This window comes from Corella eumyota, chromosome 4 (assembly GCF_963082875.1).
Source record: "Corella eumyota chromosome 4, kaCorEumy4.1, whole genome shotgun sequence".
In the NCBI taxonomy this organism is placed as follows: Eukaryota; Metazoa; Chordata; class Ascidiacea; order Phlebobranchia; family Corellidae; genus Corella; species Corella eumyota.
In genome coordinates, this window is record NC_137493.1 from 15,351,382 (window position 1) to 15,405,174 (window position 53,793).

Genomic DNA, 53,793 nt, shown 5'->3' on the forward strand with positions numbered 1-53,793 from the left:
CGGTATATTGTCGCGCTGAGTTGCTATAAAAGTTCGCGCCAAAACTGTAGACGACATTTTTTAATGGAAAACGAAAAAAAAATTACTATATGAATTACTTAAAATAGTTTTAGGTGATAAATACAGTGTTTTAAACAAAAATTAAATGACTTGAAACGATTTTACAATGAATATAAAAACGGGGAAATTAATTATCAGCTGTTGATTCGCATGATTGGCCACAATAGCGTTGGTATCTTGGTAACCTGACCTTCAACTATGTTGTTTTAAATCAAGACCTTTTGTTAGGGGTTTAATTGATTATCTTATGTTATGTTAACATGTTAGCATTTAAAAATATAAAGTAAGACAATCATGAAAACATGAATTAGGATTTTAAAGACCATAGACATTTACGACAGACTGTCAAAACTGTCAGACAGAATTGATCCTTTGCACATTTTACCGTCTGACCGTACGCGACTGTCCGACTGTTGACTTCGGTATTCAACTAGTTGCAAAATTTGGAATGGTTGACAGCGTGTTCTGCCCATTTTTATTTAAAACAAATTTTATTAAAGGGTAAGTTGGTAGGGTAAATTTTAAAATTAGTAACAAAAAATCAAAAAAAGAGTTTAAAATTGCTTAAAGTTATGCATTGAGACTTACTAGCAAGTATTATAATTAATAAGTGTTGCTAATATCTTATAAGTTAATATTATTAATTTAAATATTTAGTATCAGGGATTTTAAAACTAACTTTAATCCTAAATGTAGATGCACGTTTAATTAGTTAAATAATAATATTAAAATATATTTTATTTGTTTAGCAATTAAATGGAAACCAGAGAAAGTAATTTTCCATTATTTCAAACTGAAGGACCTAAACCTGATGGAGATGGAGCGCATAAAAAGTTAGTTTATATTGAATATATTTTCTACTAAATGTGATAAAAATTTAAATATCTTTAAGAGTATTTAATTGACGACTGTAAAGCAGGATTACTAACATAAAAAGTTTTTTTTTTGTATATACCTTTATTCTCAATGTGGGAAAGTCGAATGCGCAACCTTAACATAGAGTAACATCAGTTACTCCAACCCAGTCTCGAATTGCCTGTGGCAGTTTGGAATATTATAGAGACTATAAGTGCCCGGTATTTATGCTGCTGATTAAGTGCTGGCTCAGCAAAAGTTCACACCGTTTATAGCGCCTTACTTAAGGGCGCTACAGCATAATGCCAGTGGGATTTGAACCCACGATCTCATGTGTGGTGTAGCAAGTGTTCTTACCACTACACAACTCTGGCGGTTAAAGTTAATAAACAACTTTGTGTATTTTTTTTGTTCAATAATACTAATTTATTTATTATTTAGTAATTCTTTAAGTGATGAAGAAGTAACTAATGATAGTCAAAGTGGATTAGAAGCTGCAGCTTTAAATAGATCAAGAAGAAGATATAGAAGGAAACCGAAAATCTTTTTCTATGTTGGGGGAGGCAATGGAGTTCATTTGTAAGTAAAAATTCAAAAATTTATTTTTTAATACCAGGCTATAAACTAGGTATTGTTTATATTATTTAATAATTAGAAATACATAAATATATCGACCACTAAGCTTTACTAAGCTTTATACCGGCAGCATTGAGTAGTGGTAAGAACACTTGCTACACCACCTTGAGGTCCTGGGTACAATCCCCACTGCTCTCATGCTGTAGCACCCTTGCGAATGGGTCGGAGTAACTAAAAAAAAATTTGCGAATGGGTCGGAGTAACTAATGTTACTCTATGTTTAAGTCGCGCATTTCACCTTCCCACATCGAGGATAAAGATAAATAAAAAAAACCATGTTTATTAAAAAATTTTTATACATTTTTATTTAATTACTTTTGTAAAAAACAATAAAATGAATTCGTGTTTATTTCAAACACAGGGTTGAAGAGAATTTAACTGCACTTGGTTGGGAGAGAATTCATGATAAAACAAGAGAAGATTATAAACTGAAGTGGTGTGAAGTTAAATCTCATAACTACTACAACACATTCAGGGAAGGTATACAGTCTATTTATACTTTAATTTGTGCAAATATGTAAATTGTGATAATAAATTCAAATTTAGAATCTGTTTTAAAATTTAAGTATAATATATTTACCGACATGAGGGTGTAGTGGTAAGAAATTGCTACACTACACATGAGGTTGTGGGTTCAATTCCGACTGCTCTTTTGCTCTAGTGCCCTTGAGAAAGGCGCTATAAACGGTATGAAATGCTGTAGCGTTCTTGGGTAAGGCGCTATAAACAATACGAACTTCTGCTGAGCCAGCACTTTATCAGCAGCATAATTATCGGGCAATTATAATCTATAATATCCCAAACTGCCACAGGCAACTCGAGGCTGGGTCGGGGTAACAGTTGTTATTCTTTGTTCAAGTCGTGCATTCAACTTTCCCACATCGAGGATAAAGATTTATACAACAAAAAAGTGGAGACTAGTTTTTATATGTATATTGAGGGAATAAATTGAAGTTTATAATTTGTATTCTAATGTGGTTGTGTTATATTTAGGTGAACAGTTGGTATATCAAATCCCAAACAACAAACTACTAACAACTAAGATTGGGTTGCTGACTTCACTTCAGGAATATGACAGAGTTATGAACAAAGTTAAAAAAGGAAGACCAAGGTATCAACAATTTGTTAATAATCTAAAAATTATACAGAAAAAAAAATCAGTTAAAGTTAATTTAAATAAACATTAGTAATAGGTTCATAGGATAAACAGCTTAGTAAATAAATATTATTTCTTTAGAATGTTACATTTTTTAGATACAGAAAATGTGTTTGATATATTATATAAGGTTTATTGTTAAAGACGAGTTGTTATAGTTTTTGATTTCTTTATTTATTTGTTTGTAGACAACAGATTGTAGTCCAACCCATGTAAGTTAGATTACATTTAAGCTTTTATTAAAAAAAGTCAGGTTAAAAATAAAATAATATAATAACTATTTTTTATTTTTTTAGAAATAAATTCATATTTTTTTGCCAAATTTTTTGAAACTTTTTTTAATAAATTATAGTATTAATTTTAATATTTGTTATTAATAAACAAAACTGAAATATGATGTGATTTTAAAAAATATGGGACATTTTTTAATTACTGCACAATTTAACTTTTAATAGAATAATGAAGTATCAAGATTTTTTGCCAGAAACGTATAGAATAGATGTAAGAGATGATAGGGAATTGTTTTACGATACTTATATTGGTAAGTTTTGGCTGATAATTTAAATTTATACAAACTGTGCCGTATTTAATAAACACGAACTTTATTTATATAAAGTATTTCCAAATTGGACTTTACCTTTTTTACAAATTTTCTCAAGTTATATTTTATTATTAGATGGTGAATTATGGATATCTAAGCCAACTGGTATGAATCAGGGAAAGGGGATTTACCTAATACGAAACAGGGAGGATATACAAAAAATGCAGTAAGTATTAAAAGACCTTAAAAATCATGACATAGAAGTAGTGGGAATCAAACCTAGGACTTTTTGTTATAGTGCCAAGTACTTTTAATATCATGTTTGAGCACACTTGAGTAAGGCGCTCGCTATTAATGGTATAAACTCCTGCTGAGCCAACACTTAATCAGCATCTTAATTATCGGGCAATTATAATCTAAATTATCCCAAACTGCCAAAGGCAACTTAAGACTAGGTCGGAGTAACTGATGTTACTCTATGTTTAGGTCCTAAAGTCGACCTTCTGACATTAAGGATAAAGTTCTATAGGCTACATAAAAAATATTATAAATATATAGATTGTAATATTTATGTTTTTGATATCTGGTTTGTTTTTTTAGAGAGAGAATAGCAGAGAATGAAGATGACGTGCAATCAGCCCGCAAACTTCCATTCAAGATTCCAATGGCTAGAATTGTACAAAGGTAAATTCATTTGTTCTCAAAATTAAAGTTAGTTGGGGTAAAACTGATTTACTTTGTTGGATTTGTTACCTTTGATGTGAAAAAGGTGACTTAACGACCTAAATATAAAGTAATATGTATTGCTCCAACCCAGTTTTTTATCCCTATTATTAGCCCAATCTATTATCGGCTTTGGCTGTTTGGAACTTATTAATTTTTATTTTCAAAAACATAACCTGCAGAATTGTGTACTACTATTTTTTTTACTTAAAGAATCAAACCAAAGACTTAGGACTTTAAGTGACATATTGTTTAGTGCTCTAATCTGTACACTAATTGCTAAAACTAAAATGAAAAAAAATTGTGCAAACTATTTTTTACAGATATGTAACTAACCCACTGCTGTTAGACCAACGCAAATTTGATGTAAGGAATTATATGATTGTAGCCTGTACAAATCCTCTGGTTGTGTTTTATAGAGATGGTTACTGCCGACTTACATGCCTAGCTTACGATTCTGACAGTTTAGATCTTACTGGACATCTTACTAATCAAGTAATAATTGTGTTTATTTTAAAGCGTATAAACTTTAATGTTTTTTTGTCTTTATTTTTTCTTGATAGGACTATATTGCCTGAACGTGGAGTAACATCAGTTACTTTGACTCAGTCTTAGTTGACTTTGACAATTTTTTTTTTTTTTTTTGACTATGATTACCTGCTAATTAATCGCCAATTAGTTTTTGGTTTAGCAGAATTTAATTTCATTTTTAATACCTTACTTAAGGGTGCTATAGCATAGAAGCAGTTGGGATCAAACCCAAGACCACATGTAATGAAGCCAAGTATTTTAATCAGTACATCAGATTGCCAGCATAACTTTTACATTTAATAAGGCATTTGTTATATATATATATTAAAACAGTTTTGTTAATTTGTTTTACTATTTAGTTTATGCAAAAGAAGAACCCTTTATATAATGAGGTAAAGGAGGATACTGTTTGGTCTATGGACAGATTTAATGAATATGTCAATGATAACTTTAAAGACAAAAACAATTTGCCAGAAGATTGGGTGCATACAGTGTTAAGAGTAAGCCAGTGTATTTTTAATTTTTTTTTTTATATATATCTTTATTCTCGATGTGGGAAAGTCGAATGAGCTTAAACGACTCAGTCTCGAGTTGCCTGTGGCAGTTTGGGATATTATAGATTATAATTGCCTGATAATTATGCTGCTGATTAAGTGTTGGCTCAGCAGGAGTTTATATTGTTTATAGTGCCTTACTCAAGGGCGCCACAGCATGAGATTAGTGGGGATTGAACCCCTGACCTCATGTGTGGTGTAGCAAGTGTTCTTACCAATACACCACGCTTACGGTTTTAATTTATCATTGATAGGCGAAGGCCAACTTTACAGCCTAATTATAAACTTTTATAGTATTATACCTAGTATTAAGTTGACATTGCTAGATTTTGGATTGTATTGATATTGTATCTTTGTTTAAAACGTTTAAAGTAAATAGAATTGGCACTTTAGTTTAAGATACTGTAACATGGAAGCAGTGGGGATTAATCTCAGGACCTCACATGATAAAATTCAATGCCTTAACCACTAGCCAGACTGTTGTAAAATTTAAGATTTTAATTTTGTTATGGTTTAAAATTGTAATTTTTTTTTGTAGAAGCGATGCCAGCAAATTATGCTACATTGCTTTCAAGCTGTCAGACACAAACTTGAATGTAAACTTGGGTTCTTTGATTTGATTGGCTGTGATTTTTTAGTGGATGATCAATTTAAGGTATCTTAAAAAAAGTTTTTTTTTATGAAATTATTTATTCTTGATGTGGGAAGGTCAACTTCACAACCTAAACATAGAGTAACATCAGTTACTACGACCCAGTCTTGAGTTGCCGTTGGCATTTTGGGATTATATAAATTATATTTCCAAGATAATTTAACTGATAATTAAGTATTGGCTGGCAGAAGTTAATATCGTTTATTGTGCATTACTTAAGGGTGCTGCATGAGAGCAGTAGGGTTCGAACCCGGGACCTGTTGTAGTAAAGCCATGTGTCCTTACCACTACACTATGCTTTTGCTGCTGACCAAGCTTTTATTTATGTTTTTAGAAAGTGTTTATGTAAAAAAAAATGATTTGTTTTTAGATTTCTTTACTTGAAATGAATTGTAATCCTGCCCTTCATACCAATTGTGAAACTTTAAAAGAAATTATTCCTGATATTGTGACAGAAACATTAAGTAAAAATTTTTTAAAATAATTTTTTAATGTATCCATTTTAATACTGAGTTAATCTAAGGTGATTTCATATAATGGAAGCAGTTGGAATTGAACGAAGAATCTCTTGTGGTTACCCTAACACTGCATCAAACTAATATCCGGCTATTAAATAGGCTACGAAATTTATTTTATTTTAAAAATTAAAAAATTTTCGCAGAACTTGCCCTTGAGATATTCGACAAATCCAACAAAAGGGAACGAATCATCCCCCTAACCACCCCACATAATTGCGTACTACTCTATAATGGGGATGTTATTGAGGCTGCCGAGAGAAGGGAGAGACTACAATCGGCCGCTGAAGCGCGGCGAAGAGCCAGAAGTGCTCAGAGAAGAAAGAAATTTGTTCCAGGCCAATATATAGTAAGTTTATTATTAAATTATATTAAAGTTTGTCCTCAATATAAAAATATTTTATTATTTTGTATTTTTAGTATCGGAGAACAGCAGTTGTAACCACCGCAGAACCCTTGTCGCAACCCGTCCAAACAACAACCACCTCCCCTACTCTACTCATGACATCACAACCAACCACATTAATGACATCACAATCAACACCCAATACTGTCATGACAACGGTAGTTCAACAGTTCCGTGGCAACCTTCCTTCGTCACAAGTTGTTGCCTCGACAACGGCATCGAACCAGCGAGTCGTGCACTCAAAAAGTACGCCAAATGTTGCTTTAAAACCGTTTTATGCAGGAGGTTAGTATATGGGTGATTGGGTCATGAACTAGTGGTCTTGCTGTAGTGTGTTGGGTGTAGTTATGGAAAGAACGTTAGAGTGTCGTAGCGTTTAGTTTACTAATGGAATGTTTCTTTGTACTTTTTTTTGTTATTCTTGATGTAGGAAAGTCAAATGCGCGACTTAAACATAGAGTAACATCAGTTACTCAGACCCAGTCTCGAGTTGCCTGTAGCAGTTTGGGATATTATAGATCATAATTGCCCGATAATTATGCTGCTGATTAAGTGCTGGCTCAGCAGGAGTTTGTACCGTTTATAGCGCCTCACTCAAGGGCGCTACAGCATGAGATCAGTGGGGATTGAACCCACAACTTATTTATCTTTAATGTAAGAAGGTCAACTTCATAGCCCAAACATAGAGTAACATTAGTAACCCCGACCTAGTCCTGATTTGACTTTGCTAAATTAGGATATAAATGATTATAATTGCCTGATTTATGTTACAATTGTGTTTTGGTAAGGCAAAGGTTTATACCGTCTGTAGGACTTTATTTAAGAGTGCTTTAGAATGGAAGGGGTTGGGATTGAACCCTTTACCTCAGTAGTTGTAAAACTTAAGCATGTATTTTGTAAAAGTGTTATTATGTAACCTAAATTTGGTTCTGTAAGTGATTTAGTTCTTATTTTGTGCTGTTTAGTTTGTTGGTTTAATAGTTTAGGATCTTAGGTTTGAAACTAGGCAAGCTTTGTTTTTTTTTGTTATTAAATAAATTCAATGTAATATTTATTACTTCATGATTTGTGTTTTGTTTAGGTTTTGTCGCTTTTATTATCTTGCTTACTAATAATAATACTTACTAACATAGCAGTATTAAAATTTGAAAATATTTTTTTTATAATGTTATTCCTGTTGTAGGCACTGTAGCTAGTAGGCCTTACTCTGCACCGAAGTTCAACAAGAAATATGCTCAAATTGAATCTCGGATCTTCTCTCACAACAATGGATTACTTGACAGCCCTCGTAGAACTGAAATAAGTAACGCAGCTTTAAATGCAGCTTCTAACTCAAAAATCCTAAATTTTGTAAGTATTTAACAATCTTATTTTTATGTGGTGGTTAGAATACTTCGCTTTGTTACATGGAATCCTGGGTTTGATTCCCAGTGCTTCCATGCTGTATTCCCACTGCTTCTATGCTTGGCTTTGCTACATTGGATTCTGGGTTTGGTCCCCACTGCCTCCATGTTATAGCACATTCTATGTTAGGTGCTATAAACGGTATGAACTTCTGCTGAGCCAAAAACCAATCAGCAGCATAATTATCAGTCAACTATATTCAATAATATCCCAAACTGCCAAAGTTAACTCGATACTGGGTCGGAGTAACTGATGTTACTCTATGTTTAGGCTGTAAAGTCGAAAATAAATGAATGTAAATACTATTTTTAATTTAAACCTTTTTTGCAGACAAGAGATGTTGTTTTATCCCCAAATAGAAATGAGTTAAGTAACTTGAACGGAGAAATCAACAATGTTGAATTAGATGAAGAATTTATCGGGGAAATTAGAGATGAATTAGGTAAACAAATACATGATTTAAAACTTTTTATTTTTAGTAATTTTTACTTAAAAAAATTTATTAATTTTCAAAAAAAATTATTTTTTTTATTCTAGAAGCTTTGGAGCGGGAGAAAATCTTCGAGCAAGTCCTAGCTGAAGAAGAAGAAGGAGAAGAGGAAGTCGAGGAGAACTTCTGTGAGGAGGACCAGGAGGAGGAAGATGATTTTGTTGATTGTAACTCCCCGGAAGCGATCAGAAGACCTTCCGCTAAACTTCCATCAAGTTATCACAGGAGCAGCATTGATGGTGCTCTGTTGCTTGGCACAGGTGATTATGACGTCACTACATCAACAGAAACAGTAGAGTATACAGTAATTATGATGTCATTGTACTACGAAGGTTATAGTTATGACGTCACTTTGTACCGAAAAAATGGTATTTGTGACGTCACTGTGTAGAAAAACAGTCGGTTTTTGTGACGTCACTAAGTAGCGAAATAAGTTGTTTTCATGACGTCACTATGTAGCGAAATAAGCGGTATTTTTGACGTCACTATGTAGCGAAACAAGCGGTATTTGTGACGTTACTATGTAGCGAAATAATTGATATTTATGACGTCACTATGTCGCGAAATAAGCGGTATTTGTGACGTCACTATGTAGCGAAACAAGCAGTATTTGTGACGTCACTATGTAGCGAAATAAGCGATAATTATGACGTAATTTTGCCAGTAATACCATCGTAGGTAACTTCACAAAAACACATTAGTAACAACATTTCAACAACAAAAATAAGTTTTAATTTGTTTGTTTTTTTTATCACAGCTTCCACGTGGCCTCGACATTTTCAAGCCAAACAAACTTCTGTGAGAAAAAGGGTCAGCAGGATTGCTTCATTATCTGTTAAAGGAAATTTTGGTAAAAATTAATAAATAATTTGTTTTTTTTATTTTTTATTTATCCTCGATGTGGGAAAGTCGGATGCGCGACTTAAACATAAAGTAACATTAGTTACTCCGACCCGGTCTCGAGTTGCCTGTGACAGTTTGGGATATTATAGATTAGAATTGCTCGATAATTTTGCTGCTGATTAAGTGTTGGCTCAGCAGGGGTTCATGCCGTTTATAGCGCCTTACTCGAGGGCACTACAGCATGAGAGCAGTGCGGATTGAACCCACGACCTCATGTGTGGTGTAGCAAGTGTTCTTACCACTACACCACGCTGAAGGTTTTTTAATTACATTAGTGTATATAAAAGTTTGTAAAATTTAAATTTTTTTTAGATAATTAATTTTCTTAATTATTTGTATTTAATAATATTGATTGCCCTAAAATTGACTTCATTTTAATTAATCGAAATCTATTATTTAATTATTTATCGTTTCTTAAAATACAATCGTTTTTCGTGTAGATATGCCCATGCCATCTGTTGGGGTAAGGCAATCTGTAGACATAAGTCAAAAGGTAACTTAATTGATTATTTCGTAGTTTTATTTTGACTTGTGGTTTAGGTTTGGGACTTATTCAAGGCCCTGGGTTCGATTCCGACTGCTTTCTGGCACTGGCAGGTCAATGAATATTAAAACTGGCAAAGGCAACTTTTTTTCGTATATCTTTATCCTTTTTTTCGTATATCTTTATCCTTATAGCGCCTTACTTAAGAGCGCTACAGCATGAGATCAGTGGGGATTGAACCCACGACCTCATGTGTGGTGTAGCAAGTGTTCTTACCACTACACCACGCTGCCGGTAAATTAAAAAAAAAACAGACTATTGGCAACAAAATTTACTTCATTTTAAAGACTATTTGTTAATAAGGCCTTTCTACATCTAAAATAAATAAAATATTTTTTATATCACTGTAAGGTTGTTGATTTTTTAATTTTTATTGGAAAGGGTGTGCTGTTGTGACGTGTTTAAACTATTTGTAAACGCATAGCCCAAAAGCGAATAGTGTGGTATTGGTGCGGCTCGAACCCGAAACATTTTAGCCAGTAGTCCAATACCACATACCAAACTATCGTTCAAAAAATTACCTAAGCTTTTATATTTTTTGTAGCTACAATTTCGTGCGCCCACTACTGTACGTTTAAGACAGAGCTTACAGGCTACAACATGTACATTGGACATTGGCCCTAACTCAAGACGAGGTTTAATTGCTATCCCCAACGGCGGTAAATATACTTCATTTATTTTTCATGTAAACGTAGTAAATTTTAAATGTGTGTTTGTTAAGATTAGACGGCTGTTAAATATTTAATAACCAACGGTTAGAACTTAGCAGTTTTACTGTTATTTATTATACAGTCCTCTTTAATATTTATAGTGTAAATTTTTTGATTTACTGGTTTTGTAATAGATAGGCTTATAAATATATACAGTATATTTATGCCGGCAGCGTGGTATAGTGGTAAGAACACTTGCTACACCACACATTAGGTTATGGGTTCAGTCTCCACTGATCTCATGCTGTAGCACCCCTGAGTAAGGCGCTATAAACGGTATGAACTTACGCTGAGCCAGCACTTAACCAGAAGTAAAATTATCGGGCAATTATAATCTATATAATATCACAAACTGCCACAGGCAACTCGAGACTGGGTCGGAGTAACTGATGTTGCTCTATGTTTAAGTCGCGCATTTGACCTTCCCACATCGAGGATAAAGATATATATACAAAAAAAACATTTTTAATTAACAAAACTAAATTGGTATATGCTAGTTTCAATAGACCAAAAATGCTACGGTTCTAATTTTAGAATATCGATTTTGGATTCGTCTAAAAGACAAAAGATAGTTCATTAAAAATGCGATTAATACTCTCGGGGCATTTTGATTTTATTAGTGCGCCAGTTGGGATTCGAACGCCCAACGGTCTGATCTCCTTAAATCGATTAAATCGTGTTTTGGCTACGATATCTCTCCTGGCAATTCAGGGTCATCAAATTAAACTTTTGTTTAACCTTTAATTTTAAATCGAATTTTTAATGATTTTTTAGTGGGAAGTCGTAACTTACCGCATAAAGACTCGGGCCGTATTCAAACTAAGCTGAAACTGGTAAAATCCCCGCCACATGGTCTTTCTATGCCAGGTAAAAAAAAATTAACGTGTTTTAAATGGGGCCTTATTTAAAATTTTGGTGTGTTTTAAATGGGGCCTTATTTAAAATTTTGATGTGTTTTAAATGGGGCCTTATTTAAAATTTTGATGTGTTTTAAATGAGGTCCTTTTTATTTTTTTTGTTATTTCTTTAGAACTGGCAAACGATGACGCAGTCAATACTTCATCGCTTCATTACCTCGCCTCGGCCCACGTGACCCAAGGTCAGTCGAGCGGAGAGACCCACAATGCTTTGCGAAACTCTTTTCCTCCGGTAAGTAACCAGCAGTTTTTGTAAAAAAAAAATTTTTTTTTTTTTTATTTTGGTAATTTATCCTCAATGTGGAAAGGCTTACTTTACAGCCTAAACATAGAGTAACATTAGTAAATCGACTCAATTAAGGTGTTATGTAGTAATGTCAAATATTCTAACCCTTTGCCAGTTATAGTATTTACCCTAGAACAATATCAGTGGGTTTTTATTACTTCCAGTATGACAGCAATAAAGTAATATTTGTTACACGGACTAGTGCTTGCTCGACATAAGCAATATATAAAGGCGCTACAGCAGGAAAGCAGTGGGGATCGAACCTGAGCCGTTTGAAGTAATTTTAATTTCCAAAATTACCACGACGCCGGTAATAGTGTTAGCCTTAGTGTGATATTATAAGGCTTGTTGTACTCCTGCTTCTTTAAGCTTAATATTATAAAGGTTTCTTCCAACGGAACCAATCACAAATTCAATTCCGATTCGTCCACTCAAACCACTGCGCGGCGCTCGCGAGCTCACCTTAACGGTGAGGAGAAGGTCATTTGGAGGTTAAGGTCACGGACCAACGATTTTCCGGCCAGGGATGAGAGTCCTACGTCACCAAAAGGTCACCACAAGGTCGCGCTGTCGGTGCCCGTCGTCACCCAATCACCGGGTTTGGTTTTGCCGCGAAAATTGGTCGAAACCACTCGACCGAATCAACCGAACAATAACAAAGCACCGCTGTTGCCTAGCACCAACAACAAAACCCGGCGTGACGTAACAGTGGTGACGTCATCGCCACGTGACAGCGAGGACTCGATTCCGGACGATTCTGGGAAACAGAAACTCGCGAAAACTCTCAAAAGTCCTTTGTCTAAAGTCGTTGCCGTAGCAACAGCGGCGCCGACTCACTACCGTCCTCAAGTGACGAGTGATTTTAAGGAGAAGAATTCGAGTTCCGAATTTGAGGAACACAATATGGTCACGGCCGGCTGAGCTTGTTGGTCACGTGATGTTATTAGGAAATTTTTGTTGTGTTTTTTCGGATTACAGAAATCTTGAATCAAAAATTTTATTTCTTTAAAAAACAAAGAAAACGTTTCAAAAATTTATTTTTATAGTTAATCAGGGATTTTTTACGTATTAAAAGGTTTATAAAGTTTTAAATTTCGAATTTAAATTGTTAAAAAACGGTTTTTATAATTTTTTTAACCAATTTTTTGTCTTTAAAACACCTGCAAAAATTTAATTTTTTCTGTTTAAAAACTCTTAATTTTTGTCCTTTTCTAGCCATTTATAAATCAAACGCCGACTGCTTGTTGGGTTCCAGTAATTTTAAAGGAACTGTTACTGCTATAAGTTCGCGCACTTACCTATCTTTAAGTCACTGTGAATATTAAATTACCTTTCTGTTTGCTATCCTGTATTTACTGTATTAGGTCATGTAGTGTTAAAACGAATTAAAAATATATTTTTTTAGGTAACTTTTACAAGAATTTTTGATATATATGAGTTTATATTCATTTTTAGAACGAAAAAACTTGTTAAAATATTGAGTTATACTTAGGTTTGTTGTTAAAAAATCGAGTTATACTTAAGTTAGTTGTTAAAAAATAGAGTTATACTTAAGTTAGTTGTTAAAGAATCAAGTTATACTTAAGTTTGTTGTTAAAAATTCAAGTTATTCTTAGGTTTGTTGTTAAAAACTCGAGTTATACTTAAGTTAGTTGTTAAAAATCAAGTTATACTAAGATTTGTTGTTAAAAAATGAGTTATACTCAAGTTAGTTGTTAAAAATCAAGTTATACTCAGTTTTTTTGTTGAAAAATCGAGTTATCCTTTTTTTTGAAAGTGATTAAAAGATATAGAATCTGCCTATTTTTAAGGTTCCGCGTAATTTTGTGGCACATAAAAGGCAACAAATCTAGTTTTTACTGTATGTTGGGTTCAGTAATGCCACGTTAACCTCGGATTTTTCTTACAGAGTTAGGTCGATTGTTTTGAAGGGCCAAGATCGATTATTGATCTAATTAACTTCGACGCACGGTTGTGGCCCGTACCTCTATGACGTAATTATTATCGAAAAATTCTGTGCGGTAATAATCAGTTGATCGATCAAACAATAGACTTCAGTTGCAAATACATTAGCTAGAGGAAGTCTATTTTTGTTCGCGTTAGGCAAGGTAGGCTTGCGTATTAAACTACTTGTTTAGTTAACATAGCTTTGTCTAAATATTGTCAGTAAGGGCTTTATATAACAGCGTAAAAACAACCATCATTTTAGCTAGGCTTTTAATTGGACTAAGGGCTAATTTTTAGTTTTTAAATAAGAATGAAATGATAAAATAGAATATTTTGAAGTCTATTTTATTCTACTTTTTACCAACGCAGAGGCAGTTAAAATTATGCTTTTAACTAAATTGCAAAGAACAGTATATCAAAACCGCAATTTGAAATTGAGTAAATTCAAGTAGACCACAGCCTTTATTATATATTTTTTACTTTTATTTTGATCTATAAATAACCGAGAATGGCATGCCAATTAGACCATCATCTCCCAGCGGTTTTGCATAAATGGATTTATTTATGATAGGACCAATCAGTTTTATTTTGACATTATTTATTCATATCATCCTTTTAAAATGGTTTTATAGCGCCATTTTTTAAGCGCCTTGTTAACAAACTACAAAGCATTTTAAAGTAGTTAATTAAAGCGGATACTGGCAAAGTTAGGCATTTTTTTATGTAGCCTATAGGTAATTGGATTTGCAAATAAAGCAATCAGGCAGGGTACGGGTTAAATTATCGGTATATCGATCGCTGCGTTTTTTTTCTTTGGGAAAAAACACGGAATTTCTTAAAGTCAAATGTAGAAATATCGACCTCGCATTTCTAGTCGTTACCCTATTAGAAAGATTACACGTTCTTGCCGTTCAAAACCTACATTGTTTTTTATTTTAAAACGTAAACAGTTTCTGTTGCTTGCATATTTTTCATCTAACAGCCAAAGTCTAAATGGGATATTTATGTAGCGTAAAAAAACAGTCGTTAGTCTAATATTAATGACTGCTCGTCCGGTAGAAAAAGGCGGGAAGTAGCTGTTATAAGTGAAGGCTTAACATTTATCCGTTTTTTATAACAGATTAAAGATAGGACATAGGTTATATAATATTCTAATGATATAGTATTGAAGATTTCAACTTGATAAGGCTCGTACATTCATTGCCACGATGGGTAAAGGTGGTAGTAAACTTAGCGCAGAGGAAGTCCTGGATTTGCAAAAGCATACACATTGTAATTATTTATATTTTTATAGTTGCTTACTGGCTGCATTGCACATTTTTACTTGTTCTGTAATATTGATTTTTAAATTTTATAAACAAGAATTGAGAAAAATATCTCAATATTGATATAACTTTAAAGTTTTTGAATACTAATTGTGCAAGTTATTAATACTTTTATTAATAAATATGCTAGAATATATAAAAGTACGTTACTTTATATTAATATCAACTCTTACCTATTAAATAAAACTTCATTTTAAAACTATATGAGCAGGATAATACAAAATTTAAATGCCTTCAACTAGGGCAAATATAGTAGTATTAGTAATTAAGAATTTCTGACATAATCTTTTTATTTCCATATTATTTGTAAATTAAATTAAATCATTTTTGATTTTTTTCAGTTGACAAGAAGGAACTACAAAGATGGTACCGAGACTTCATGAAAGATTGCCCAAAAGGATATCTAAAAAAAGAAGTATTTATAAATAAACAAATATAGCTAACTAAACCACAGCTACCATAAGGCCTTTAATTAAAATTCTGCGAACCTAGTTCCTTTTTCATAATTGATATATGCGCTAGAAAATTGTCTGCTTTTCAATAATTGATTAAGGTTATCTATTTCATCTTAACGGGTCGATTTTTGCAGTCGTTTGCGTTTTATTTCACAAAATGACTTTTAAAAGGGTCTTTTATTTATTCTGCTTTAAAAATCTCACAATTCGATTAAAAGTTGAATTTTATTTAATATAATGATTAAAAAAAGAAAAAGTTTTTACTTTTTAATTAAGTTGTTACTTTTCTATTTTTTGCAGGAATTTCAAAATGTGTACAAGCAGTTTTTTCCAGACGGCGACCCGTCAAAATTTGCTAATTTTGTGTTCAACGTTTTCGACTCGGACAAAGTAAAAATAAATAAATATTAACCAATTTAAACTAAGTGTTCATAAACGCATAGGCCAGTTGCATGAAAATAGTCTAATTTTATCGAGTAATTTTGCCTATTTATACTAATTCATTCTAAAGTTAATTTTAGTGGTTAATTATATTATATTTTATTATAGGACGGGTTTATTACTTTTAAAGAATTTATATCAGCGTTATCTGTAACTTCTAGAGGAAACTTGGATGAGAAATTAGATTGTGAGTATTCACATTATTATATTGGATAGTATAATGGTTTTATATGCCAAGTTTGACATATATATTATTTATATTAAACAGGGGCGTTTAATCTTTACGATCTTGACCATGATGGTTATATTACCAGAGAAGAAATGTTAAATATAGTAGATGCTATTTACACCATGGTGGTAAGAATAATGTTTATATTTAAATACAGCTCCTATTTTTATATATTTATTCTCGATATGAAAGGTCGAATGCGCGACTTAAACATAGAGTAACATCAGTTATCCCAACCCAGTCTCGAGTTGCCTTTGGCAGTTGGGATATTATAAATTATAATTGCTCGATAGTTGAGGTGCTAATTATGATGGCTCATGAATTCATACCGTTTATAGCGCCTTATTCAAGGGCGCTACAGCATAAGAGCAGTGGGGTTCGAACCCAAAATCGCATGTAGTGAAGCCAAATGTTCTGAACACTACACCAAGTTGCTTTAACTTAACAGTATGGTCCCAAAGCCTTAAGCATAAACTGTTTTCTTGTTAGGGCAACGCTATGGACTTACCCGAGGACGAAAATACCCCTGAAAAAAGGGTGGACAAAATATTTACGCAAATGGATCAGGTTTGTAATTTTTTTTACATGTTGTTAAACTGACAGCTAGAAATTAAACTTTTGCGGTAATCGATATTGCTAATAAATCATTAAAGTCATCTGCGGTCGATAGTTTAATGTTGGTTCTTGTATAAAGTGACATCAAACCTTTGTGGATAGTTGTCAGTTTTAGTAATGAAAATTAATTGGACTGTCAAAAGTATTTGCTGTTAGTGAAAATGAATTTTATTATTACATTAAATGTGCTTTAATATTTGTTTTTGACTTGGTTTACGTTTAAATATTCTTAATGTAAGAAGGCTAATTTTATCGTCTAAACGCAGAGTTACTTTTGTTAACCAGACCTAGTCTTTGGCAGCTCAGAATATTTATTTTGTATATCTTTATCCTCGATGTGGGAAGGTCGAATGCACGACCTAAACAAAGAGTAACATCAGTTACTCCGACCCAGTCTCGAGTTGCCTGTGGCAGTTTTGGATATTATAGATTATAATTGCCCGATATTTATGCTGCTGATTAAGTGCTGGCTCAATAGAAGTTTATACCGTTTATATAGCCTTACTCGAGGGCGCTACAGCATGGGAGTAGTGGGGATTGAACCCACGACTTCATGTTCAATGACCTTGTAGTATTGCCTTAACCTACCAATTGGTTTTGTTTTGTGCTTTGGCGTAAATGTGTACTGTTTAAGACTTAGAGTCAGTGGGAATCAAACCTTGGGCAATTTCTAACAAAATTTAAAAAAATTAAAAAAAAAAATTTTTAAATTTCCTTTTAGAACAGCGATGGTAAACTGACGAAAGACGAGTTTCGTGAAGGTTCAAAATGCGACCCCTACATCGTTAAAGCTTTATCTGCTGGTTTGGGCGGAGCAGGCGTGGATGAAACCACACCACCTAGCTGAAAAAATTATTTTGACAAGACTTAGAAAAAACTGCATGGGTTACAGTACCTAAAATCCAGCAAATCAAAATGTAATTTAAATATTTTCACTTTTTCACTGCCAGAACATAAATAAATATTTATATAAAGTTATAGTTAAAATGGCTTTAAATACAGTTATCTTTTTTACAATGTTAGTATAGAAATTTACTATTTTACATTTTAAATTGTAAAGTATTTTAAGTATAGATTTTATAATTTGTTTTATTATATTGCTTGTTGATTTTTCTTTTTATTTTTTTTAATTTAAATTGATTGAAATGTACTGGTAAAGACAGTGTTATCTTTCTATTTATTTTCCTTATTGCATGATGTTGATTTCAACAACTAAATAGCGAAAATACTTTAACTTACAAATGTGTTTAAATCAAATAAATAAAATCATTCTACAGAACTAATGTTAAATATAACTAATTTTTTTTTAAATTACAAGTGTTTAAATAAAATATAATAGTAACCACACGGGTCTATATAATGCCGTGTGGCGGCGAGAGAGGTTTTATTATTACTATAGCGCGGCGTCTACCACATCGAGTCAGAACTTTTATTCGAAAAGCATTTTTATTTTCGTAGTGCATTTTGCATGTGGTTTTTGCTAGTTTTTCAATATTAAACAAACAGAGTTAAATACGAGCATTTTTTTGTAAGAACGTTTTAAAAACTGCCAAGTATTGAAATTGGTATAATTTTAAAAAGAAAGATTCAGACAAAAGTTAAAAAGTTGAAAAATTCATTCCTTAAATTGCGATTTTTCGGTTAGCAAATTACAAATTATTTTATTTTTTATAGAAACTAAAATTTTCTTATTTTAAATTACAAGAGGTATCTGATATTTCATATTTAAAACAAGATGCTATAATATTACTTGTCCAAATTAAGAATATATTTACTTGGAATATCAGAAATTGACAAAAACAATAAAATGGCTAAACAAATAACTGCTGAAGCTCTGCAGAAGAAGTTTAAAACTGTATCAAACACACAAGACAGTATTCCCATGTTGTCGCTGTGGATAATCCATCACAAACAACATCATAAATTAATTGCAGACCAATGGCTTGAAGTCTTAAAAAAGGGTAAGTGCTAACTGACCAGTCTGGCACGAGATTTTTTTCATTAAAAAAATGCACGCCTGGAAATTAGCATTTTGCATGCCTGGTTTCTTAAAAAAATGTGCACGCGCAGTACTGACGCCTAAAACACGCTAACATAAATCACGCGTGCACGCCTAGATCGGAAATTTTGGTACGCGTGCACGCGCGGTCACGCATTTTTTTACGCTTGCACGCACGAGATCTCGTCGAAAACTGTCCTACTTTCCAGACTGGCTAACTGTTGGTAACATAACTGTAGAAATAAGATATTGTTTATTTAAAGCTCAATTATTTATGTTTTGTATGAGTTATATAGATACTATTTGTATATATCTTTATCCTCGATGTGGGAAGGTCGAATGCATGACCTAAACATAGAGTAACATCAGTTTCTCCGACCAAGTCCCGACTTGCCTTTTAGGAGGTTGGGATATTATATAGACTATAATTGCCCGATAATTATGCTGCTGATTAAGTGCTGGCTCAGCAGGAGTTCACACCGTTTATAATGCATTACTCAAGGGTGCTACAGCATAAGATCAGTGGGGATTGAACCCACAACCTCATGGTGGTGTAGCAAGTGTTCTGACCACTACACCATGCTGCCAGTTATATATAAAAGAGTTGTGACTATAATGTGTAAATCTTAATTTCAAAAAGAGGAGTTTTTTTCTTAGTAATAAGAAAGGTGAAACTAGATTTAATTAGAAACACTTTTTTTAATGCCAAATTCATTAAATTTCACTGTGTCATATGTTAATTTAAACTCTTGTTTTCCTTTAAGCCAAACCTAACCATCGTTTAACGTTGGTGTACTTATGTAATGATGTTATTCAAAATTGTCGCCGAAAGAATGCTCCAGTTTTTAAAGAAGCTTTCACCGAGGTTCTGCCAGAAGCTGTTACACACTTAAGGTAAAAAACAGATTTTTTAAGCTTTTTAAAATTATGTTTAATTTTTATTAGTTCATTAAAAAATAACTAAACTATCTATTTTTTAATTTTTTACACACCAGTTTATTTAAAATTGTTGCTAATGTGTTAAACCATTATAAATGGAAAAATCGTAATAAACTAAATATTTTTTTTATTTTTTTAAATTTTTTTTTGTAGTTTTCAATATATTTTTATTTTGTAGTTTTCAATATATTTTTAATTTGTAGTTTTTAATATTTATGTAAATGGTATGATTAAATATTTACTTCCTTATCAAATAAATCACATTATTGCCAACTTCTGTTAATAGAATTAAAGTAATATTAAAATTTTTTAACAGAGATTCCAACATCAAAAACAGTGTTCAAAGAGTGATCAAAATCTGGTCTAAACGCGGAGTCCTTGAACCGGAGTTCACCGATCAACTAATTGCAGCTCTGCTAACTAATAAAGCCCCTGAGAAGCTTAGACATAAACTATTAGTGGAGTATAAGGTATAAGGAATATTAGTTACAAAATTTCTTGTAAAATTACAAAAAAAATTGTGAAATTAAAACTAAACTTTCTGCCAGACCTGTTTTGGTAAAATGGGGCTATTTTTATTTTTTTTTGTATATATCTTTATCCTCGATGTGGGAAAGTCGAAAGCGCGACTTAAACATAGAGTAACATCAGTTACTCCGACCCAGTCTCGAGTTGCCTGTGTCAGTTTGGGATATTATTTAGATAATAATTGCCCGATAATTATACTGCTGATTAAGGGCTGGCTCAGCAGGAGGTTATACCGTTCATAGCGCTTTACTCAAGGGCGCTACAGTATAAGATCAATGGGAATTGAACCCACGACCTCATGTGTGGTGTAGCAAGTGTTCTTACCACTACACCACGCTGCCAGCTATGTAATATGGTATACAGATTTACTATGTTATACAGCTCTATGTTGGAAGCTTTATTTCCAATTCCAAGCCAGGAAATTGGTATTCCAATTTGAACTCAAATTACCATGCTAACTTTATTAACCACTGTATGTTTTAAGTATTCTGTGTGTTAGTATTAATTCCATGGTGACTTGGGTATATTTTAATACCTTATTTTGTTATGCTCTGCATTGGATAGAAATTATATTAGTTTCTGAATTAGCACCTGTAAGAAAAAGGTTTTCGGCGAGACAAAATGTTAAACAACTTTACATGTCTTACTAGTTAGCGCATGCAATCAAATAGAACTAATATTTGTACAAATTCACTTGCAAATTACCCTGGCCCTGACCCTTCTATTTTTCTACTTTAACAATTTAACTAAAAAAAAAAAATTTTTTGGGGGGTTTCGTGCAGCATATAGCTTGGCTGTATACTGGCTACATACACTTTTAATTTTTTTGACCTTAATTTTTAATTTAAAATTTTTTTATTGTAGACAACTTCTCTTATTGATGAAATCAAACAGTTTAAAGATCTGGAGGATAATATTGAGATCGATCAACGAAGATTACAATCGATTAGAGTTGATGTTTCAAGCTCAGATGCTATAAGAAAACTTAAAGGTAAAAACTGTAACTGACTTTTAAATGTTAAACGACATTAATACAAATTTTGGATCACTTGTGCTTTACGTTTGTCAAAAAAATTATTATCCTTGTTAATTCTCTCTCGTATTTTAGGATTCTTGATAATTCTCTGTCATATTTTACAGTCCTTGCTAATTTTCTATCATACTTTATGATTCTTGCTAATTCTCTCTCATATTTTACAGTCCTTGCTATTTCTTTCTCATATTTTACAGTCCTTGCTAATTCTCTCTCATACTTTACAGTCCTTGCCAATTCTCTCTCGCCTTTTATGATCCTAAATTTATTAAACATTTGCTCACTAAAACCATTTTTATGGTTTAATTTATTTTTTTTAGGGTTTATATATATATTTCAAAATTCGTCTTTTTTAGTTTACAATACAATTTAATTTTTAAAAGATCACCAAAATTGTAAAAAATACTTTAAACTACTTTTAGTAGTTATGTAAACTAAGATTTTGTTTTCGAATATTTTTACTTAATTTTTAGATAAAGTTGGCGGCGAAAAATTTTCAAAAGAATTTGAAGAGTCGGCCACTCAGTTACAATCCTTGTTGGGTAGATTCGAAAAATATGTCGAAAAACGGAAAAATTTACTTGAAATTTTGGAGAAGGGGGCTGTCTATTATCATGCCCAATATCATGAAGCACAAATTGTTGTTAACGTAAATATTTAGATTATTACAAAAATTTATCAGATTTTATAAAATGCTAACATTTGTAATTTCTATTTTTAAATTTCACAATTTTAGACTCAACTTTTTAAAACTTTACAAATTTTTTTTTCGTTGTTGATATTCAAACAAAAATTGTTTTATTTTTGTATTTTTCAGGCTTATAAAAGTTTTGAGGGTCGTGTTATGAAAATGAAAAGAGGTTTGGATAAAATAAAAGAGAAATTTCCGCCCTCCGATGATATGGAAATGTCAGATGAGGATAATAACGAACTAAAGTATGTATTGAGAATTTGTTAACCCAACTATAAAGACCAAAAAAAAAATCGTTTTTTCGAAGTACAAGCGACCCCTCTTATTTAAGTTACTGTATAAGTATGTACCCAGTTTTGCTAGCGATAACTACCGATTCTAATAGAGGTAATCCAAGTTGAACCGGCATCGTGGGTAAGTAACCGGCAGCATGGTATAGTGGTAAGAACACTTGCTACACCACACATGCGGTCATGGGTTTAATCCCCACTGATCTCATGCTGTAGCGCCCTTGAGTAAGGCACTATAAACGGTATGAACTCCTGCTGAGCCAGCACTTAATCAGCAGCCTAATTATCGGGCAATTATAATATATAATATCCCAAACTGCCACAGGCAACTAGAGACTGGGTCGGAGTAACTGATGTTACTCCATGTTAAGGTCGCACATTCGACTTTTTCACATCGAGGATAAATAAATGTAAAAAAAAAATGTATACCTAGAAGTACTGTACTTAATATGGTAGTATTAACCTTATAAAAATGGTCACTTCTTTTACAAGTATCGAATTATAAGCCAGTGATTAATTACACATGCACGACAAGCAGCATTTTATATTAAAGGGCTATAAATTTAACATGTTAATAGGCATCTAAGCTTTATTATATCTCGATTTTTACTCATTTTTGTAAGTGTAAATTGTAATCTATTAAGCTAAGGGTAGCACATTAGCTACTGCTCTATATTTATTGCCAGGTTAAGGATTTTAGGTTATATAAATATAATGCAGAATTATGTTTATTTTTTTACAGTACTTCAATAATATCTGTGAACCCAACCTTAATTGAACAGCCAAAGACTGAAAAATCAAACGATAATCCAACTAAACTAATTACAGAAAATATTGTAAGTTTTTAAACTTCATTAAAACTTAAATTCTCGTAAATTGTCCTTTTGGAATTTTAAATTTTTGATTTTTTTAAATTTTTACAAATAACTGTAGTTGAAGCTCCTCCCAACTGCGATAAATTCCTTGAAGAGTGAGGAATCAGGGAAGAAGGAGGGAGCAATAAGCAGGCCTGGAATGAGAGGAGCTTCCAAGAACACAAAACCCGAAGTTGTAAGTAAAAAAATTAAATTTTACGAGACATTAACTTTTAAAATATTTTTTTCATGTTTATTTCTTCTTGGTATAAAAAAGGTTGTCTTTATGACCTAAACATAGACTAACATTTGTTACCCCAACCCAGTCTCGAGTTGCATTTGCAGTTTAGAATATTATTGATCATAATTGTCCAATAATTAAGCTGTTAATTAAATGCTGGCTTAGAAGGAGTTCATATCGTTTATAGCGCCTTACTCAAGGGCGCTACAGCATGAGAGCATTGAGATTGAACCCAGGACTTTATATAGTAAAGCTAAGTGTTTTGACAACTACACCATGCTGCCAATATCATCTCTTTATCCATGATTTTGTTTCTAGGATGCTGCAAGAGAGGTTTTAACAATTGTGCGATCCATACAAGAAGCCCAATCTAAATCTAAAAAAGACAAGTAAAATTTTTTAATTAAATTATTTAATAATTCATAAAAAATATTTAAAAAACAAAAATTTTTTTAATAATAAATTTTTTTGATTTTTACCCAAGGTTTGATCTGCCCCCTAGTGTTGGAAGCGAATCACCTCCCTCACCCACAGGGTCCCCTGAACTCAACATCGCCAGCCCCCCTCGCCATCAAAGCCTCGAGTCACGCCTCGCCGATTTATTCAGCGACGGGGTAAACAAAGATAACAGCATTGCGGACAGCGACACTGAATCTGAAACCAATTTTCCAATGAAACTAAAATTAATTGCAGAACAAAAAGACAACTTGCCAGGCTTAGGTGATATTCAAAAACAAACTCCAAAAATCGAGAATAAAAATGCCAATTCCAAAGATACTATCAAAAATGGCAATGTAACGTTAAAACAAAGTGATACAACAACACCAGACCTTTCTACTGCCTCCAGTGTTAATAACCAACCTAATATTATTCCTGTAATAAGCGGTTCGACTCGTATCTCATCGGTTATCGATTCTTCGGCAACACCGACTCTTGACGAGACCTACCAAACATCAAGTGCCTCTTATTCTGAACAAAACTTGTTTTTGTCGCCACCCCGTTTTACCGGTGACGCTCTGGGTTTTTTAACTAACATCATGGGTCAAGCAACGAACACTGAATTGAGCTCAGCTCAGAGCACTGAGACACAGTCTACTTCGGTAAATTCATCTGATGCAATTTACGATAGTTGGCCACCACTGACACAAAAAACTGAAATACCAGCTCTGGGTGGGGATAATTTACAACAATCGTGGCCTTCGGGTTCTACTGTCCCCGACCCTCAAACTGTTGTCACGACCTCTACTACGACCCCTAAACCCTGGGATGGGTTAGCCCCCCCGCTTCCGCCCCCACCTGTTTTTTCGTGGCCTGACACGACGATCGAGCCGCCGTGGCATCAACAATGGCCACCTAGTGTTTCAACAACTTCTACAGTAAAAGTAAATGAAAGTTTAAAATCCGAAGATGTGTTTGAACCCCCGGTTAAAAGAGGAAAAATAGAGCCAAGGACAGGGTAAGTGTTTATTTTTTTGGTTTTTAAGATGACTCTCTTTTTTTTAGTAATACCAGTTGATTTTCCACTCTAAGGTCGGCATTTTAATTGTCTTAATATGGTCGCAACCTTTAACTAATATAAGCAGTCGATAATTTACATGTGCACCACAAACGAAAGTTTTTTGTAGGACTATAAATTGGACAAACATATCAATTCAAGCACCATTACTTATAAAATAATATGACATAATACTTCAACTTTGTTGATATTTATTTAGAGATAACAGTTCTCATATCAAACCAGGATCGATAGGACCCCGAAGACGAAGTAGTAACCTGATCACTCTTAACCCCCAATCTTCCCCCAATGCCCCATCTAGAAGACCAGTATACCCCGATGATGAATTCAGACCCCCAGTGAATAACAATTTTGAACAGTCTTATCATCGCCCTGACAACAGACGAGAACCCCCAAGACAAGATGGTCCTAGGCATAATTTTAACGACAGAAATGGCCACGAAAACTCGTTTCACAAATACACTGACGAATTCTTGCCCAAAAATGGACACGTGGGTGAATTTAGGGGGCACCGTAACCCACAACCCCGACCCAGATTTCCAAATAATTTTGATAAATCTTTTGAACCGAAATTTGAGCCTCACCACGAAAAGCGAGGGTACCCACACTCTGAACCCAGACAACGATTTCCGAGACCCAATTTGCCCCCACCAGGGTCACGTGACCCCATTGTAAGAAGGTCGAGTTATGACGAAGAACAAATTGATTTTGAGCTCAAACTCTTGGAGGAAGAGAGGATGAGGAAATCTGAGATGCAGATGCGGGGGAGACCAAGACATCGGATGCCTCCCCCCAGAGGTTGGGGCAGAGGGGGATTTTCCAATCCCGTGAGACCCCGTCTTCATTCACCCAGAATGGGGGGTCCACCTAGACCCCGACATGATATGTTTTCCCCCCGAATTCGATACCGATAAATTAAAAAATACCCCATTTTCTTTTACCCTTACAATACCCCCGTTTTACCCCACCTATACTTCTTTAAAACCGATTTAATCTCTTAACCCATTGGACCCCCTTATTTAACCCAAATTGTTGCTGCTAGATTTTATTTAAATTTGGTTTTAAAGAATATTTTTAGAGAGGATTTGACAGAAGTTTGTTATTCCGCGGATTTTATTCACGTTTTGTTCGGATTTTTGTTACAGGAGTCGATGTAAATAAATTGTTTTAACGTTTCTAATTATATTTATTATAGAGTTTTTTCTAGGGAAAATGTAAGATACAAGATTAACTTAGTTTTTATTGAGTAAAAACAGATATTACTATTAGTATTTTAGAAAAAAAGTTGCTTTGAAATTTGCAATATGTTACTTTAGGCACTCGGTCAAAATGTTAAAGCAGATCAAAACATTTGTATTTTTTAACACTTTTTACCGTTTTTTTTTCAAAACCAATAGGCCAGGTGTTACACAAGGCTTATTACTGCCATTATTTGATGTTTTAGTAAAGCTTTAAAATTAAGCAGGTCGTTTTAAAGGTAAGTAATAAAATAGCTAGAATATTCGCTAAGCAATCTTATATTATATTTTTTATTTATCTAGATTGTCAGTAAAGACCTTGCCTAAACTTCAATGTTGAACTATTTTATATTTGTACTAGAAGATGTCAATAAAATCATAGGGAACTCAGAGCTAAAGTTTTTTGTTAAGATTTGCCTTAATTTAATAAACAACTTGATTTTAAATTTACCAAATCTATGAGATATTTATAGTTACTTACAAAACCGCCTCTTTTACACTAAGAATAAGTAAATATTGAATAAAAAAGATAAACCTTTTGTTTAAACTACAGTCACTCCTTTATTTGTTTTTTGTTTAATATTCGGTTTATCATTTTCTTTTTAACTTACCGAATGTCTACGTGCATTTTGTCCTACAAAAATGGTTAAGAAACTTTTATAAGATAACTTTAAAATTAGTATATTTCACTTCCTTGTTTTGTTGTTCGTGGTAGATAATAAAGATGCCCAGTTCTAGGTAGAAGTGACAATTAAACCTAACGGAAATTGTTAGTTTCTTATTACAATATGTCGAATATAGTTCTGTTCTATCTAAACTAAAATCATTTAATATTTTGGCAAGCCTATTATTTATTTTGTTTATGCTAAACAAATAGAACACCCACTGTAACTGTTTTGTTAGAATAAAAGCGAGAGGGGAATTATAAAACATATTGTTAGGCGTTATACCTTGAAAATTTCTAAAACCTACGGTCAGTTAGCCTTTCATTAACTTATTATTTAAACCGTGGCCATTGTATTGCTTACCCAAAAACAGTTAGTAATTCTTAAGAATGCTGATAATATACATTGCGTTAGTTTCGCTGGCTTTATGCATAATCAAAGAAATTTCAGATCGCTGTTTTCGAAGGAAAGTTGAATTGATAAAAGAAAAATTACAAGAACTGATAGCTAAGGTAAAATGTGATTTAATAATAGTAATATTGTTTTGGAAAGGTTTCTTTAATGCATATATAATTTTCCCAGGTTTTTTAAAGACTGTAATGCTCAAAAATGTTTAGGGTTACCATATTTTTTATTGCGCCATTACATGCTAAGTTACATCATTCAAATTTTTCAGCAATTGGTGCGTGAAAACCTAAAAAAAATTGTTGATTTTAGAAGCCGATTGCTGTAAAAGATGAATTGATTTCCATTACGTTTGAAACTCAAGTAAAAAAACAACTGCTTAATATTTAAAGGCAAATATTTGTATTGAGTAAATTAGAAGAAAGAAGTGATTTAGATGGAAAAATAAGAAGGATGATGTTAAAGGGTCCGAACTGTTAGCCCTTCACAATGGTTTCTCTTTGTTTTAAAGTTATCTGTAATAGTGGAGCTTAATAACTAAAGGGGCGTGACCATTCGTTGTTAAATCATCATAAGTTGTTCTGAATTTATTTATAAGTACTTTTATAATTGTATTAGTTGCTGTTTGCGCCACGGCGCGGGTAAATGATGTACGTAAATAAGTTAAATGCGTTATTGTGAAATAAAACAATACTTTATTGTAAAAATGTACTGATAAAGAATGGGGCTTACTGGTTTATATGCATAGAAAAATAGTTCTAAGATTGCAGTGATGTCTTAAGATAACAGAAAAAGGGTGTAATGCCAGACTACATTATACAACTACTTTACCGCCTGCGTTATCCACAAATATATACGATATTGTAACCGTAAGATGGTGCATAGGAGACAATATTTAACAGCTCTTGTTTACTGTACTGCGGTCAAAAACAAAGACCATATAAAACAAAAAATTGTAGTTTACAGCACAGCTTTTAACCTAATTTACTTGTGTATTGTTAAAAAAAAACGAATGAAAGTTAGTTTCACGATAATTACAATGGCCACTATCGGTTTGAGGAACCGAAAATCCGGCAAAAAAAAAACAAAAAAGGTCTAGATTAAAACGTGATTAACGTTAAAGTTTAATAGTAATGATGTTGATTTTTTGGCAATACGAAAAGCTGAGGCCGTTTAATAACTTTGGCAAATATTTGAATACCCATGTACTAAACACTGTCGTACAAATACACAAACAGCATAAATACAGTAACGAGAAAACAAAGATATTATCTGACAAGTGGTTAGATAGCAAATCTTAATATGTCTGGTCATTAAGAACATTATTTTATATTTTTAAGATTTAATAGATTTACACTTATAAGCTTTATGTTTTTGTTTATTTCACAAAATTATTGATGTTAGTCGTTTTAGGTTGAAAAATTGTTATTAAGTTAATGCTAAACGCAGAACATTAAAGGCCAAATGAATCCAATAAATTCAATGGAAGTTTTGAACCCTCCAATTGAGACATTCGAATCAGTGGTACGCTAAGCTTTTTTTAATAAATTGTTGTTAAAAATATATTGAAAATATGGTTGTTAGTCTGTGTGGTTTTTTTCTACCGGCAGCGTGCTGTAGCAGAACACTTGGCTTCACTACATGAGGTTTTAGGTTTGATCCCCACTGCTCTAATGCAGTAAGCCCTTGAGTAAGGCGCTATAAACGGTATGAACTTCTGCTGAGCCAATACTTAATCATCAGCAAAATTATCAGGCAATTATAATCTTTAATATTCCAAACTGCCAAAGGCAACTTGAGACTGGGTTGGAGGTGACTGATGTTACTCTATGTTTAGGACATAAAGCCCACCTTTTCACATTGAAGATAAATAAATGTTGAATACATCTACTATGTTTCTAGTTAACTTAATTTTTTTTGTAGAATTCCTATTACTCAACACAAGGAAGTTCTCCAGGACTTGAAATGTTACAGAGAATTCAGGAATTAGTTGATGAAAACAATAAACTAAAATCCACTATAAAGTAATAAATCATTATTTTTTCTGGTATAAAAATATTTTAATTTAGTTTCATGTTATGCTTGTGTAAAAACTAATTTAAAAGTGACGTGGTGTAGTGGTTAGAACACTTGGCTTCAATACAGAAGGTCCTGGGTTTGATTCACTATGTTTCCTTGTTAAAATAGCTTTGATTGAAGAAATATGAAATGTGTTTTTTATGTTTATCGGTTTTATTGATTTAAAATTGTTCAAAAATTAAGAAATTTAAATGTTTTTTGTCTTTGTTTTTAATGTTTTTTTTTGTATATATCTTTATCCTCGATGTGGGAAAATCAAATTCACGACCCAAACATAGAGTAACATCAGTTACTCCGACCCAGTTTTGAGTTGCCTGTGGCAGTTTGGGATATTATATAGATTATAATTGCCTGGCAATTATGCTGCTGATTAAGTGCTGGCTTAGCAGGAGTTTATACCATTTAAAGCGCCTTACTCAAGGGCGCTACAGCATGAGATTAGTGGAGAGCGAACCCAAGACCTCAAGTGTTCTCACTACTACACTATGCTGCTGGTACCACTACATTTTTCGTTATCAATACATTTTTCTTAGGAAAAACAGCAGTGAGTTCAGTACAAAAGTTGCCAGTTTACAACAGTGGAAAAATAAATGGACCGCACAAGCAAAAGTAAAATTTCAAAACATTTATAAACTAAATTTTAAATATAATTTTTCAATAAACTAGGCCCAATTCAAAAATAATTTTCATGTAATAAATATTTAATTTTAAACTTAACTTTTAAGCTATAACAAACTTAATTAAATATAATTACTCCGTACTTTAAAAACCATTAAATTTATATTCAAGATGTTTTTATTCGTTAAATTTCCATAAATGCCTATATGTTCTTGTATTTTATAGAATGCCAAACTAGTTATATCTCGTCTAAAAGAAAACATCTTGGCTCTACAAACCGCTAACACAAAATATGAACTACAGCTTAAAGAAAAAAGTATCAAGTAATTTCTTAATATGTAATTTTAACATATATTTTTTGGTAAAATTTGTTTTAAAAATAAAAATTTTTAAATATAATTACATGGTTTATTGTCTAACTTTTGCATTTTTACTTTTAGTAATAATTGCGTTGGCAATGATGCTAATGAATCAATTAGTGATAACACTAGGAAAAAATATCTGAACACCTTACAAAGCTTAGAGAAAGAACTAAAGGTAAACATAGGCTTTTGTTTATGTTCTTCAGTTGTAAGTAAGCAATGGTGTTGTGGTTAGAACAGTTGTCTTGACTACATAAGGTTCTGGGTTCGATCCCCACTGCTCTCATGCCGAAGCGCCCATGAGTAAGCTGCTATGAACAGTATATTCTTCTGCTAAGCCTAAAAAAAAATTAGCAGATTAAATATCAGGCAATTATGATCATTAGTATCCCAAATTGCCAAAGTCAACTTGAGACTGGGTCAAGGTAACTAATGTTACTCTATGTTTAGGCTGTTAAGTCGATCTTTTTACATCACAAATAAATAAAATAAATAAATCTAAAAATTCTATTTTTTTAGGAAACTAAAGAATGTAAGGAAAATCTTGAGGCATCGGAATCGGATTTAAAAAACAAAGTAGGCCAGTTGGAAAATGAACGTTCACATCTTACCCAATCTATTGAAGAAGAAAGAAGAAGGTATTTGTTACCACATTTATTTATTGTCGATTTGAAAGAATAACTACTTGGCCTAAACATAAATAAACATTTGTTACCGTAACATTGTCTCAAGGTATCTCCAGTTTCGACACATAAGGTCATGGGTTCAATTCCCACTGATCTCATGCTGTAGCGCCCTTGAGTAAGGTGCTATAAACAGTATAAACTCCTGCTGAGCCAGCACTTAATCAGCAGCTTAATTATCGGGCAATTATAATCTATAATATCTTAAACTGTCACAGGCAACTCGAGACTGGGTCGGAGTAACTGATGTTACTCTATGTTTAAGTCCGAAATTTGACTTACCCACATCAAGGATAAAGATATAGCCTATACAAAAAAAAACTTTGTCCAATTTTGAGAATCAAACCATATTTTTATTCTATATTGAACTTTTGTATATGGGAACTTAAGCTTTTTGTCAATAAAAAGTTAGTATGATCATAACATAAACTTTAATATTTTTCGGTCTTAGATTCTTGATATTAAGACAAAATGTGAATGATCTTTTGTCAAAAAAAGAAACTGCCGAAGCAAAAGTAAAGGTAAAAAAATAAAAATTTAAACAAAAAAGTAAAAAAAAACTAAAAGAAAAATGTATAAAACAATAAATATTAAAAAATGGTTGGTTTTAGAGAAATATTGCTTTTTTGCAGGATATGACAAATCAGTTGATTTCCTTATTCAATGAACAAAAGTTATTCCAAAATGAAATAGCTATGTTGAAGAATAATAGAGATGAACTTAGTCACAGGTTTGTAATACCGGTAGCGTGGTGTAGTGGTAAGAACACTTGCTACACCACACATGAGGTTGTGGGTTTAATCCCCACTGATCTCATGCTGTGGCGTCCTTTAGTAAGGCGCTATAAACGGTAAGAACTCCTGCTGAGCCAGCACTTAATCAGCAGTATAATTAATAGGCAAATATAATCTATAATATCCCAAACTGCCACAGTCAACTCGAGACTGGGTCGGAGTAACTGATGTTACTCTATGTTTAGGTTGCGCATTCGACTTTCCCGCATCGAGTGTAAAGATATATATATACAAAATATATATATTTCTCAAAATTTTTAATTGTTGTTAATTTTTTTGACAAATTTTTACCTTTCCATTAAATTGTTGGATATTATTCCAAACTGTAATGGTTATAGTTTGGAGAAGATGTAATTCTTATAAGCCATATTATTATGTTGTTTATTCAATGTAATTTAAACCTTATTCAAACAATAGTAAGGCTACAGTATTGAGAAATAGTAGGTTACATTGTTTGTTTTATATTACCTTTGTACTTTGATTTGTTATTAACAAAAAGCCCTTATCTCATAATTTTCGAAAGTATAGGAAACTGTTTTGAGCAAGGGGATGGGAAGAATAAATGTATAAAGGGTACTCTTTCTAAAATCCCACACAATATTTAAACTAATTAGCTAGATAGAATAATTTTTTTTTCGGGTAAACTTGATTGGGATTTAAAAAAAAAAACAATTTTCAAACATTGTGTTATTATTTTTTGTTTTTATTTTTCCTTAAGGTGGAAAGGCCAATTTTACAGCTTAAACATAGACTAACATTAGTAACTCTAACCCAGTCTTAGGTTGCTTTCGGCAGTTTGAAACATTATATTTTAATATTTGATAATTATTCTGCCAATTATTATTTCGTGAGTCAGCAGGAGTTATATACTGTTTATATTTTCTTTCTTAAGGGTGCTACAGCCTGAAGCCACCGGGAATTAAACCCAGGGCCTCATGTAGTGAACAGAAGTGTTTTAGCTACTACACTACGCCGTCGTTACCTTATGTGATGTGGTTAAAATTTAGTTCTTATTTCTTTTAGATGTAATCTTCTTGAAAATGAAGGGCATAAAAGTCAAGAAATGTACAATCACTTACACCAAGACCATCTTCTATTACTGGTAATGCTTTGGTCATACCAAAAATTGTTAATAATGTAAGAACCGGCAGCGTGGTGTAGTGGTAAGAATGCTTGCTACACCACACATGGGGTCGTGGGTTCAATCCCCACTGACCTCTTGCTGTAGCGCTCTTGAGTAAGGCGCTATAAACTCATGCTGAGCCATTACTTAATCAGCAATTATTACCAATTATAATCTATATAATATTCCAAACTGCTACAGGCAACTCGAGACTGGGTCTGAGTAAATGATGTTACTCTATGTTAAAGTCGCGCATTCGACTTTCCCACATCGAGGATAAAGATATATACAAAAAAAAAAATTATAAATATTTTTGTTTAGAATAAACAGGAAAAAAATGATTCTGATGTTGTTGATTTAAGGGGTAAACTTATCGAAAAAAACAAGGCAATTGAAGAGATGTATCATGAAATTTCTAAAGTAACTTAAATATTTAGTTTGTATGTAAATGCTTAATCCAATATATTTTACAAAAACCTATATATGTTAAAAAGCTGAAATTGGTGGCTAAAAAAACATATTTTTTCGCTTTTTTGTAAGTAAGGCACTTTTAACCTAGCCAAAATCCAATTAGAAGATTAATAATCTTTCCATTGTGATTAACAATATCCCAAACTGACAAAGTCAACTTGAGACTGGGTCGTGGTAACAAATTGGACCGGCAGCTTGGTGTAGTGGTAAGAACACTTGCTACACCACACATGAGGTCGTGGGTTCAATTCCTACTAGCCCATGCTGTAGCGCCCTTGAGTAAGGCGCTATAACTGGTATGAACTTCTGCTGAGCCACCACTTAATCAGCAGCATAATTATCGGGCAATTATAATCTATAATATCCCAAACTACCACAGGCAACTCGAGACTGGGTTGGAAGAAACTGATGTTACTCTATGTTTAAGTCACGCATTGGACTATCCCACATTGAGGATAAAGATATATACAAAAAAAATGTTTTTACGCCATGTAGCCGACCTTCCTACATCAAAGATATAAATATAACTGTATATTAATAGTGCCAGCAACCCAAACAGGATGGAAACGTTGACAACCTTTTAGCTCGCTTAATCTCCGCGGAAGAGTCCATGAAGAAGAGAGATAGAGAATATAAAGAGCAAGATTCAATGAAAAAAGAACTCGAGTTGAAATTAAAAAAATCGGAGGAGAATGTCCAGTTTTTTAGGGAGCAGGTGACCCAAATGTTGAAATATTTTTATTTAAAATAACTTGTACTACACGGATCTTAAACGAATTAACAACCTCCTTATTCTCTTTCGTACTATACAGTCCCTGCTAATTTTTTTTCGTACTTTACCGTTTTTGCTAATATTTTTTTTTTCTTAATGGTTCTTGCTAATTTTTTCTCATACTTTGCAGCCCCTGCTAATTTTCTATCGTACTTTACAGTCCTCACGAATTCTCTTTCAGGCTTAACAGTCCACTCTAATTCTCTCTTGTACTTTACGGTCCTCTCTTGTGCTTTCGGGTTCTTCCTAATTCTCTCTCATACTTTTTCTATCATTGACCTTAAAATACAAGTAACAAATAGTCCCCAAGTAATTCTTTAACTTTTTGTGTAAAATATTAGGCTGATGTTTACAAACAAGATTTTTTAATTGAAAGAGACGACAGAACCCAACAGAACGCCACCGTCAACCAACTCAAATCCTTGCTTTTAGAGGTAAATTAATACAATACAGTATAATGGAATAATAGAATTATAAAGTTTGGTACTGAGTTATACTAGATACTGCATTAGATTACAAGCGAAAAGCTTTTTTTGTATATATTTTTATTCTCGATGTGGGAAAGTCGAATGTGCGACCTAAACATAGAGTAACATCAGTTACTCCGACCCAGTCTCCAGTTGCCTTTGGTAGTTTGGGATATTATATAGATTATAATTGCCCGATAATTATGCTGCTGATTAAGTGCTGGCTTAGCAGAAGTTCATACCGTTTATAGTGCCTACACCACGCTGCTGTTTTTTTTTTTGTTTGAGCCCAATCATTGTCACTTTATTTATTTTTGTGCTTAATGTTCATGGATAGCTTAAGCATGTCACAACAACAACACCCAAGGTTCTAAGTTCAAGTCCTGTTAAATACACGTTATGATATGGGTGTTAAAGTTTTTAAAGGCAATTGTTAGAGCGTTTAAGCTACAAAAATTTTTACAATTTTAACAAATTTTTTTACAAAATTAATTTTACAATTTTGAAGAAATAAGTATTAAATATAAATATTTTTCCATGTAGAAAGACCATACTATAGAGCAATTTCGAAGACAGGTTGAACAACTAAATTACGATGCAGTATTAAGAAACCCACAGGCCAATAACAGATAACAAAATTTTAAAGTTTTTTGATTAATAAACTAAACAAGTTAATTATATTTTTTTAACTAACATTTTTTTAAGATAGGATTTTTATAAATTTTACTGTTATCTCATAATTTTAATGCTGTTTTTTTATTTCTTTTTTGTTTATTATTTGATGGTATAAGAGCCTGCGTGTAAATAGGAATTTAAAAATTACAAAATGTTTTTATCCATTTATATCTAACATTAAATGTTAGGTATATGTATATATATAAGTAAAAATGTAGTTTAATTGTTCGTTTGTTCTATGTGTTGTATTAGCTATTACTTGTGGCCTATTAAACATTATGTTATTCTTCAATTTAGCATAGTAACTAAATTAAAATTTTACGTTCACATTTTTTTTCCTTATTGCCCTTTTCGTCAAAATAAAATGGTGTTCTTGTTTGTTAATGACTTTTTATTTAATTTTTGCGATTTTAAAATATCTTTAACACATGGGAACTTTTAGAGTACATCTTATGGGTATTATAAAAACGATTAAATATTTAAGAATATAAGAAATATATTTGCACGATAATTTAACTAATACTGCGAAGTCATTACTACCTGAAGTACAAAAATCTGCATAATCTCAATTAAAATAGGAACATAATGTACAATTAAAATAACATATTATGATTAATAGTTTGATAATTAAATAATTTTAAAGAGTAGATCGCAAAGAATTTTTTGATTGTTTAATTTGCTCTTCGTTAACTTGTACTGGGGACCCTTGCTCGACATAATCTTTAAACTCCAATAAAATCTCGTCGACACTTTTTCCAAACCCCAAATCGAGGTGTTTTCCAATAAATCCCAAAATTAACTGTATGTTAACTTCATGGGCAATCATTGGGTCTGTCGTCCCCACTAACCCAAACATCTTCGACAGAAAATTACTCCCTAAAAGAAGAGGAAAATCACATTGTGAATGGTGCACTGTGCCTTTTAAAGTGACCATTTTTCTTTCGCATGGACTGTCAAAGGTGTCAGCATCCAGTTTTCTCATATTTGCTACATTAGAAGCCCACTGAAATTTCTCAGTGTTAATAAACAATACTGGAACGCTTTTAACATTACGATAAATTGATTTATCTAGAGGATACATCCAAGAGTCTAGTGCAACCGCCGCTTTAAATCGAGAGTCTTTAGAAATAGTCGTAATCGATGTACCAGCGCCAAAAGAGTGACCCATGATTGCGCATTTATCTAAATCTAACCTACCCTTAAAAGGGGTAAAATCAATTGCTGAGTTAACACATGAAAACGTTCCTTGGTTAATTGTTTCGATGTGTGTTAATAATTCTGAGCACTCCTTGGCACGGTGGTAAACCTGTGTGTTTCTTATATTGTGCTCTTCTGGGTCATTGCTTTGTATGTGTTGGTACGTTATCCATTCTTTTTGATTGGCTGCAGCATCGTCGCCACTCGATTCTTTTAAAAAGTAGGTTGCAGATGCAGAGGTATCGGCATGCTCAACCGCCGCAACTAGGACACCGTGTGATGCTATTTCGTAGCAAATTGCACTGTAGGTCATTCGATTACCACCCAAACCATGCGAAAAAACAACAATCGGTAATTTTTTTCCATTTTCTGGAAACTGGGGCTTTGAATGCCAACCAATGGGTAACCTAGCCCCAGAAAATAACCAGCGAAAAGGTTTGGTTAGATATGGTATTTTTAAAAAGTTTGTGTAACCATCTGCGTATTCTGGTTCGACGAGCCACAACGGAGTACTGTTGCTGGTAACTTCAGTGTTTTCTGTCTTCTCAGCAGGATAATACATTCGAAAAAGGCATCTGTCTTTACCATATTTTGTCACTACATCAGTGCATCCGACATTAAAATGCCCAGTTGGGTTAGGTAGCAGTCTTGGCATTTTGTCTATCTGTTTTTTACGATACTAATTAGGAAAAATAGTTGTCAAGTTTATCTAGCAGTTGCCCAGTCTACTGTTTTATATATCATGAAGCAGCTATTATAGTAGCATACACCCTACGATCTTTCTAAGCCCACAGAATAGGGATGTACTATAAGAGGTCTAAAGTTTTATAAAACAAGTTGTAACTTGATACTAATAATAAAGCGACCTTTGCTCTGAGTAATTTAAATCCTGACGTAATATTAATATGATTCCCTTGGATATTGTCGATAAATTTAAAACCAAGTAAAATGCGTTTTTTTAATAATAAAGACATTTTACATTAAATTAACAATAATAAAATTAATATTTAATGTTTTAAATAGAACGGTGTGGGGTTGTAAAGATTATTATTGCATTTCAACGGGGCTAATAAATCGTTTTGCTGCATAATTTTTTAAATTGGCAGCTCTGATTAACTTGTGGTGCATACCCTTCTACAAATCACGAGTTCTTGTCCCATAGTATTCGTTTTTAGAGAAGTTATTTTTACCTTGAATGATTAATATTAGTGTGCTGTGTGAATTAAACTATGTGTGGGAAATTCCAGATTATCATTTACGTCATTACTCTAATAAAAAATGCACTGTCAGAGTAATGACGTGTGTTTTATGGGTTAATTACGCAATATTGCATAAAATGTATTAATTATATTAAAATATTAGTATTTTAAAACGCAACTTTATATTTGCAAAATTTAAACTAATGTAATTTTATCCCACGGTTATTGTTATTTATACATATACTTTATATTTGGGCTAAAGCATATATTCCCTTTTTACTAAGCAAAACATGTTTTATTAAACAAAAAATACTGGCAGAGTGGTGTTGTGGTAACAACACTTGCTACACCACATGAGGTCATGAGTTCAATCCCCACTGCTCTCATGCTGTAGCGCCCTTTATTTAGGCACTATAAACAGTATAAATTCCTGCTAAGTCAGCACTTAAAGGCAACTTGAGACTGGGTCGGAGTAACTTATGTTACTCTATGTTTAGGGCGCGCATTCGACCTTTCCACATTGAGGATAAAGATATATACAAAAAAAAATTGTAACCTTTGTATTTTAATTTGAATTTTGATTACTTAGGTTGTATTTTTATCTTTCAAAAGTTGTGTTTAGTTAATCTTAAAATGACTTCTCTTTCTGTGAAAACGTCAAACTTAAGTTTGTCAAGAGCTCAAAGATATCATTCCATTCAAGCTTATACCCCACCTGAATGGGCTTCAAAGTTGCCAAAAATTCCAAAGAAAAGAGTACAGGTGCTTGAGTTCAAAAACCCATGGTAGCATCTTACTTTTGCATTTACTTATTTATGTGGGAATGCCAACTTGGAGTAACAATAATTACCCTAAAGACTTAGGTTGAGATATTATTGACACTGATTGCCCCTTATTTAACCTGGTGTTCGTTCTTATTTGCTTAATTAAAGTTTTTAGTGTTTATAAACTTGCTTAAGAGTCAAACCCTTGACCCTGTGTAGTAAAGCCAAGTCCACAACATTGCACTACCAACATCAAAATTTCGTTTTAAAAATTTTTGACCATGGGATTTTTTAACTATTCTTTTTTTTAATAAACTGTTGGTTTATTATTAGTTAGCTATTCTTCCAACTCCAATACATTCTTGGAGGATTCCTAAACTGCCCTCGAATGTGAAGTTGTTTATCAAAAGAGACGATCTTACGGGAAACTTACTCAGTGGAAATAAAGTAAAAAATTTAAAATTGAATTTAAAAAAAAAAACTTATTTTTTAAATGTAACTGTAGCTATATAAAACATAATGAAAACTCTTTATAATACAATAAGTTTGTTTATTAAAAATTTTTATTCATGTAAGTTTTATTAAATGTATTTGTACAAAATATATTTTTAATTTAAAACAATTTAAAAAAATTTAATAATTTTAGTGTAACTATATTTTTTGTTTTTTTCTTTTTTGTATTTTTTAAACTAATTCAAATTTTTTTAAATATCCAAAATCTTAGGTTCGAAAGCTCGAATTTTTGTTGGCTGATGCTATTGAGAAGGGATGTGGAACTATAATAACTAGTGGAGGACTTCAGTCAAATCATTGTCGATCCACTGCTGTGGCAGCTAGAGAGTTGGGTCTAGATTGCCATCTTTTATTAAGAAGTGATGATACTGTTAGTTACCTTTTTTGATTTTTTATATTCTTTTAAATTTTTTGTTAAAACAGCTTAATAGTAGGGTTATATTTGTACCTTAACCAAGTCTTAGAAGCCATTAGCAATTTTGAAAATTATAACTTATATTACAAGATAATAAACTTACTAATTAGATTTTGGCTGATAAAAGTTAATACCATTTATAGCATCTATCTCTAGAATGCTGCTACATGGAAGCAGTAAGGATTGAACCCAGAACCTCATGTGGTGAAACCAAATGTTTTAAACATGCTGCCAACCCAAAATTTTAAATATTGCGTTATTTTAAATTATATATTGTTTTTTGTTTATTTGATATTTTTCATATTTTTTATAGAGCTCATTTGTGTTAAAACAACCTGGTAACCTGCTTCCTTCTTTATTATGCAACAGTAAACTTCATTTTGTTTCTAAAAATGCAAAATACGAGAAGGACATTAAACCAGTAGCAGAAAAACTAAAAGATAAAATATTGTAAGTCTTACGTATTTATAATATATATTAATAGCTCCCATAATACATATTTCCTCCACTGCTCTTATGCTGTAGCACCCTTAAGTAAGGTGCTATAAACGGTATTGACTACTGCTGAGTCAACACTTAATTAGCAGTTTAATTATCAAGCAATTATAATCTTTTTTTTTTCTATATATCTTTATGCTCGATGTGGGAAAGTCGAATGCGCGACTTAAACATAACGTAACATCAGTTACTCAGACCCAGTCTTAAGTTGCCTATGGCAGTTTGGGATATTATAGATTATAATTGACCGATAATAATACTGCTGATTAAGTGCTGGCTCAGCAGAAGTTCATACCATTTATAGCGCCTTACTCAAGAGCGCTACAGCATTAGGTCAGTGGGGATTGAACCCAAGGCCCCATGTGTGGTGTAGCAAGCGTTCTTACCACTACACCATGCTGCCGGTTCAAATTAAATGCAAAAATCAAAATGTATGATAGGTGAAAAACTTGCATAAAATAAATTTAAAAAATCAAATTTTTTCAAGGCATGAAACTGGAATCCCAGCTTACAACATTCCTATCGGAGGTTCTAATACAGTCGGCTTATTTGGATACATTAATGCATGGCAAGAAATGTTGGATCAAAATGTTGATGAGGATTTTGATGACATTGTTTTATCATGTGGTAGTGGTGGTACGTTAGCTGGACTGGCTGTTGCTAACTACCTTACAGGCTTAAGAGTGAAGTAAGTTTAAAATTTTATTTATATTTATTAATTCTTAATGTGGAAAAAGACGACTACACGACCTAAGCATAGAGTAACCACTGTTACTCCGACCCAGTCTCGAGTTGCCTGTGGCAGTTTGAGATATTATAGATTATAATTGCCTATTAATTAAGTTGCTGATTATGTGCTGACTTAGCAGGAGTTTATACCGTTTATAGCACCTTACTCAAGGGCGCTACAGCATGAGAGCAGTGGGGATTGAACCAACGACATCATGGTGATGTAGCAAGTGTGTTTACCACTACACCATGCTACTGGTAAATGGACATTTTGTTATTGTGTTGTCTAATTTTTAATATTTGTAAACGTAAAACTATTTTTTGGTAATCTATTGCTACCATTTATTTTATCTTAGAATTCATGCAATTACTGTGTGTGACCAGAAAGAATATTTCCATGGACATGTTAATGAAATGCTACAGATTCAAGGACTAACTGATGTTAAATCTGAAGATATTGTGGATGTAATCGATGGCTATAAAGGAGCCGGATATGGCTTAAGTACAGAAGCTGACAATGGTAAATTGTTATTGATATACCCTCAATGTAAGAAGGCTAACATGAAAGTCCAAATATGTATGATAAGTGAAAAACTTGCTTAACTGGCAGCATGGTGTAGTTGTAAGAACACTTGCTACACCCCCATGAGGTCGTGAGTTTAATCCCCACTGCCCTCATGCTGTAGCGCCCTTAAGTAAGGCGCTATAAGCGGTATAAACTCTTGCTGAGCCAGCACTTAATCAGCAGCATGATTATCAAGCAAATATATTCAATAGTATCCCAAACTGCCACAGGTAACTCGAGACTGGGTCGGAGTAACTGATGTTACTCTATGTTTAGGTCGCGAATTCGACTTTCCCACATCGAGGATAAAAACATACCTTTGGCCATATTTAAGTTTTCTTTTTCGCTGTTAAATTAACTTAGTAACTAATAATTAACTTTCTTTTTAGAATTACAAAAAAAGTGCCTTACTTTAGGGTGCTATGTAACACAAACAGCAATAATTAATATAAAAAATTTAGGTTTTAAATTAGAATTCATAAGAACCTATTATGCTACACAATGGTAATAATTAATTATATTTTTTAAGAGTATATAGCTGAAGTTTGCAAGAAAACTGGAATAATGTGTGACCCTGTTTATACTGGAAAGGGGTTGAAAGGATTGGTAAACGAACTTAATAATAATTTTCAACGGTTTAAGGGCAATCGAATTTTGTTTCTGCACACAGGTAATATTTAAGATTTTATTTATAAAATTTAAAGGTATAGATAATATTTTAACGTCTAGTTTTATTAGTAGTCAGAACACTTGGCTATACTACATGAGGTCCTGGGTTAGATCCCCACCGCTCTCATGCTGTAGCGTCCTTAAGTAAAGGTGCTATGAATTATATGAACTCCTGTTGAGCCAAAACTTAATCAGCAGCTTAGTTTCCTGGCAATTGTAATCTACAATATCCCAAACTGCCAATGGCAACTCAAGAATGGGTCGGGGTAACTGATGTTACTCTAAGTCACGCATTCGACCTTCCCACATTGAGAATAAATAAATATAAAAAAAAGTTAGGTTAATCTAATTAAATGGAATATGTTTTTATAAGGTGGCACGATAAGCCTATTTTCTGGCAGTATGAATTCACAGGTGGAAAAATTATTTGCAGAGAATGTAGTACATTAATGGGTATCATCTTTACTTATTTACTAACGAAATAACTTTTTGTATATATGCAATACTTAATTTTATATGCAGCAATATTCTAATGCATATATTGCAGAATATATTATACTTTCAACTAAGACCTAATTATTTATTTTCATAACTAATTAACCCTATTTTTTTAAATCAACCTTTTTGAATAGCCTACTGTATAATATTAGTATCTCCGATATTTTAAAAATAGGTGTATTTGTTTTTTACAAAAATATCAAAATTAAATAAAATAAACAAAAAAATAAGTTTAAAAAAACTGATGTACCAAAAGATATAAAGTTAGAAATGCTTTTAAGTTCTTGTTTACAGAAGCATTAAACTATTTTTAAAAGGGGTATAAGTAGTAAACAATTTTACTTTGCAATGCAAATAAACTTTGATTCTACAGCAAACACGAATTACATTCGATATTAATAATTAACCAAGGCAGTTATTGCACAATATAATTTGTCAGTGATAGATGTATTTAATACACAAAAAGGCTGCTATCAGCTGGCCCTACATATCCAGTCCCAATTAAAACAACGTCAATTAATGTCCAAACCCCCAGCCCTCCAAAACTGAATAATTTACCCAAGCCTTCCCTCCAGTGGCCGAGGTAGAAGCGATCTATCCCGAACCCCCCAACTGTGATGCTTAAAACAAAGGCAACAGGCCAGCTGTAACCCGAAGTCCAGTTGCACCACATCATTTTACTAAAAGTCCGGTTTCCCAGGCAGAAAACATGATCTTTCGTTGCACATACCCCTTTGACTCGACTCCGGGGTGTAGAGATAACCCTACAGCTTGTATTATCCTGAGTGCACACATGCTCTTCATTAGGGACAGTTAGGTAGCAATATCGACACTGAAATTCCAGTTCAACTGAGCGATTGCCATTGCATTCTATTCCTTCATTTACCGAACATGGAAAGAAAGTGAAAGTGCCGTATGTACAATTGTCATTTGTTTTGCATGTGTAATGTCCAGCTGGGAGTTTATTGCAGTCGATTGTGTTTTGAGATTGGACTGGTATATTTTTAGGAAGTACAGTGTTAATACTTGTTGAGGGATCTCCTTTGACAATGGTTAAAACAAACCCGATTTGGGCAAGCAGCAGAAAAAAATCATTCCTAACATAAATCATATTAGCCCTGGCAGGATTAAATAATATAAAGAATGAGATTTTTGGTCAACGTCACTGACCAATGTTTACTTAAAAAATAAACGACGATGGAAACGCCCTGCAAACAAACAATTCCAAACGAGAAATGCGCACTGTAAGTAAGCAAACTCGAAGTTAAAAACATACCAAGGCTTAAAGGATGTAAATTATTTAACATAATTACAACGGGCATGTAATTAAAAGTTCGTGAATGGCTTACTACGATTATTGTAATACGGAAACAATCACAAAATTAAAAATTGCTGGAGGCTGTAAGCGGTTTTACGATTTTTGTCTGACCAAAACCTACGTAGAACATTCTGGAATAAATCCACTGCCTACACCTTTTTTTGATTTTGTATCTTCAAGTCCGAGGACAATAAGTTTTATAATTCTTATAGAAAGGGACGTGCTAATCTGCTAATGGGACTTGTTTTAGTTATTTGTAACCGCCGAGCCCAAGGACAAATAGTCTGACTGGTGTCATATAAACCCACGACCGTTGGGATCATAATTAAATCCCATGGCCTTTTCTTACCTTTTACTTACATATTCTTGGTTTAACAAGTTTAATTCTTATATCCTACGATAAGTAACGAAGACCTAACATTTTTTGTGATATTAACTGCTTAAAAAAGTTTTAATTCGCTGGTTAAAATCATCTAAATGTGTATATGTGATATAATGTATTTTTGTCTTATTTATTGTCATGCCAGACGTAAACATCACGTTTCTAAAAATTGTTTTAATATCTTTCCACCGGGAATTACGCGATGTGTTGCTCGGGGAGTTATGGTTTTTTAACCCTTTGATCTTCTCCACCAAAAAAAAATCTTAAAAGTTATAACGGAAAGGTTTTTAGTAAACTTAAAGCATAGTTAATGTAGTATTGATTATGCACATATGTCGAACATTGCTTTACAAACTGTTTTTGCTGCAAAAGAGACAAAATTTATGCCGAGGATAAACTTAAAAAACGGTTATAGTACTTTTATGGTGTTTCCGCGTTGATCATTTTCCATTACGGAAGTAAGCAGAGTGGTGTAAAAGTCGTTCGCGGGCGTGGCGTGTTCATTTTTTTCTTTGTGGCACGAAATGCTGAAAAAACGTCAAGCTATGACTATTTTATTAGGTTAGTGTACCGACTGTCAGACCGTTGTTCGTGATTTAATAAACCGGTACTTGTTATAGAAGCAATTCTTATTTTAATAGAAATAGACTCTACAATTATATAAACAGTTGTATTTCACAGTTAAACAAATAAAAACTAAAAAAAGAATTAGCGCGTTTGAAAAATTAACGTATTTAAAGATTTTTAAGATTTAGCTGACATTTGGTATATTCAAATATTTTATTATAAACATTAAATATTGTTTATTAAAAAAATCGGATTATTTTGTGTAATGTATCTCCAGCGTTTTTTTAAAATATTTTTTTGCTAATCTGTAGAACTTAAAATTTGGGATTGACTTACAGTCTTAGGTAAACGTAAACTTCATAGCCTATATAAAAATTTCTACACTTACCTACACAAAAATAATTCAGCTCAAATTTTTATTACACGTTAGATCCAGGATTTACATTTTTTAAGCACCAAACAGTAGTTTATCTGAATTAAAATGAGTGATAGAACCTGGGATGAGTTTTGTGAAAAGGTCGTCACAGATCATGCGCGTGGTGATGGTGTTAAAACGTTCGGAGTGTTTATGGAGACAAATTGCGCCCCCATGGGATTGTACCCCCCAGATCCAGCTCGTTTTCCGACGGCTGAGATCTATGCCATGTGGAAACATCATATGGCTAACGATGATGAGGTAAATAATGCAAGAGGTAAAACATTGGTTCTTTTAGGGCAGAAACACATGTGCCAGAAAAGTTATCAGTATGACGATAAAGTTTGCAGGGAAGTAATTTACTCCAATATGGCCGCAGAAAAGGGCCTCGCCTGTATGTTATTTGGCCCCAGTTATATGTTGTTTGCAACGTTTAAAGGCGGAAAAGGTAAAGTGGATCCCGAAACAGCTTTCACTGTAATGGATGAAATGAAGTATTTGTCCGAAAGGACGGGCCAACGAATAGGGAATTAATTCTGTGATTGCAAATACTACAGGCATACCTAATTAAAAAATTTTATCTTGGCATGTACATACAAATTTAAAATAATTACTTAAACAAGAAATTTTCTCTTTGCGCCATTGTAAATGCTTACCCATAAAATTTTTGTTGACGACTGTTTACGCAAACTACTGTTTTTTACACAATTCTGTCACCATTTTAAGAAAACCACTTAATTAAACTTACTTTGAAGTAATTACTACAGGTGTTACGTTATTTCTTTTCATTTGTTTCAAAATTTGGTAACGCCAAAAGATTATAATTTAAAATTTGTATTCTTTGCTTTAATTTTAGCTTCATATTATTATCTTTAGACATAACCAAATTAACAGAGAACAATATGCTTGCAATTCCCGTATATTGCAGTTGTATCAATAATAAAAGAGTATGTAATTGGAAATCAAAGATGTCCTGCTTCTATTAGGTATAAGAGCTTATAAATGATAGCAAAAATTAGCTTACAAAGTAATAAAAAATCTGTTAAGCAGACCATTGCACTAGATTTCCGGAAACCGTAATCCGTATAGGCGGTATTGTCTTTCTTATAGAGGATGTGAGAATTTATAACTTGGTTATTTTAATAGGCTATGACAGGAAAATAAATCATTTCTGTGGGTGTAGCCTTATTACTCAATTAGGAGAAAAGAGGTTTGATAAATACTATGCTAATTAGGCGTTAAGAGGTGCACTACTGTAATACTAGACGTTTATAAACTTGAAAATGTATAATTTTAATAGACTCGTAAAGTTTTATGACTTGCTGATTAACAAAACTTCACATATAAATAATTAAAAATGTGTTTTTTTTAACCTGCCAGGCGGCCTGTTTAGTTTATGAATCGTGGCTTCATGATTCACTTCCCTTCGACAGAGAAATTCCTTTTAAGTTAGCAAAACGTCACAGGTATTGGCATATGCACCGGAACCTTTCTGTTATGACTGCAAAAAAACACATGTGTTTAGACTGTAAAGGCTATTTTCCTGCTTATTTTTTAAAACAATTAAATCCACATCCTTTTTACGTAAACTAGTAGTTACTGGTATTGTGTTATTACATTTAATTTGGTAGAAAAAAGTTCAAAAACTCGATTTTAAAATGTTGAAAAACGCAAGTCAATAAAAAGCACAGCGGACGACATTTTGAAACTAATAAAACATTACCGTGATATAACAATGGGCACACAGTTGGTAATAATAAAATATACTAGAACATTAAATGACCTAATAAAGAAAATATTATTTCAATAAAAAAAAGGTCAAAAAATTTTATTTTTAAAAACATTTTCTGATTTTTTCTGGTTAGTTTTAAAATAACCATCACAAGCAGCATATAAAACAGTTATAGTTTAAATTCAAAAAGGCTTATATTGTAATTCATTAAAATTTTAATGTTGTTAAAGTTAAATCAATCATTAAAACTAGTAATGTTAATGCGTAGATATATTTTAATAGAAAATGTAAAGCTATAGGTAGTAAAATATTATAAATTGACTTGCTGGCTTGTAATACGTGACCAGACGTTTATATTAGATTCTCATTAACGATTCGTCAATTATTTGTTATTTATTTTTGTGTCGCAATTTAAACATGCGTCATAAATTTTCCCCGGCGACTTTCTGACAACAATAAAATCCTAACCGCAAGAGCGCAGCAGTAATTTAATTTATAACATAGAAATGTCGGGTTTTAAACTATAGTTTAAATGTAAAATCGTAAAGTTAGGGTAATAAACTAGTTAACACTTTCTATATCAAATTCTATGAAACAGATATTTGCAATGTAAATATGTTGCAATTTATAGGTATTTAGCAAATATTTAAAGGGTTAAAAAACAAACAAGCAACATTTTAAAAATAAATTTTATGTTTATTTAACACTTCAATTACACAACAGTAGTTGCGTAAATTTGCTTCACATTACCTAGACAAAAACAAAAATTAAAAAACATTGATTTAAATATTTTTAAAATTTGATTTAAAAACACACAAACTAAATATGTGTTAATTATAAATACATTTACTCGCCTAAGTTTTATATTCTTATTTCTTAAATTCTACTTATGCCCGTATATTGCCCTTGGAATTAAACGAGGCACAGGCTAGCTAAATAGCAAAAGTGCCTTCAACCTACTTTACAAAACTAAAAATTCTTTTAGCTAAGAACTGTTGTTTTTCTAATTTGTTATAATGTAGATGTGCTAAAACTGATTTTGTTTAAGTATTTACTGTTTATAAATAAACAAAAAGTAAATTTTTTTAGGTAGATTTTGGTGTTTAGAAATTATAAATTTTGGCCGATTGTTTTTAGACTGTTTTATTAGTTTAAGGTTAAGTTTAATATTTAGGTTTGAACAGTGTATTTAGATGTAAAAAATATCTATCAGAAAAAAATTAACTTGGGTTTACATTTATTTAAAAATAAATTCCTGAGGTGTATATTCCAAACTGTATTGAAATGCTGGTCATAATTAACTGGGCCCAATAATGCCAAATCTTTATTGGATTGGTTAACTTTCGTGCCCCTGAGACTCATATCAACACTTAATGTCAATCGTATTAGCTGATTAGACTGTTAAGCGATTACTTAACCTAAGACCGGTCATTTATCGGGCTTTGTGACCGGGCATTATAGCGGAAATAGGCTAATATTAGACCATTTTATAACACCGTGGCACAATAGAAAGCGCTTGCGTTGTGGTATTTGTCGAATGGTTAATGAATAAACCAAATCTTAAATGGCGAAGTCGAGTGTTTTAATCTATTAAGAACACAAACACTGTCGTGGGGAGAGTTATTGTAAATATTAGAAGTTTTTTGAAGATTGGAATCGGCCCGAGACTGAGTGACTAGACGTAGGCAGAAAGATAGAGAAATAAAATAGAAAAAATTTTAACACAAATTTTCACAAAAATTTTTTAAATATGATTATTTAATCTAATAAGTTAAAAAATGCTTTTTAAAAATCTTTCATAGATGTTGTGTGAAAATAATTATCTATGGGTCAAATTCAAGTACTAGACCATTTATTTAACTCAACTGATATGGATAAATATGTCTGTAATGTCGAAGTACTTAGCAGGACCCTAACCGCAAACTGCAAAAGTAGACTGCCGCGCAAAAAACATGAAACAAATTTATCGTCTGCAAGTGCCATTACCAGACTTTCAAGTGACATTGCTCGCTGCATGTTTAACAACATCATTAGCTCCATTAAGAAGAGAAAATCGTTATGCAAGTGCCATATTTTTATCTTGGTTTTGCTGATAATAACGCTCAGGATACTTCCCGGAGTAATGTGCCAACCTCAAACTGTAGATCTCGGTCGACTGACTCCGGAGTTCACGAGGTCAAGAGGTGAGTCGAATATTTTAACACCATAGTTTTTAAATCTATAAACAGGCATGACAATACGTTTAGTACAGCATACGTGTTTAATGAGTTAATTTAATTGCATTATCGGTGCCACCTTTTATCAGCTCTCAGGGGGCCATGGTCGCCTTATAGAGAGACAGTTCCTCTTTAGTGGGTGTGTGTTGTTGATTACGTAAGGGCCATGTAACGCTAACATTTACCTGGGGTATTTTTTGGATGTACTATTACTGTTTTCGCCCAAACGTAGCTTTGTGTCGAGTCGTGTTGATACAAAAGGCTCAGTTTTTTGTCGTGTCGCCCCCTCTAAACACCGTATTGATGTCATATCACTTTCTATGCGCAATCCCTCTGATCTCTGAGCACTTAAAGGTTTAGGACCCAGTTTTACAAAAGAGCTAAGGCAACACGCTTTCTTATGTTTTCAAATCAAACATATTGGACGGTTAGAAGGTCTATTTGTTGCCTATTCCCACCTTTATAAACACTAAAGGAGCCGCCCAGACCTTTATCATTTGGCACAACACAAAACAGAATTGTAATTCGATTAAAATTGGTAAACAACTTAACTTGCTTGGTCTGTTGGCTAAACGAAACCTTTTGAAAACATAAACTTAGTGTAAAATAAATTATATGGGCAATAATTTTCTACTTAATTTAAGATAATATTTTGTTTACTTATTATAAAACTATTTTTTATAAATAATGACTAATATTTTTTAAAAGAAACCTTTTTCTAAATTATTCATTGTTATATTGAATATAGTACTAGCATGTATAATTCCACTAAAAGTAATGAAAAAATAATTTTTTGGCTTATAAAAAATCGGTTAAATTATTAGTATTTTTTTATTTAAAATGATTGTATTATACGTTAAATTAAAAAACAGAGACGTTGTAATTTACCATAAAGGTGACGTAATTAATTTATTCGGCCACTAGGCTGAGGCGAGAGCTAAAAAAACATTTTTTCGTAAAATAATTACTACGATGTAGCTTAAATATTAGGCGATTAAATTTCATGTAAAGTTTCAAGCCGTACCGAAGCCACTGGAATTCGATTCTCATTGTTTGCCTCCTTGTTTGATGTATTATTTAATTCCATGTTAATTTCGTAACGGATTTCGCCTGTCAATGTAAACGCGCTATTCCGAATATTCGTGTTTTTACATCGGTATTTGGAGGTGAATTCAGGCTAATTGCGATCCCAAATTTAAGGGGATTAGGATATTTGTAATTTCCTTAAACAAGACAAAGCTTACAATGTCACAAAAAATCAGATTCTGTTGACATAATTTAGGTTGTGTGTGTTGGTTCAACTTAGGGCTTGTCTTGAGACAGTCTGTGTTGAATTTTACGTCATTTATTAAATATTTGGTTGCCAATATTGGAATATTGCGACGCCGCGTGGCTATTTTGCGGAGGTTAGGGTTTGCTGTGGTAATTAAACTGAAAACGCCGCCTTCCCACCTAAATCAACAATCAGGCTTTAGAAATCACAAGCAGATTAATCGCTGTGTAAATAAAGCGCTGTTGCCAGACAAATGGAAAACAAAAAGGAATTGTCATTAACATTATTTCGAAAACATGTAGCGACGAAATGTTTTAGAGTTTCTGGACCACACCTACGGTTTCCTTATTAGCTTAAACGGCCTCTAGGAGCCTAGGTTCGGCTATTTCAGTCTCAGCCTTGGTGGAAATAAAGGCTATGAACTGGGTTATGTTGTAGCGGTTTTAATTGCTCTGTCATACGATCCAGCGCGCGAGCGATTATGTCATAATACATTTTGATAGAATACTTTAAATTCCTATTGCTTTTTTTAATGTGCCAGTGTTTTAAATGTAAAATTAATATATAGTAAGGCGCTATAAACGGTATTTACTCCTGCTGAGCTAGCACTTAATCAGCAGGTTAATTATCGGGCAATTATAATCTATAATATTCCTAACTGCCAAAGCCAACTTAAGACTGGGTCGGGGTAACAAATGTTACTCTATGTAAGGCCCGTAAAGTCGATCTTCCCACATCGAGGATAAAAATATATACAAAAATATGTTTAATATCTCAAACTGCCAAAGACAACTCAGGACTGGGTCGGGGTAACAAATGTTACTTTATGCTAAGGCCAAAAGTCGACCTTCCCACATCGAGGATAAATAAATATATAAAAATATGAGTTGTACAACATTGCGTTCCGTCGGCAAATGCTGAATAAAACGCCTCCTTTTTAAATTTAAGGTTAAGTCAATACGGCGGGCTATAAACGTTTGATTGAAAGAAAAACTCGCGTCGGTTTGCTTTGCTTAATTCGTGTATTTTGGGTGGGTAAATATTAAGTAAATAACTTTAATCTGACCGACGAAATGTCAGTTTTTTCACGACAATAATTTATGATCGATTTTCGACGCCATAGCAAATGTAATTTAAACAGCAAAAGTTTACAAAGCTAGAGTTTTTATAAAACAGTGACATTAACAATAAAAACGATGTAACGAATAATTTAATCCAAAAAGTAAAAAAAAAAATAAAAAAAACACTTCAAATTTAAAGACATGATAAATTATTAATTTTTTACATTTTTTTTTTTTTTTTTGGTTTTTCGCACATTGATAAAAGTAAATAATAAATACGATATACAATTAATATTACAACAATGCGACGAAAAAAATGACAAAATCAATTTAATGATTTAAAACATGCCAAAAGTAATAATGTTTACATAAAGATTTTAAGTATGTTATAGCATGGTCACCAAACCAACATACATGTGAAGTGTCAAAATATTATTGTCTTAAAACCCAATGTTCTATATGATTTACTTACACCTTTTAAGATTAGACAAAGTTATGAATTGGCCAATTTAAAATGTCATTGAAATTCGATCTGCTGAATGTTGCCAACAAGCCTTTAAAAATGTTTTGATTTCGCTAAACCTAATCCCCTTAGAAATGGCATGAAAAACGAAGGGCCGCCTTTTTCTACTTTAAAACCAATTTTAAACGTCCAATAACCGCTTGATCAAAAGGCAATGTATTCCTTTGTAAAAAAGGGGGTTTAATCGGTCCAATTTTAGTCTTTAATCGGCTTTATAGCCTTAGATTCACCGTGAACTATTTCAAAAATCAATCCAACAGCTTCATGTATTCATGAACAACATATACGCCTTTGTACTTGCTTTTATAGTTATACGCACAATAAAAGCTTCCGGGATAGAACGTAATCTTTGAAGTAAAAGGGTTATAAAAGGCCAGTTTATAAGGCAGTGTGTATATAAGAATTAGTCGGGCCAACAAAATTAAATCAAATACGTTTGAAATGCTATCTAAACAAGTCTGATGTATAATAGACGGACGTAGGTTTTATATATTTGTTTGCTTATGCGTAATACGTTATTTACAGCCTCAACTCTGCTTAAATAGGAATGGTTGTAATATTTCAAATAAAACAATATGTTAATTTTTATAATGTTATTTTAAACCTTTTTAAAAAAGATACCGGCAGCGTGGTGTAATGGTAAAAACATTTGCTACACCACACATGAGGTCGTGGGTTTAATCCCCACTGATCTCATGCTGTAGCACCCTTAAGTTAAGCGCTATAAACGGTACAAACCCCTGATAAGCCAGCACTTAATCAGCAGAATAATTATCGGGCAATTATAATCTATAATATCCCAAACTGTCACAAAGGCAACTCGAGACTAGGTCGGAGTAACTGATGTTACTCTATGTTTGAGTTGCGCATTCGATTTTCTCACATCGAGGATAAAGATATATACAACAAAAAGTTATTGTCATAAGTTTAAAATTGTTTTTAATTTAAGATATAAAATAGTTTTTTTAGTAAAAATTTGGAAAAGAATTAATTAACTATATCACAAAAAATTAAATTACTGTAAAATAATCATTAAATGAAATATTTTTAGAACTTTGACAAATGTTTAAACTTCTTAAATACCTAATTTAAAATTAAATCAAAAATTTCTTATTCAAGTCAAAGCGTTGAAAACCACTTCAAATAAAATTGTTATTTAACCAATTTATTTTAAAACTTCAAAAAAAAACAATTTTAATTCCGATTTTGGTTACCGCCCAAAATCGTAGTCACGCATTTAATTCGAGATTTAAAGCAATTTTTATTAAGATTTCGTTGTCGGTAAGTTCAAAAAATTAAAGTTTGTATTTTTTTTTATTTTACTTTTTTTTTTTAATTTATAGCCTATACACAGGCTATTACTTAATTAATTTACAGGTTAATATTAGGCTACATTATTTAAAAAAATATATTTTAAACCTTCGGTTTGTTAAATTAGGTATTACGTTACAATATAGTATCAATTATATTAAAAACAAACCTCATATTTTCATGCTATACTTGAAATAAACCATGACGTAGCGTCTATTGATGACGCGATAATTCATTAGCGAATGGCAGTCGAAGACCAGAGCGACCTGTAAATAGTTTCCCATGCTTCGCTTTAGCACCTGAGCGGTCTGTAAACTTTAAAGTCGTCGATTAGGCGACGACGAATGCTTAAAACTTTGCGCGAACGGCCATTAGTAGAGGGTGCGACGCGAAGTTATGTTTCTACATCACGTGACAGCGTGTTTGGTCGTGAGAATTAAAAAAGAAAACTGACGATTTGACTCGGCTTTTTGAGTTAACTCTTCCTGTTATTGCCCGTAATTCTTTTGTGATGCAAAAAGGTGGAATGTGCGTGTTTTTAAACATTTGATTTTAACGAGACTGCTGGGTTTAAGGCTAATTTGTTTTGCTGTGTTTTGATTTATTTCTG

At 32.6% G+C, this 53,793-nt stretch overlaps 7 protein-coding genes across 8 annotated transcripts; 5 read left to right on the forward strand and 2 right to left on the reverse strand.

The window, feature by feature from the left end:
• Positions 1-413: 413 nt before the first annotated feature.
• On the forward strand, positions 414-13,192 carry LOC145750101 (uncharacterized). Of its 2 annotated transcripts, none has more exons than XM_082566044.1 (23): positions 414-561; positions 810-893; positions 1,357-1,494; positions 1,913-2,031; positions 2,545-2,662; positions 3,163-3,248; positions 3,384-3,474; positions 3,849-3,932; positions 4,295-4,466; positions 4,862-5,002; positions 5,595-5,711; positions 6,079-6,172; positions 6,370-6,572; positions 6,644-6,914; positions 7,813-7,979; positions 8,364-8,475; positions 8,571-8,783; positions 9,281-9,373; positions 9,867-9,919; positions 10,515-10,629; positions 11,455-11,547; positions 11,711-11,829; positions 12,268-13,192. In XM_082566044.1, exons 2-23 carry the CDS (start codon positions 817-819, stop codon positions 12,802-12,804), a joined length of 3,213 nt encoding a protein of 1,070 aa, XP_082422170.1. In that variant the 5' UTR covers positions 414-561; positions 810-816; the 3' UTR covers positions 12,805-13,192. The 2 variants fall into 2 exon arrangements, with proteins under 2 accessions (XP_082422170.1, XP_082422171.1); XM_082566045.1 differs by having other exon boundaries at positions 8,574-8,783.
• Positions 13,193-14,958: 1,766 nt separating this feature from the next.
• Positions 14,959-18,082, forward strand: LOC145749366 (neuronal calcium sensor 1-like). Its single transcript, XM_082565114.1, has 7 exons — positions 14,959-15,102; positions 15,497-15,570; positions 15,911-16,000; positions 16,160-16,238; positions 16,320-16,408; positions 16,770-16,847; positions 17,617-18,082. Exons 1-7 carry the CDS (start codon positions 15,039-15,041, stop codon positions 17,740-17,742), a joined length of 600 nt encoding a protein of 199 aa, XP_082421240.1. The 5' UTR covers positions 14,959-15,038; the 3' UTR covers positions 17,743-18,082.
• A 620-nt stretch (positions 18,083-18,702) lies between these two features.
• On the forward strand, positions 18,703-26,126 carry LOC145750344 (uncharacterized). Its single transcript, XM_082566355.1, has 11 exons — positions 18,703-18,856; positions 19,659-19,788; positions 20,150-20,303; positions 21,226-21,352; positions 21,868-22,043; positions 22,212-22,330; positions 23,118-23,211; positions 23,309-23,425; positions 23,789-23,859; positions 23,955-24,926; positions 25,186-26,126. Exons 1-11 carry the CDS (start codon positions 18,703-18,705, stop codon positions 25,898-25,900), a joined length of 2,829 nt encoding a protein of 942 aa, XP_082422481.1. The 3' UTR covers positions 25,901-26,126.
• A 2,520-nt stretch (positions 26,127-28,646) lies between these two features.
• LOC145749688 (uncharacterized) lies at positions 28,647-35,702 on the forward strand. Its single transcript, XM_082565517.1, has 13 exons — positions 28,647-28,818; positions 29,218-29,318; positions 29,907-29,982; positions 30,217-30,314; positions 30,432-30,528; positions 30,873-30,991; positions 31,488-31,557; positions 31,669-31,766; positions 32,854-32,932; positions 33,275-33,373; positions 33,966-34,139; positions 34,538-34,630; positions 35,207-35,702. Exons 1-13 carry the CDS (start codon positions 28,759-28,761, stop codon positions 35,294-35,296), a joined length of 1,254 nt encoding a protein of 417 aa, XP_082421643.1. The 5' UTR covers positions 28,647-28,758; the 3' UTR covers positions 35,297-35,702.
• On the reverse strand, positions 35,692-37,344 carry LOC145749689 (platelet-activating factor acetylhydrolase 2, cytoplasmic-like). Its single transcript, XM_082565518.1, has one exon. The coding sequence runs from the start codon at positions 37,188-37,190 to the stop codon at positions 35,976-35,978; it is 1,215 nt and encodes a 404-aa protein (XP_082421644.1). The 5' UTR covers positions 37,191-37,344; the 3' UTR covers positions 35,692-35,975.
• A 985-nt stretch (positions 37,345-38,329) lies between these two features.
• Positions 38,330-42,602, forward strand: LOC145749974 (uncharacterized). The gene is made up of 8 exons (XM_082565875.1): positions 38,330-38,496; positions 38,832-38,945; positions 39,223-39,381; positions 39,740-39,876; positions 40,412-40,612; positions 41,010-41,173; positions 41,748-41,888; positions 42,261-42,602. The coding sequence occupies exons 1-8, from the start codon at positions 38,368-38,370 to the stop codon at positions 42,335-42,337; spliced, it is 1,122 nt and encodes a 373-aa protein (XP_082422001.1). The 5' UTR covers positions 38,330-38,367; the 3' UTR covers positions 42,338-42,602.
• LOC145749975 (TM2 domain-containing protein 3-like) lies at positions 42,519-43,936 on the reverse strand. The gene has a single exon (XM_082565876.1). It carries the CDS (start codon positions 43,494-43,496, stop codon positions 42,837-42,839), a length of 660 nt encoding a protein of 219 aa, XP_082422002.1. The 5' UTR covers positions 43,497-43,936; the 3' UTR covers positions 42,519-42,836.
• Positions 43,937-53,793: the final 9,857 nt, after the last annotated feature.

Excerpts from the sequence above, each read along its gene's own strand:
- LOC145750101 (XM_082566044.1), top strand. The coding sequence starts at position 817 with ATGGAAACCAGAGAAAGTAATTTTCCATTATTTCAAACTGAAGGACCT. Across the intron at positions 6,915-7,812 it reads AAAACCGTTTTATGCAGGAG|GCACTGTAGCTAGTAGGCCT; the intron begins GTTAGTATATGG and ends TTCCTGTTGTAG. Across the intron at positions 11,830-12,267 it reads TGCGAAACTCTTTTCCTCCG|GTTTCTTCCAACGGAACCAA; the intron begins GTAAGTAACCAG and ends AATATTATAAAG.
- LOC145749366 (XM_082565114.1), top strand. The coding sequence starts at position 15,039 with ATGGGTAAAGGTGGTAGTAAACTTAGCGCAGAGGAAGTCCTGGATTTG. Across the intron at positions 15,103-15,496 it reads TTTGCAAAAGCATACACATT|TTGACAAGAAGGAACTACAA; the intron begins GTAATTATTTAT and ends GATTTTTTTCAG. Across the intron at positions 16,001-16,159 it reads ACGTTTTCGACTCGGACAAA|GACGGGTTTATTACTTTTAA; the intron begins GTAAAAATAAAT and ends ATTTTATTATAG.
- LOC145750344 (XM_082566355.1), top strand. The coding sequence starts at position 18,703 with ATGGCTAAACAAATAACTGCTGAAGCTCTGCAGAAGAAGTTTAAAACT. Across the intron at positions 19,789-20,149 it reads GAAGCTGTTACACACTTAAG|AGATTCCAACATCAAAAACA; the intron begins GTAAAAAACAGA and ends ATTTTTTAACAG. Across the intron at positions 22,331-23,117 it reads GAGGATAATAACGAACTAAA|TACTTCAATAATATCTGTGA; the intron begins GTATGTATTGAG and ends ATTTTTTTACAG.
- LOC145749688 (XM_082565517.1), top strand. The coding sequence starts at position 28,759 with ATGAATCCAATAAATTCAATGGAAGTTTTGAACCCTCCAATTGAGACA. Across the intron at positions 30,992-31,487 it reads ATTGAAGAAGAAAGAAGAAG|ATTCTTGATATTAAGACAAA; the intron begins GTATTTGTTACC and ends TTTCGGTCTTAG. Across the intron at positions 31,767-32,853 it reads AGAGATGAACTTAGTCACAG|ATGTAATCTTCTTGAAAATG; the intron begins GTTTGTAATACC and ends TATTTCTTTTAG.
- LOC145749689 (XM_082565518.1), bottom strand. The coding sequence starts at position 37,190 with ATGCCAAGACTGCTACCTAACCCAACTGGGCATTTTAATGTCGGATGC.
- LOC145749974 (XM_082565875.1), top strand. The coding sequence starts at position 38,368 with ATGACTTCTCTTTCTGTGAAAACGTCAAACTTAAGTTTGTCAAGAGCT. Across the intron at positions 38,946-39,222 it reads ACTTACTCAGTGGAAATAAA|GTTCGAAAGCTCGAATTTTT; the intron begins GTAAAAAATTTA and ends CCAAAATCTTAG. Across the intron at positions 40,613-41,009 it reads CTTACAGGCTTAAGAGTGAA|AATTCATGCAATTACTGTGT; the intron begins GTAAGTTTAAAA and ends ATTTTATCTTAG.
- LOC145749975 (XM_082565876.1), bottom strand. The coding sequence starts at position 43,496 with ATGATTTATGTTAGGAATGATTTTTTTCTGCTGCTTGCCCAAATCGGG.